Raw genomic sequence first — 63,702 nt, forward strand, 5'->3', positions numbered from 1 at the left:
GCTTCTGACCCTCAGAAATTGTGTTAGATAGTAAATGTTTGTCACTAAACTTTGGGCTGATTAATTAGGTATCAATAGATAACTGATACACCCATGTCTACCTCTCTGACCTCATCTTCCAGTACTTTCTCATCATGTTCCCACAACATCTGCCTGACTACTGTGCCTGAAACATACCAAAGTTGTTTATGACCAAGAGCTGGTCCTCACTGATACCTCTGGCTAATATCCTGTTACCTTGGATCTTCTCATGCCTGGCTTCTTCCTGTCATTTACAACTCAGTCTTCTATGATTACTCATTTTAAGTTAACCACTTCTCCATTGCCATCCTAAAAAGTCTCCATCACCTCACCCTGTTTTATTTTCCTTACAGCACTTATCACTAACCATAATAAATTTTTCATTGATTTCTTTATTTACTCGTCATCTGAGCAGGAAAATGTTCTTATATGTACCATAGCATCCTCTGTGCCTAGAAAAATGCAGGGAACAAAATAGGTGCTCAATGAACATTTACTGAATGAAACAAAAATAAACTATTTAAATATTATTTCCTTGAGAATAATATCTTCCTTGAGAAGATTTCATCAATTTCTGAGATCAGAGTCTAAATATTTTTTTTTCTACTAGGTATCCTTGGCTGGCCTGTTGACTTAGAATGTCACAATTATGTTCAAAGTTTCAAAGGACAAATATTTCAAACATAGCTATTGAGTGCAGAGAAGAGGTAAGCAAAGATTGTGAGAGAAAGGTAGGAGGAAAAAATAGATCAAAGACAATACAGATAAAAGTTGTGCGGACCTCTGGACACCTGGGTGGCTCAGTCAGTTAAGCGTCCAACTCTTGGTTTCAGCTCAGGTCATGATCTCACAATTCGTGACTTTGAGTCCCAAATCGGGCTCTGCTGACAGTGTGGACCCTGCTTGGGATTCTCTCTCTCCCCTGTCTCTCTGTCCCTATCCCGCTCATGCTCTCTCTCTCTCTCTCTCAAAATAAACTTAAAAAAAAATTTTTTTTAATAATACTTGTGCTGACTCATGGATGCCTTGTCCAACCAGCTCTGGTTGGCAAAATGTTTCTAATACGTATTTGTTCTTCAAGAAGATTTTGGAAAATTGGCAAGTTACCATGTATAATACCTCAAATCTTGACCCAATTTCCCCAGTATAGTCAGAAATTAATATCTATTTTCATTTCAATTATATCTATATAATCCCTCCAAGAAAATGGTGGGTGGTATAAGGGTCATATACCAAATGTAAATTATTTTGTAACAAACGTCTTTATCCTTTTATGTCACAGATTACCCAGGAGTGATATTCAAAACACTTGACATGTGTATAGTAAATATGAATTAATATGTAAGGCAGGATATATACTGAAAATTAACAGTATTTCTTTTTAGGGTGGCTCAGTTAAGCATCTGACTCTTGATTTTGGTTCAGATCATGATCTCAGAGTTCATGAGATCGAGCCCCATGTCAGGCTTTACACCGACAGCATGGGGTCTGCTTGGGATTCTCTCTCTCCCTCTCTCTCTCAGTCGCTCCCCCACTCATGCTCTCTTTCTCTCAAATAGATAAACATTTAAAAAAAAAACAATATTTCCTTTTGTTTTCTAACCAAACTATGTATGGCAAAATATTGGATAAAGCTATAGCACAAACCAGTCAGAAATCATGGTGATAATTTCCAGTCATTTGTGATGTTTATTAATTGTCACTGTGTCCTTGGTAGTTTGGGTTGCCAGTGAGTGCCTTCCTCTGTAAAGGCCATCTACTCTGTCAGGGTGGCCCTTTCCTGTACCTGCAACTTGGTTCCTGTACTGCTTTCTGCCCTTGTCCCATCAAGAGTAGGAGAGGTAGAGGCCTCCCTTTGTGGCTAGCCCCAAGTGTATCACCACCCCTTGAGGTATCTTAATGCTACCCCAGCTTTGTAAGTAGGCATTTCACTAACCTCTCTTCAGCCACCCTTTTTGAGGTGAGATGGTATCTTACTCTTCCTGTACTCAGAGCACCAGCCATAATGAGGTAAATGTTATGGAGTTCGCCTCAGGATAATAAGAAAGGATTATAAAATATGTTAGAAACTGGGGAAGGTTAGATGTGATGAGGTTGAGAAGCTCTGTCCTGGAGCAAAATATAAGAATATATTGTAGGAAGAATAGATAACAAACTCCTCATAAACAACTTGAGGAGTCCAGGGCTGGACAGAGATCAGGTCCATGCGAAGGGAACTGGGAGCCTCCTAGGAAGACAGCTTGGCACATCTTGCTTGGGCTGAACTGACCTAACCCTGGGTAGGCATAAAGGACACAGGCCATGCGTCCTGTGTACGTGTCTGTCCCATCCTATGCAGCTGTGGGAAAGTTCACACTATGAAAATGGCCAGTTGGGGCTAGGGCCCTGGGCTCAGCCCCATAGATCCTGCATTTCTTGGGGGAGCTCAAGTTTCAGGCTCAGTAGAGAACTGAGGCTGGACATCACTCTATTCTAGCCTCTCCTGCATGGCGACAGGCCGGGGGGTAAAGGACTATATATCTCCATGTACAGTTTGAGATCCCAGGCCTGAGTGACAGCAAGGAGGGAGACCTCCACTTCCTTCCCTCTGAAGCTATAGAGAAAGAGGATGCTGCTGCCCAGGTGGCCAGTTTTGACCAAACCTTCTCAGACCAAACAGACTGGGAAAACAAAAACTACATGTGGTGGGAGGGGCAGCAGAGAACACGTACTGCCGCAGAGGGATTCTGGGAGTTTTGGTCAGTCTTGGGTCTACTGGACTCCTTGAATGGAGTGAGCCCCTAGGTTGCTGGATGTACCATTGCAAAAGAGACTGCTTTGGGGAATGAACGTTCCTACTGGTCTAAGATGTGTGCTTGAGTGACTTAAAATGAATATTGAAAAGATGTGATTTTATTATATGTACATCAGGCTCACAGAGCAGGGTGTATGGCTGCACTTCAGTGGCTCCCTATTTTCCTTGGAACACAATCCAAACTTCTTGCCATGGCCTTCAAAGTCCTTAGACTCTAGGCCTTGTTCCCTGATCTCACCTCATCATTGCCCTTCCTCACCTGTGCTGTCATGCTACACCCAGACCTAATGACTTCTGTTTCCTCCAATACAAATACTCAGTCTCTCTCTTGCATGGTCAGTGATCCTGCTGACCTCCTGCCTGGATTCCATCCCTACTGCCCAACCTAAGCTCCCCTGACCTTACCTGCTGCAACTTGGCTCCTCAGATCTCACATCAGCTATGACTGCCCTTCATGACAGACCATGAAGGACTCATAGATTCAGGCAAAGGTGTCCCAATTAGGTTCATGCTCAGCATTATCTTGTGCCCCAGCATGAGGCTGTAGATTAAATTATGTCCCCCAGGAAGGATAGGTTGAAGTCTTAACCCTGGGTACCTGTGAATGTGACTTTCTCTGGAAATAGGGTCTTTGGAGTTGCAGTCAATTTAAGATGAGGTTACACTGGATTAGGATGGGCCCAAATTTGATTACTGGTATTCTTATAAGAAGAGGAAAATCTGGATAGACACACACACAAATGTGTATGCCATGTGACAACAGAGGCAGAAATTGGAGTTATGCATCTACAAGCCAAGAAATGTCAAAGACTGCCAGCAGCCACTAGAAGCTAAAGAGGCATGGAAGGATCCTTCCCTAAGCCTTCAGAGACAGCATGGCCGGCTCATACCTTCATGTCACACAAAGAACTTCAAAATTGTGAGGGAATACACTTTATGGTTCTTAACCACTAAATTTGTAGTCATTTGTTACAACAGCCCTAGGAACATGATATACAAGGTATGCAGGATTAGAATTACCTATTTTTTTTATTTGTTTCTATCACTATAGTAACCTCCCATAGGCCAAAGACTATATCTGGCTTGTTTATCATTAATAACCCAGCTCCTGGAACACAGAATGTTCTATATTAAAGATAAAATAAATATATGCTCCATAACTAAACAGGAAAAAAGATTCATCAACTGAGGGAAAATGGTTCAGTACAAAAAAGAAAAGAAAAAAGAAAGAAAGAAAGAAAGAAAGAAAGAAAGAAAGAAAGAAAGAAAGAAAGAAAGAAAGAAAGAAAGAAAGAGAAAGAGAGAAGGAGGGAAAGAAGGAAAAGGCAGGCAGGAAGGAAGGAGGGTGAGGGAGGAGGAATCTTTAGGCTGCATCACAAAAACAGCAAATACAGGGGTACCTGGGTGGTTCAGTCGGTTGAGTATCCAACTTCCCCACAGGTCATGATCTCACACTTCATGACATTGAGCCCCATATCAGGCCCACGTCAGGCTCTGTGCTGATAGCTCAGAGCCTGGAATCTGCTTTTTTGGATTCTGTGTCTCCCTCTCTCTGCCCCTACTCTGCTGGCATTCTGTCTCTCTCTTAAAAACAAATAAACATTAAAAAAAATTTTTTTTAAGAAATACATCAAATACAAAGAAAAAAAAGAGTATTTTTTGTGTTACTAAATATAGGTCACATGAAACTTTCTACTTCAATCTTTTTGACAAGGTATATGATAGCTGTTATGACAATTTTTTAATACATCAAAGAATCCATTAAATTTTTTTCTTCCTTTATTTATTTTTAAGTCCAAGAGATGTCCTAGGGGCTGATCATGATTTGATATTTGGTAAAAACAAAATAAATTGCTTTGCAAATCTTCATAGTAGATGAAATTATATACTTTTGAAAACTTTACTAGCCTCACAATCATCAGCATCTTACATCAGGTAACGCACGTCATTGTTGGAAACCCCAGATGCAAGTGCTGGCCATCCATGCCTGCTTCATTTAATCCTGAAAATCTTCCTTGCTTTTTCTAAATCTTCCTCACTGATAGGAGGCTTCCTCTGGCTGCCAGGCTGCAGAAACTTCTTCACGGGAGGGAGATTGCTGATTCTGGTCTTCAGGGCCTGCAATACACAAGGGCACAGCCTCAGACGGAGCCAGGGCCAGCCCCATCCCTGGCACAAGCCAGAGACCCTCCTAGACAAGGACCAGCTGAGTGCCCTCCATCAGCACCAGTGTGAGGCTGGGAAATGCACAGCCAGTGAGACACGAAGATGGGAGGAAGAAAAGACAGCTCGATCCCATTTTCCCCAAAGATGTCTTTCTTTCAGGCTCTATTCAGTTTCTATTCAGTTTCTTCTTCCCTACACGAAAATCCTGTAGCTTCATGGCTTTTGTGCAATACAGGGAAGAGGACTGTGTCTGTCAGAATCCACACACATCAAGTCTCCAAACAGACAATGAAAATGTAGGAAAATTGCCCTGGACGAGAGACAGAAAATACAGAAAGCTGAACCATGAGACTGGTCAAAACCAGGCATCCCACTGAGAGAGGGACCGAGAGAGGGAGACTCTGCCCAGGGAAACATGATGTCTGCCCTTAGGAGCAGGTGCGGAGGGAAGAAATCAGAAGGCAGGAAACCTGCTCAGACAGGCACAGGAAGGAAAGAGAAGGACACAGGTGGATAAGGGAAATCCCAGAGAAACCAAGGACAAATGCCACAAAGCAATGGGGATGGGGAGACTGATGCCGAGCCCTGGGTCCTTCTCATGGTAAAGACAAAGTGTTCTTCTTGGGGAAGCATCCACCTCAGATGTTCTGGGCATGACAAGATTCCCTGCATGCCTCGACCAGCACCCAGGAGGTAATTAATGCTGGAGACGTGAGGACAGCCAAGTCCTGGGCAACGATGGGACCCGAATGTAAATGTTAGATTCTGGAGGGGGAGATGCGAGCCTTCCCTCCTGAAGGCTGTGAGAGAGATTACCTTCAGCAGAGGGAAGTTGGCCATAAGGCTGGGGTCAAGCTCTTCCACATAGTACAGAAGTTCAACCAGGTGAATGTCAGCCCTGCTCAGCCTGTTGCCAACAAGGTAGTCTTGTCCGTGGCTCTTTAACACCTGGCAGGTTTGAGGAATTACATCATGAGCACAGGCATGGTCAGGCTGGGTCCCTCTGCCCCTCCCCACACTCTCCACCCCAACCTCCCCACCTCTGCTGCCTCACTGAGGGGGTGTTGGCTGCAGACCCTCTTCGCTGCGCTCTGACTCGGTGTGACAGCAGGTCTCTGCTGTTCTGTCCCTGCTCCTCAGCTGAAGCCCCAGCTACCGTTTCCCTGAAACGTGTGCTCCTGTGTATCCCTTTCAACTATTCTGATGTATGCAACTTTTCCTAATAAAATGTTGGGGAAATTCACAAAATTTATTAAAACATCCCAATAATATGCAAATGATAACGTGAAGAGAAAACCCCACGGCATCACCAGCTTAAGGCAATTTGGGTAAATACCCTTTCACACTATGTACACATATAGAAACATGGATAATTGTTATGCAAAGAATATAAGACCACTTTAAATGCCCTATGGTAACATATGTTTTGCATTTAACTTACCATAGGGTGCTTTGATTTCAAAGTATAGGCTTGCTCAAGTGGGATGACTGTTCAGGTCTTTGCAGTGTGAATGTGCCCCAACTCTCAGCACCACAAAGGTCAAGAAAGAGAGTATTTTTTTTTAAGTTTATTTACTTACTTTGAGAGAGAGAGAGAGAACGTGCACGAGTGGGGGCAGGGGCAGAAAGAGAGGGAGAGAGAGAATCCCAAGCAGGCCCTGGGCTGTCAGCACAGGGCTCACTCAGTCTCACCAACTGTGAGATCAGGACCTGGGCTGAAATTAAGAGTGGGATGCTTAACCAACTGAGTCACCCGGGTGCCCCAGCCCATAGTTTCCATTTAGCATGATTTCAGGTAGTTTGGATCTTGAAACATTCTCCTCTTACGTCCAAGGAGAAACATTAACTGAGATAAGCACCGTCTATAATGATGGAACCTTATTTCCTTAGTTTGCATGGCTGTCCTCTGAAGTGTGAGAGCCATGCCTTCGAGTAGGTCAATTCTTTTCTCCCTAACATCTCTCCATCTGTATCTTCCTCTTCATCACACTGCCCCCATCTCTGACTAGATACACCTCATCTGTCCACCCCCAAGACACTGCCACTTTCTCCCGAAGGGCAGCTGGTCTCATGTCTCCCTATTTCCCTATGCATGTTGCCACAGTATCTCCTGATGCATTGCTCTCACTGTGTTCCTCTTGGATCAAAGCCCCTGTGTGGTGCTCTGTCTGCAGGACCTACTCCAATGTCCAGTGTGGCTCTCAGAGCCTTCAGCAGCCCAGGCTCTAACTATGACCATGAAAGTCTGCCAAATAGAGAATTCTCGATTGGCTCCTGGTAAGTTGAGGTCTTGTTGGAAAATTAAAACTTGGGTATCACTGGTACAATTCTTCCTGCATTAGTATTCAGGAAGGCTCACTGGAAGTGAAGGTAAAGGTTCAAGGGATGCCAGACGCTGTCTTTCTTTGTCCTCTATGTCCAGCACCCAAAGTGCTCAATGACCGTCCACTTACTTTTTCAAACACAGGGAGATAACGATCTGTTACTTTCTCTTTGATCTGGGCAATCTTGGCCTCTTTCTGATCAGGTGGACACAGAGGCAAAACGAGGATCATTTCATTCAAATCTGCCATACCTTCTATGTACATATCTATCCTGAAAGACAAAATGACCAAATTGTCAAATGCCTTCTGCCTTGATTTTAGAGTTGAAAAATGTATGAGAATGGGGCATCAGGAGGTGGCAAAGTAATTCAGCTCCATTTGATGCATTTTTATACACCAGTCATTCAGCTCTGATTTTTACTTGATTTGAACATTTCATCCTAGAACAAGCCATCAAGGTAGATATGTGTCTAAAACTTTCATTATACACATGATGAAATAGAGGGACAGAGAGCATTGGTGACCTGTCCAGAGTCACAGGGAAATTGGTGGAATCCTGCAAATACCTACTGGGACCATACCTAGGGTCTGTCACCTCCATGGTGGCTTGTTCTGGGCACAAACGGAGTGTGACTCCATGTGGCTGACCTGCCCCCTAAGTGATATCCAGAGAGAGTCCCTGGCACAACCGTCTCAGTCATGTCCCCTTCCTCTCTCATCCTGTTACACCACCCAGGCCTGTTTAAACCAATGTCAGCAGGTTTTCCAATAATTTCCCACAGCACATGTTTCCACACTCCGTCCACATACAGTTGCCCAACTCTGGCCTTGTTTGCATTTCTCAAGTCTTCACCTAAAATATCTCCTGAAATGGTGAAATACTTTGTACATTCCAAGTAGCACATATTCCAGCAGAGTAGTTTTGAATGTTCCAAGTTGGGCTTTCTGTAAAAGTTTTTTTTTAAATAAATCTTTATTGGCACATAATTCAATACTATAACGTGTACACTTCAAGAGTGTTTAAGTTTGTGATTTTTATAGTAAAGACACAGAATTCTGTACCATCACCACACACTAATTACAGAATATTTTCCTAGTCCCAAAAGAAATGCTGTATGCTTTTACACCCATTCTAATTTCTTCCCTCCTCCAGCCCCTGGCAACCACTAAACTGCTTTCTGTTTCTATATATTTGAATGTTCTGGATATTTCATACAAATGGATTCACACAATATGTGCCCTTGTGTCTGGTTTCTTTCATATAACATGATGTTTGCAAGGTTTATCCGTGTTGTAGCATGCATCAGTACTTCATTCCTTTTCATGGCCAAACAATATTGCATTGATAAGTAGACTAACCACTCATCAGTTGATGCACATTTGTGTCATTTCCACATTAAGAATTTTAAGAACACCACTGATAAACATCTGCGTACAAGTTCTAGCGTGGATGTGTTTTCAGTAGTCTTATTTGCATACCTAGTAATGGAGTTGCTGGAATATGGCAACTCTATGGTTCACTTTTGAGCAACTCATAACAGTTTCTGAGATTTAAATTTCAATCATGTGGTCCCATAACCACAGAGAGAACCCACAGATATGGTTGTATTGACTAAATCTGGCTACTTCGGTCCTGTATCAAAATGCTCGTGATAACCCTGGCATCTTGAGGACCATGCTCTGCTAACCCTTGTCAAGCGGCCAGTCCATATAACAGGCTGGTAAGTGAGGTTTTTGATCATCATTTTGATCATTTCTGAACCTTCAGAATCAGCGCCTTTGGATCCTTCTGTTCCCTAGTCTTATCTGCCGGACACTCAGACTCATCCTTTGTCTCTAGCTGTTGGCTGATAATCCAGCTCCTAAAGGCCTGAGTACTGAGAATAGTGACTCCACCATCTTTCTGGCTTCCTAGTTCATCAGCGTTAGCAAAAGACTGTCACCATATGTGCTGTATATGTGGACCACTTCCTTTTCTGTAATCCTACTTGGTGAATCCACTCCTAGGGGAATCCCTCATCCTCACAGCTCTCTGTGGTTTTGGACCTCAATCTATACCGCCAAGTCCTGTGCTGCTGCTGGCCACGATCCCCCCAACACAGTCCTGCCTGCCTAAGAACCCAAATTTTTACATTAATTGCTGATGAAAGAATAAAAAAAAGTACTGTACAGAGCTCTCTCCTTTATGTCTTTTCCATAGAGGTTGTATTTGGTGGCAATGTAGTTGAGAATGGCTCTCGTCTGGACCATCTTCATTCCATCAATTTCAACCATTGGCACTTGCTGGAACATCAAATTTCCATCTTTTGTAAAAAGAAAGAAGAAGCAGAGTGACATACTTTATGGATCATACTCTTTTAACATGAAAAACGTTTGTTGCCATGACTGAAGATATAAAAGGAAACAAAAATTATTGCCTGGTAACATTTCACCATATCTGTATTTTGGTTTTTGCATCCTCCAATCCTCTTTGATCTCAGTCTGCATTTTACTTTTCACCTATTATTTCATTTATCTTTTTTGGAAAATTTTTTAATTTTTTTTTTTTTTTGAGAGAGAGAGAGAGAGGTGAGTGAGAATGGGGGAGGGGCAGAGAGAGAGGGAGACACAGGATCTGAAGCAGGCTCCAGGCTCTCAGCTGTTAACACAGAGCCTGATGTGGGGCTCAGACCCACAAACGGTGAGATCATGACCTGAGCCAAAGTCAGACGCTCACCGACTGAGCCACCAAGGCAACCCTCATTTATCTTTTTATTTACCATCCAGATACATGGTAGGTTCCTGTATTTTTTGTGGTTGATTTACTTTCATGGGTGTTTTAGGAAATGTTGAGAGAGGCTACACCAGGGCCAACATCGCATTCAGTTCAAATGAAACATTCCAAAGTAAGTCTCTGGGTTCATGCCATTAAGGTGAATTTGAAGGGAGATTTCTATGCAGGGTGTTTTGCTTGCTTCCCCAGTTCTACCACTGGACAGTGTGTATCGGGCAAGCCCTGGTTTCCTGACTCTGCTGATGCGAGTAGTGCTTGAACTTTGTTCTTCATCTCCATCTTCATACTGTCACCTGGCCTTTCAATTAATCCAACTAAACCATCTTATTATCTGAGTCTATGATATTGCTAGGATATAAGCTTGCAATAATCCGTCAGAGAAAAGAACTCACACAACTGCTGGCCTATTTCTACTCTTTTCATTCTACTGCGTGGGTTTGAGAGTCCTTGCCTGGGCAGGCTATGTGGGATCCTGAACTGACCCAGCTCACTTGGGGGCAGAAAAGCTGGAGAGTGCAAGGGGAGGGCATTCACAGGACACGGGGGGGGGGGGGGGCTAGTTCCTTTAGCAAACACTCAGAGTTCAAGCCCCCCCCCCCCAGCCTTGAGTGAGGTGGAAGATCTGCCCAAGGAGCCCTGCCCCTTACCTTGGAGCCACTCCTCTTCCATTCCACCATCCCCAGCTCCCACCACACTCACAAGTAGGTGTTCAAACCCTAACTTATGACTTCTACCTGACCCCCTCATCTGAGGAATTAGATACCTGGTCTTACCATTCTTTAACTTATCCAAGTCTTCTGGAGTTTCTATAAATTTCTCTTCAAACTGGAAAGCAGAAACAGTGAATTAGCATACCTAAAATATCAAGGATGCTTCTTTAAAATCATCTGATATTTGAAAAAGATTCATGTTTCTAATTATTGCACAAATGTCAAAAATGATATTTTGTAGATTGCTTAAATCAAAATCCAGATAAGGCTTACACATTATGCTTAGCTTCTGAGTTTAAGTTCTTTGATGAGAAGAAATTTAATAATATATTAGGTGAAATCTGTTCATCTCTTAATAGCTGACAATTTTTCTTTTAACATAAAACTCTTGACAGGTCATTTATAGAAGTAGAAGAATCTCCTAGCTTATGTGAGAAACGTATTCTGATAGAGTCAATTTTTGGTCTAACTTAGGATGACAAAACTCAGATCTAACCTCTACTCCGGCTGAAGCCAGGAGCCACCGGATGGACTCCATTCTGCCACGTCCATTAAAGTAGTGAAGCTTGGGCTTCCCCGCCATGATAGACTCTGAATTTCTCTAAACATGAATGAAACAACAAACGAATGAATGAATGAATGAATGAACAGATGAACGATATCACAGAAGCAAAAACATACTTTTTGATGTTGGTCAAATAGCACCAACAGTGCTTAAGGAGTACCTGCCTTCCTCATAGAAGAATTAGAAGAGACCCTAGAATGTCTTTCAAGGCCCAATTCTCATACGTCATTAGCCAGTCCTGGGAAACTCTTCCAAACCCTGCTTGTTACCTCCACTAGGTAAAGTCTGATTCTCTTGGTAGGCTAATAGGTGAGAGTGTGTGGTAAGGATGCAGGTGTGGGTGTAAGGAGGAGGGAGAAGGATTAGAGAATTGCGATTTGTTGAAACTCTGCTAATGATCCTGACCCAATGCCAGTCCTTTTGGATACATTATATCTTCAATCATCAAAATGGCCCTATGAACTATTTGTTATCAGACCCATTTTTCAGTTAATGAAACCAAGGCTCAGAGGTGAAAAGGCTTGTCCATAGTCTTCTCTAGTTAGTGATGGACATGGAAATCCACACCTAGGACTAAAAAGAGAGCAGGCTTGGAATCCACTCCAGTGCTGGCGCTGGGAGCCTATGAGGGACACTGAAAGCAGAGGACATCTCTGACAAGACCAGGATGAGGAGCAGAGTCAGGCTTCCACTCCTGACTGTTATGCTGCTTTTGTTTAAAACAAAGTTAGGACTAAGACTCGCTTAACTGCAGCTCAAAAGACCCTGGTTCTTTTTTTTTTTTAATTTTTTTTTAATGTTTTATTTATTTTTGAGACAGAGAGAGACAGAGCATAGCAGGGGAGGGGCAGAGAGAGAAGGAGACACAGAGTGGGGAGCAGGCTCCAGACTCTGAGCTGTCAGCACAGAGCCTGACAAGGGGCTTGGACTCAACGAACTGCGAGATCATGACCTTGGAGGTTAAGTCGGAGGCTTAACCAATTGAGCCACCCAGGCGCCCCGACCCTGGTTCTTTCCATAGACACAGGATGCTAATTGCTAATTTCCTTCAATTCCCTTCCTTTTTTTTTTTTTTTTTTTTTTGATTCTACATTCTGCCTTTACTTGGTGCACTTTATAATCTGAAAAACGGGATATTACCATATTAACATTACAGTCAATGGAACAGAACTAACATTTCTTCAATGTCTATCATACAATGGGTATTCTCGCCTATTTATCTTCAATTAATCTTACAAAAATCACCTGAGATACATTCTGTTATTAGTGTCATTTTAAAGTTGAGGATACTGAGGTTTCTTGAGTAACTTGCCCAAAGTAAGTGGTGAAGTTGGGACTCAAACCTACCTCTAACTCAAAGACAAAGGCTTTATTTTCTACACTGGTGTTTTTATTTTATTTTATTTATTTTATTTTTTTTTTAATTTTTTTTTTCAACGTTTATTTTTTTGGGGACAGAGAGAGACAGAGCATGAACGGGGGAGGGGCAGAGAGAGAGGGAGACACAGAATCGGAAACAGGCTCCAGGCTCTGAGCCATCAGCCCAGAGCCTGATGCGGGGCTTGAACTCACGGACTGCGAGATCGTGACCTGGCTGAAGTCGGACGCTTAACCGACTGCGCCACCCAGGCGCCCCTACACTGGTGTTTTTAAAAAATGCGTGACAATCCTTCAGTGGATTGTGAAATCTACTAATTTTTAAAATGAAGTAGGAGAAAATAGAAAATATCAGAGTGCATTCATGTAGAAACACAAACTTTGTTTCATGTGTTTGTTGTGTATAGGGGCCTGTGCATGAGTACACACTCATTTGATCAGTATAATGGTACTTTGTGATACTTTGTGTCTGGTCAATGAAGTTTGAAAGCCCTAGGTCCATCCCAGGCTGCGAACAAAGCAGGGAACCAGATAATAAAACTCAGTGGCTCAAACAATGGATGTGCTATCATAGGTGTGAATGGAAACACACAGGAATCATTTAAAGGTGGAGTCCCCAAGGCAGGTCTTAAGGAGGAACAGTTGCCTTTTCTATGCAAATCCCAAGTTCTGTTTGCAAAACGTTAAGATTGTCTTGCAAAATTTTGTTGTGGAGTTTGGGACAAAAATATACCTCCCTTACCCAGTGGATACATCTTTGAAAAACTGTGTGACTTGAATTTTAGAATTTTAGATATCAAAATGTTTTTCATGTCCACATTTTTCATGTGGGACTCAACAGTCAAATCTTTAGAAAGTAAAGAACCATTTGGAAACACAGTTACTCAAGTCATCTGTAATTAGAGATTTTGTTTATTGTACTTTTTTACCACAGGGAATAGAGGTACTATGACTCAGCATTATGAAAAGACTAGCGCTCATGCTATGTGTGTTTTGAACTACAGGTCACAGAGCTGTGATTCAAACCCTCACACTGCTTACCCATGGACTGAGGATCAGGTTACTAAAAGAAATGATATTTACCTTACGTAATATTTTATCATAGGACTCCCCCTGATAAGCAACTTTGTTCACCTTCTGAAGGGGAGGTCTCCAGAGGCCTGATAAAGGCTGGGGCAAAGGTTATCAGAGAACTTTGCCTGATCAAGACATCAGCAGATTTCTGGTTCTGCCCCGGCCATGTGCATCCCTTATGTCTTCCGTGTCTGGCCCATCCCCCATGCCACTGGCTCCCTGATCCAGGCACTATGGAGTCTTTCCTGCCCCAGCCCTTTGCATGGATTCCAGCCACTGCTTCTCCCTGCAGCTGATCACAGCACTAGCACAAGGCCTCACTGTCAACTCGGGTTGAAAATGATCCCTTCTCTCCCAACATCCTGTTTCTTACCTGGTAACAGACCTTTCACTGCTCCTTCTTCAACACTTTGTTTCTGGTGACATGTAACGTATATCCTGCTTTCAAAAAGTTTCCTTCAAACTTTCTCGACTAACATCATTGATCAGTTTCATGCACTAAGAAATGATGGTTCACAGGAACAAGACAGGAGCCTGATTTGGTCTCTGCCCTAAAGGGTTTAGAGATAACTGGCAGCACACAAAAGACCCAGTGGTGACTCCAGTTTAATTGGGTCCAACCCCCGAATCATGATTCTCTTACCCAAGTAATTCAGAGCAAGGTGAAGGTTGCCAGGCTGAAAGCCAAGGCTCCTGCCTCCCAGGACAGCATGACATGTTCATGCTCATTGCCTCTTTGACCACCATTTGTCTGTTTTCCTGCTCTTCAAATCAGGATTGTGCCTTATCCTTGTCAACCCTGCTCTCTTGAGCATCTTGCAAAGTGCTTTTCTTCACTGTCATTTCAATATCTTCTGCCATACATGCTATATCTTTTCCTGTGGATTCTGTTATGCCTGGACAACTTCTGGATTGTTACAGTGACGTCACTGAAACTCTAGTTTCGCCTGTCCAAACCTGTCTTTCCCCACCAATGTTAACACTTAGGACAGCACATCGTTGACTCTTATATTCTGATTGCAATGACTTGTGCATTCTAGCTAGGTGAATTTCTGTGCCTTTTAAAGGTGAATTAAGTGTTCTGCTGATTACCTACTTTTCCCATCAAGATTTCTTGAGTTTGGGAGTTGGAGAAGTCACATAATCTAGTGATTCTTAAGTAGGGGTGATTTTGCTTCCCCACACCTTGGAAGACATCTGATAATGTCTAGAGACATTGTTAGGTATCAAAACCAGAAAGGAGAGTGTTGCATTGTCAGCTGGGTAGGGATCAGAGATGCCTCTGATATGGCATGAGACCATGCTTGATGTGCCTCCGAATGCTTTTTGTCTCCTACTAGTCATTCTGCATTTTATCTGCTTATTTTTCATCAACGTGTTATCCTAACAGACACATTTAATGGATATTTAGTTGAAAATGTCTAATGGTTGCTTGCAATTAGCTACTGTACCTATGTAGTCTTTCCAGGATAGGATGCACTGCCATTTTGGGAAAACACAGTAATTCTCCATTATCCATTGGCACTTATTCTGCTCCACAGGCTGCCTGTCACTGGTCCTAGGGTGGAGCCTGACCCCTGCACTGTGCTGTTTCTAGAAGTACTGAGTGAAACAGAAGGAAACCATGAGAATCTTAACTGTGTCAACAGTACTGCTGAAGTAACCATTTCTTGCAAAACTTGTAAATAAGCTCTCATTGTAGATATTTTAAACGTCGAAGTTCACAAATTTGAGAAAATATGTATGTTAACACTATTGACAAGTACATTCTTTAATTAAATGTACATTTCTATAACAAATATTTGTAACTAAACAACAATGGCAACAAAAGAACAATTAACAGGACAGCTCCCCCACAATAGAGAATAAGCCAGCCTAAAGTGTCAAGAAGGCCAACCTTGTGAAACCCTGTTCCAGCCCTTCTCTAGGTTTGCCATGAGTTGCCCAGAAAGAGAATGGGGCTTGCCAGTCAGCTAATCAGAGCAGAGACTGACTTAGAATCTAGTTCTGCTGACATTCAGATTAATTTTTTCTCTTATATTAAGCCTTAATTTTTAATTTTTACAGCCTACATCACATCACTGTATCATAATTCACAACTATTGCGTGTTGACTCTAATGGTTCTCTGTGTCTGCGCGGGATACATTCCAAGACCCCCAGTGGATGCCTGAAACCGAGGAGAGTACCAAACTCTACATATACTATGTTCTTTTCCTATATATACATACATACGATGAAATTTCATTCATAAACGAGGCACAGCAGATGAACAACAATGACTAATAATAAAATAGAACAATTCTAATGATACACTATAATAAAATGATGGGCAATTTATAACATACAAATATTTTTCTTTCTGGAATTTTCCATTTAATGTTTTCAGACTGCAGTTACCACAGGTAACTGAAACCGCAGAAGGCAAACGACACGTAAGGGGGCCACTATGCTTCCACAGAGAAAGTAAGTCTGGCAAAACACTCGCACTCTCTCCTGCACTAGTCATATTCTCAGATTGCTGAAATGGTATTGTTCTTTTTTCCCCTTATATCATTCAGTTTTTTCTACCTAAATCCTTATGTCCTAGGTTTCTAATCTCTTTATTTTTATATTTCTGTAAAGATGTATCCAACAGCAAGTGAATAAACATCTCTTGGGGCACCTGGGTGGCTCAGTCGGTTAAGCATCTGACTTCAGCTCAGGTCATAATCTCACAGTTCATGGTTTTAAGCCCTGCATCAGACTGTGCTGACAGCTCAGAGCTGGAGCCTGCTTCGGATTCTGTGTCTCCCTCTCTCTCTGCCCGTCCCCTGCTTGTGTTCTCTCTCTCTCTCTCTCTCAAAAATAAATAAACATTCAAAAAACAAAACAAAACAAAACAAACAGCTCTTAAACTGTTCCCCAGACACACCAAGAAGTGTAATGTGAGTATAAAACAGGCTTTTTCTTGTGCTAAGGACACATTTGAACGCAATTTTCTGGTGACCTAGAGAAGAGGATGGAAGGCAATGTCTGAAAACTTAGAAAAGCAGTACTTACCTTACTGAGGTCTGTTTCCCACTAGGCTCAGCAGCTGCATGCCAATCCTTCCTGCGTTTATAAGCTCTTTGATAGTTAGTAACTCCTCCTCTGTGAGGTGGGTAGAGTTCAGTGGGGGAAAAGTCACTCCCACAACGTTCAAGGCCTTGGCTTCTGTGACAGATTTGAAGGAAATGGCAAGTCACCTTCTTATGAAACAACTATTTAATATGTTCCTTTTCAAGGTTGGCAATTCAAAGATTAAACAATTTCTGACTGATTGGACTCTCTCTGCTAGTTAGTGAGGTATGGCTTTGGGAAGAAATTTACAGTGAGGTTTTCATGAATTGCATACTAGGACCAAGACAGATGAAAAACCTCTACCACGAGGCTAGCAGATCTCGGGAATGCCTTTTATATTGGGTTTTAAATAAAATACAGGGCACCCAATTGAATGTGAATTTCAGATACATAATACATTATCTTTTGGTACTGGCACAAAAATAGACATATAGATCCATGGAGCAGAATAGAGAGCCCCAGAAACAAACTCATCATTATATGGTCAGTTAATCTTCAAAAAAGGAGGCAAGAATATACAATAGGAAAAAGAGTCTCTTCAACAAATGGTGCTGGGAAAACTGGACAGCTACATGCAGAAGAATGAAATTGGACTACTTTCTAACACCATTACAGAAAAATTAACTCTCAATTGATTAAAGATCTAAATGTGAGACGTGAACTGGGAAAATCCTAGAAGAGAACACAGGCAGTAGTTTCTCTGACATCAGCCTTAGCAACATTTTTCTTTCTTTTATTTTTTTAATTTTTTTTTTAACGTTTATTTTTTTTTGAGACAGAGAGAGACAGAGCATGAACAGGGGAGGGTCAGAGAGAGGGAGACACAGAATCTGAAACAGGTTCCAGGCTCTGAGCTGTCAGCACAGAGCCTGACGCGGGGCTCGAACTCGCAGACCCTGAGATCATGACCTGAGCTGAAGTCGGCCGCTTAACCAACTGAGCCACACAGGTGCCCCGCAACATTTTTCTAAATATGTCTCATAAGGTAAGGGCACAAAAGCAAAAATAAACTGTTGGGACTGAATCAAAATAAAAAGCTTTGCACAGAACAGAAACAATCAACAAAGCAAAAAAGCAACTTCCTGAATGGGAGAAGATATTTGCAAATGATACACCTGCTGAGGGGTTAATATCCAAAATATCTAAAGAACTTATTTATACAACTCAACACCCAGAAAACAAATAATATAATTTAAAAATGGGCAGAAGATATCAACAGACATTTATCCAAAGAACACATCCAGATGGCCAAGAGACACATGAAAACCTGCTCAACGTCACTCATCGTCAGGGAAATACAAATCAAAACCACTATGAGATATCATCTCACTCCTGTGAGAATCGCTAAAATCAAAAACACAAGAAACAATGAGTGTTGGTGAGAATGTGGAGAAAAAGGAAGGCTTGTGGTTGGTGGGAATGCAAAATAGTGCTGCCCCTGTGAAAAACACTATAGAGTTTCCTCAAAAATTAAAATTATAATTACAGTATGAGCCAGTAATTCCACTGCTGGGTACTTACTCAAGGAACATGACAGCAATGCAAATATGTATATATATATATGTATATATGTATATATGTATATATATGTATACATGACAGCAATGCAAATATGTATATATATATATGTGTATATATGTATATATGTATATATATGTATATATATGTGTGTGTATATATATATATATACACACACATATATATATATATACACACACTCCAATGTTTATTGCAGCATTATTTAGAATAGCCAAGATATGGAAGCAACGCAAGTGTACCTGGACAGATAAATGGATAAAGAAGATGCGGTGTGGGGTGCCTGTCTGGCTCAGTTGATTGAGGGTCCAACTCTTGATTTGGACTCTGGTCATGATCCCAGGGTTGTGCGTTCAAGCCCTGCATCAGGCTTCACACTGAGTGTGGAGCCTGCTTAAGACTCTCTCTCTCATTCTCTCTCTCTCCCCCCCCCCTCTGGCCCACTTCCCCACTCACCCTCTCTCTCTCTCTGCCTCTCTAAAATAAAATAAATAATTAAAGCAAAGATGTTCTGTGTATTTACACAAAAAAATATTAATCATAAAAAAAATGAAATTTTGTCATTTGCAACAACACAAATTGACCTAGAGAGTATAAAGCTGAGTGAAATAAGTCAGTCAGAGAAAGACAAATACCATATGATTTCACTCATCTGTGGAATATAAGAAACAAAAGTAAAAAGAGAAACAAAAAAACAAAAAAAACCCAGACTCTTAACTATAGAGAACAAACAGATGGTGATCAGAGGGGAGGTCAGTGGGGGATTAAGAGTATGAGTAGTGTGATGAGCACTGAGTAATATATAAAATCTTTGAATCACTGTATTGTACACCTGAACCTAATATCACACTGTATGTTAATGATGCTAGAATTAAAAAAATTTTTAATTACAAAAATAAAAGCTTTCAAAAAATAAATACTCATTTAGTATAAGTATGCCCTTAATGTTGTTTGGAACATACTTAACACTAAAGAATTATTGTTTACTTGAAACTCACATTTAACTGGTATCCTGAATTTTTTCTGCTAAATCTAGAAATCTAGTTCGTATGCTTTTTTCTCACTGTCACACTCCAACCAGCCTTCCTAGCCTCTGGACCTTTGCACTTACTATTTGTTCAGTTTGGAATACTCTATCCTAAAGCTACTGTATTTATCCAATTATGTTCTTTCTAACAGTATTTTGACATTATATGTTTACTATCAGTTTCCTCCATGGACTATGAACTCTTGGAAAAGAGTCTTCATCTTGTTTTCAGTCAAGCCCCCATTGCCTGGTACAGCATCGGACACATATTGGCATGTAGAGCTCAATAAATAAGATGCTGTTTTAAAATAATTAAATGGAAAATTTCTAGCAAATGCAAAAGTAGAGGGAACAGAGTAATAAATCCCGATGTACTCATCCCCCTGCTTCAGCAACTGCCAACAATCTTTTTTCATCAACACCCTGTAATGGGTGGTATACCGGCCTCCTAAAAAGATAGGTCCATGTCCAAATCTCTGGAACCTGTGAATGTGATCTTATTTGGAGAAGAGGTCTTTGCGGATGTCATTAAGTTAAGGAACTTGAGATGAGATCATCATGGATGATCTAAGTGGAACCTAAATCCAATAACACATGTCCTTATAACATAAGGAAAAATACAGATAACGCAGAAGGTGAGATGGTACAAAGATGGAGGCAGAGATGCAGACGATGTGGCCATGAGTCAAGAAAAGCAAGGAGTGCGAAAAGCCACCAGAAGCTGGAAGAGGCAGGGAAGGATTCTCCCCTAGAGCCGCTGGAGGAAGAGCAGCCCAGCCACCATCTTGACTCTAGACTTCTGGCCTCCCAAAGTGTGAGTTCTGTTGTTTTAAGCCTTCCCTCTGTAGTACTTTGTTAGAGCAACCATAAAAAACCACTGTATACTCCATCTACTGCCCCCCAATATCATGGGAGTTTGTGAAGAAAACCCTAGACAGTGTATCACTCCATCTATCAAACATTTAGTACATTATCTCTAAAATGTAAACAGTTTTGGGGTGCCTGGGTGGTTCAGTCAGTTAAGCATCTAACTTCGGTTCTGGTCATGATCTCATGGTCTGCAGTCCATGGGTTCCAGTCCCACATTGGGGTCTGTGCTGACAACGCAGACCCTGGAGCCTGCTTTGGATTTTGTGTCTCCCTCTCTCTGCCCCTCTTCTGCTGGCATTCTGTCTCTCTCTCAAAACTACATGAACACTAAAAAAAATTTTTTTAAAGAAATACAGCAAATACAAAGGAAAAAAAAGAGCATTTTTTGTGTTACTAAATATGGGTCACATGAAACTTTCTACTTCAATCTTTTTGACAAGGTATATGATAGCTGTTATGACAATTTTTTAATACATCAAAGAATCCATTAAATTTTTTTCTTCCTTTATTTATTTTTAAGTCCAAGAGATGTCCTAAGGGCTGATCATGATTTGATATTTGGTAAAAACAAAATAAATTGCTTTGCAAATCTTCATAGTAGATGAAATTATATACTTTTGAAAACTTTACTAGCCTCACAATCATCAGCATCTTACATCAGGTAACGCACGTCATTGTTGGAAACCCCAGATGCAAGTGCTGGCCATCCATGCCTGCTTCATTTAATCCTGAAAATCTTCCTTGCTTTTTCTAAATCTTCCTCACTGATAGGAGGCTTCCTCTGGCTGCCAGGCTGCAGAAACTTCTTCACGGGAGGGAGATTGCTGATTCTGGTCTTCAGGGCCTGCAATACACAAGGGCACAGCCTCAGACGGAGCCAGGGCCAGCCCCATCCCTGGCACAAGCCAGAGACCCTCCTAGACAAGGACCAGCTGAGTGCCCTCCATCAGCACCAGTGTGAGGCTGGGAAATGCACAGCCAGTGAGACACGAAGATGGGAGGAAGAAAAGACAGCTCGATCCCATTTTCCCCAAAGATGTCTTTCTTTCAGGCTCTATTCAGTTTCTATTCAGTTTCTTCTTCCCTACACGAAAATCCTGTAGCTTCATGGCTTTTGTGCAATACAGGGAAGAGGACTGTGTCTGTCAGAATCCACACACATCAAGTCTCCAAACAGACAATGAAAATGTAGGAAAATTGCCCTGGACGAGAGACAGAAAATACAGAAAGCTGAACCATGAGACTGGTCAAAACCAGGCATCCCACTGAGAGAGGGACCGAGAGAGGGAGACTCTGCCCAGGGAAACATGATGTCTGCCCTTAGGAGCAGGTGCGGAGGGAAGAAATCAGAAGGCAGGAAACCTGCTCAGACAGGCACAGGAAGGAAAGAGAAGGACACAGGTGGATAAGGGAAATCCCAGAGAAACCAAGGACAAATGCCACAAAGCAATGGGGATGGGGAGACTGATGCCGAGCCCTGGGTCCTTCTCATGGTAAAGACAAAGTGTTCTTCTTGGGGAAGCATCCACCTCAGATGTTCTGGGCATGACAAGATTCCCTGCATGCCTCGACCAGCACCCAGGAGGTAATTAATGCTGGAGACGTGAGGACAGCCAAGTCCTGGGCAACGATGGGACCCGAATGTAAATGTTAGATTCTGGAGGGGGAGATGCGAGCCTTCCCTCCTGAAGGCTGTGAGAGAGATTACCTTCAGCAGAGGGAAGTTGGCCATAAGGCTGGGGTCAAGCTCTTCCACATAGTACAGAAGTTCAACCAGGTGAATGTCAGCCCTGCTCAGCCTGTTGCCAACAAGGTAGTCTTGTCCGTGGCTCTTTAACACCTGGCAGGTTTGAGGAATTACATCATGAGCACAGGCATGGTCAGGCTGGGTCCCTCTGCCCCTCCCCACACTCTCCACCCCAACCTCCCCACCTCTGCTGCCTCACTGAGGGGGTGTTGGCTGCAGACCCTCTTCGCTGCGCTCTGACTCGGTGTGACAGCAGGTCTCTGCTGTTCTGTCCCTGCTCCTCAGCTGAAGCCCCAGCTACCGTTTCCCTGAAATGTGTGCTCCTGTGTATCCCTTTCAACTATTCTGATGTATGCAACTTTTCCTAATAAAATGTTGGGGAAATTCACAAAATTTATTAAAACATCCCAATAATATGCAAATGATAACGTGAAGAGAAAACCCCACGGCATCACCAGCTTAAGGCAATTTGGGTAAATACCCTTTCACACTATGTACACATATAGAAACATGGATAATTGTTATGCAAAGAATATAAGACCACTTTAAATGCCCTATGGTAACATATGTTTTGCATTTAACTTACCATAGGGCGCTTTGATTTCAAAGCGAGTGGGGGCAGGGGCAGAAAGAGAGGGAGAGGGGGGCGCCTGGGTGGCGCAGTCGGTTGAGCGTCCGACTTCAGCCAGGTCACGATCTCGCGGTCCGTGAGTTCGAGCCCCACGTCGGGCTCTGGGCTGATGGCTCAGAGCCTGGAGCCTGTTTCCGATTCTGTGTCTCCCTCTCTCTCTGACCCTCGCCCGTTCATGCTCTGTCTCTCTCTGTCCCAAAAATAAATAAACGTTGAAAAAAAAAATTTTTTAAAAAAAAAGAAAGAGAGGGAGAGAGAGAATCCCAAGCAGGCCCTGGGCTGTCAGCACAGGGCTCACTCAGTCTCACCAACTGTGAGATCAGGACCTGGGCTGAAATCAAGAGTGGGATGCTTAACCAACTGAGTCACCCGGGTGCCCCAGCCCATAGTTTCCATTTAGCATGATTTCAGGTAGTTTGGATCTTGAAACATTCTCCTCTTACGTCCAAGGAGAAACATTAACTGAGATAAGCACCGTCTATAATGATGGAACCTTATTTCCTTAGTTTGCATGGCTGTCCTCTGAAGTGTGAGAGCCATGCCTTCGAGTAGGTCAATTCTTTTCTCCCTAACATCTCTCCATCTGTATCTTCCTCTTCATCACACTGCCCCCATCTCTGACTAGATACACCTCATCTGTCCACCCCCAAGACACTGCCACTTTCTCCCGAAGGGCAGCTGGTCTCATGTCTCCCTATTTCCCTATGCATGTTGCCACAGTATCTCCTGATGCATTGCTCTCACTGTGTTCCTCTTGGATCAAAGCCCCTGTGTGGTGCTCTGTCTGCAGGACCTACTCCAATGTCCAGTGTGGCTCTCAGAGCCTTCAGCAGCCCAGGCTCTAACTATGACCATGAAAGTCTGCCAAATAGAGAATTCTCGATTGGCTCCTGGTAAGTTGAAGTCTTGTTGGAAAATTAAAACTTGGGTATCAGTGGTGCAATTCTTCCTCACAGTCAGTTTTTATGAAATGCCTTGAGAGTCAGGGTGCTGCGTCAGTATTCAGGAAGGCTCACTGGAAGTGAAGGTAAAGGTTCAAGGGATGCCAGACGCTGTCTTTCTTTGTCCTCTATGTCCAGCACCCAAAGTGCTCAATGACTGTCCACTTACTTTTTTCAAACACGGGGAGATAACGATCTGTTACTTTCTCTTTGATCTGGGCAATCTTGGCCTCTTTCTGATCAGGTGGACACAGAGGCAAAACGAGGATCATTTCATTCAAATCTGCCATACCTTCTGTGTACATATCTGTCCTGAAAGACAAAATGACCGAATTGTCAAATGCCTTCTGCCTTGTTTTTAGAGTTGAAAAACATACAAGAACGGGCATCAGGAGGTAGCAAAGTATATCAGCTCCACTGGATTCAATTTTTAAATGTTTATTTATTTTGGGGAGAGAGAGAGAGAGAGAGAGAGAGAACAAGTGGAAGAGGGGCAGAGAGAGGTGGGAGAGAGGATCTGAAGCAGGCTCTGTGATGACAGCAGAGAGCCCAATGTGGGGCTTGATCATGACTGCGAGATCGTGACCTGAGCTGAAGTCAGATGCTTAACCGACTGAGCCACCCAGGCACCCCTGGATTCATTTTTATATGCCAGTCATTCAGCTCTGATTTTTACTTGATTTGACCATTTCATCCTGGAACAAGCCATCAAGGTACATATACATGTCTAAAATTGTCATTATACTCATGACCAAATAGAGGGACAGAGTCACAGACAAATCAGTGAAATCCTGCAAATACCCACTAGGACCATACCTAGGGTCTGCCACCTCTGCCATGGCTTATTTTGTGCACAAATGGAGCGTGACTCTATGTGGCTATGACTTGCCCCCTAAGTGATCTCCAGAGAGAGTCCCTGGAACAGCCATCTCAGTCATGTTCCCTTCCTCTCTCATCCTGTTACACCACACAGACCTGTTTATGTGCCCAACGTCAGCAGGTTTTCCAATTATTTTCCACAGCACAAGTTCCACACTCCGTCCATATGCAGTTGCCCAACTCTGGCCTTGTTTGCATTTCTCAAGTCTTCACCTAAAATATCCCCTGAAATGGTGAAATTCTTTTTAATTTTTTTTTTCAACTTTTATTTATTTTTGGGACAGAGAGAGACACAGCATGAACGGGGAAGGGGCAGAGAGAGAGGGAGACACAGAATCGGAAACAGGCTCCAGGCTCCGAGCCATCAGCCCAGAGCCTGACGCGGGGCTCGAACTCCCGGACCGCGAGATCGTGACCTGGCTGAAGTCGGACGCTTAACCGACTGCACCACCCAGGCGCCCTGAAATGGTGAAATTCTTAACACAGTTTCAACCAGTGCATCTTATAAGGGATCTCTTTTTCTTTTGTTTCAAACTGGCTTTTCTATCTTACTTATAAAAATACCGGTTCTGCTGAAATATATTCACATAATTGTCACCCTTTACAATGTATTTCTGTAGTTTTTAGTACATTGTGAAACCATCAACACATTCTAATTCCAGAACATTTTTATCACCCCCAAAACAATTCTGTGCCTGTGACAGCCACGCGCCATAATCTCATCCCTCCAGCCCCAGGCAACCACTCAACTACTTTCTGTTTCTGTTGATTTAAACATCTGGACATTTAATACAATTGAAATCATACAATATGTGGCCTTTTGTGTCTGGTTTCTTTCATATGGTATGTTTTCAAAACTCATCCTTGTTGCAGCAGGCATCAGTAATTTATTTTCTTTGTGGTTAAATAATATTCCATTGTATGGATATTCCACCTTTTGCTCATCTATCCATCGTTGATGGACATTTTATTTATTTCACCTTTGTGACTACTAAGAACAGTGCTGCTATAAATGTTTGTGAACAAGTTCTTGTGTGAATATTTTTTTTAATTCTCCTGGGTGCATATGCAGCAGTAGAATTACTGAAATATGACAACTATGTGTAATTTTTGTGTACTTGCTGAGAGTCCTTTATAAGATTTAAGTTTCAACCATGGGGTCCCATCACAACAGACAGGAGATTGCCCAGACAGCATATTGACTAAATCTGGCTGCTTCAGTCCTGTATCAAAGTGTTCAAAGTAACCGTGGCACCTTGAGGACCAGCCTCTGTTAACTTTTGTCAAATGGCCAGTTCAAGTAACTGACTGATAAGTTAGGGTCCTAGTCATTATAATTTCTGTAATTTCTGAAACTTGTAATTTCTTAATTTGTAATTCCTGAAACTTGAGAATCCAAAGGATCCTCCTTTGGATCCTTCCTTTCTCGAGCCTTATTCTCTAGACACTCAGACACTCGTCCCTTGTCTCTAGTTGTTGGCTATCTTCAGCTCCTAAGGCCTGAGTACATGAGTCATGTTGCACCATCCTCTTGGTTTCATAGTTCATCAGTTTTGGAAACCTCTGTCATTCTGCTATACCTCTAGACACACCCCCTTATATAACCACACTCACTTGAGCCCACACCAAGTTTACTATTTCCTCTCCCTGGTAGGTCTCTCCTGTGCTAGACCTCAGTTATACCACCAAGGCCTCTACTGCTGTTGGCCATAAAACCTGTGAGCACAGTCTTGTTCATTCAGGGAAGGAACTAGATTGTTCCTCTTAACTGTTGCTGAAAACCCAGAAAATGTACCAAACAGGGCTCTCTCCTTTATGTCTTTCCCTCAGAGGTCATATTTGGTGGCAATGTCGTTGAGAATAGCTCTGGTCTGTACCATCTTCATTCCATTGATTTCGACCATTGGCACTTACTGGAACTTACAGACTTCCATCTTTTGAAAAAAGAAAAAAAAGAGCAGAGTTAAATGTTTTATGGATTATACTCTTTTTGGATGAAAAAAAAGTTTGTGGAAATGACTAGAGATTTTTTTAAAAATGAAACTAAAATGACCTGCTAACACTTTAACAGAATGGCATTTTATTTTTAGGTTCCTAGAGTCCTTGTTTTTCCTCTCAGTCTTTTACTCTTTACCCTATTATTTCATTTATCTTTTGATTTCTCATCCAGGTCCATGAGAAGTCCCACATAATTTTGTGACAATTTATCTTCATGGAGACTTTAGGAAGATGTTGGAAGAGGGCTACAAGGCTGCCAACCAGATGTCATTTCAGATGGGAAGTTCCCAAGTAAGTCTGCAACAGCACTCCAGCCCGTCCTAAAGGTTAACTTGCTTTGAGTTAATACACTCCTTCCTTGCTGACCTAAGTCCCTGGATCTGTGACAGACTGGCCACGGGCCTTGAGGAGTGAGGGATCAGACCTTTCCCAGGCTGCAGAAGCCAGTGGGTTTGTTTGAAGATGCCTTGGCTTTCTGATTAACACAGCAATTTTTTTTTCAGAAAAATAATTTTTATTTTTTAGGTCATACAAATGATTTTACTAACCTCCCTTTGTGTATCTGTAGACCTTAACCTCCTCTGCAGAAAGAACAGCACTCCTGCGTATTATGAAACAGGAACTAGACCCGCTCACACAACTCTGAGCAGTGAGATGACATTTGCAGCTGGCATCAAGTCTGTGCGTAATCGAGAAATGTTGCAGACCGCTGCATTCCCTTTACTGATTAACTACCCTGACCCCCCTGAAAAATTCCTTTGGAAACCTTGAAGTCGGCTTTTGGACAAGAGTCTGCTTCTCCCCATGTGTCCAGCCTCCTGAATAAAGCTCATATTCCTTTCCAATCAAAACCCACCTCTTGAATATTGGCCTTTTGAATGACAGGCTTGGAGCTCATAAACAAAGCTCAGGTGTTCATGGCACTTAAATGAGTTTTGAAAGAGAGTTCTATGGAGGGGTTCCTTTCCCTGCTCTTCAAAATCTGCATTATTTGATAGGATATTAGCTTGCAATAACCCATCAGAGAAAAGAACTCACACAACTGCTGGCCTATTTCTACTCTTTTCATTCTACTGCATGTGTTTGAGAGTCTTTGCATGGGCAGGCTATGTGGGATCCTGAACTCAGCTCACTTGGGGGCAGAAAAGTTGGAGAGTGCAAGGGGAGGGCATTCACAGGACATGGTGGGGGGGGTAGGGGGGGATAGTTCCTTTAGCAAACACTCAGAGTTCAAGCCCACCCAGCCTTGAGTGAGGTGGAAGATCTGCCCAAGGAGCCCCGCCCCTTACCTTGGAGCCACTCCTCTTCCATTCCACCACCCCCAGCTCCCACCACACTCACAAGTAGGTGTTCAAACCCTAACTTATGACTTCTACCTGACCCCCTCATCCGAGGAATTAGATACCTGGTCTTACCATTCTTTAAGTTCCCCAAGTCTTCTTGGAGTTTCTATAAATTTCTCTTCGGACTGGAAAGCAGAAACAGTAAATGAGTTCTTGTTATTTCATTCCATAACATTATAGAACTTTGAAACCTGAATGGCGCTGTCTGGTACATACTATGGAGAAGGTAAGATTTCTGAGTGTGGCCAGGAATGCAGAGGAGCATGATCATGGCCATTTGGAAATTTAGATTAGACCCATCAAGACAACAGCATGGGCTGCAGCACGTAACAGCTTATTCTTGTCAGTTCAATTGACCTCCACCCGCTTGGCGATGGGGTTGTCATTGGCAAAGATTAGGTTGTGATTGGGAAGGGGGATGTCATTTTGGAGGAAGGAACTGAGGAGTCCTTCTAGTTATGAGTTTAATATCTCAGAAAAGCCAGTCTCACCACATGAGACAGACAGGACATTGCGTGTGCCCCAGTGTGGGCTATGCCACTGGGAGCCGTGGACCAACTCAGATGTTGCCACCAGGGGCCTCTGAGGCCATTTATATCACTACATTCCATTTTATATTGAAAGAAAGAAAGAAAGAAAGAAAGAAAGAAAGAAAGAAAGAAAGAAAGAAAGAAAGAAAGAAGGAAGGAAGGAAGGAAGGAAGGAAGGAAGGAAGGAAGGAAGGAAGGAAGGAAGGAAGGAAGGAAGGAAGGAGAAAGAAAGAAAGAAGGAAGGGAGGAAAGGAAGGAAGGAAGGAAGGAAGGAAGGAAGGAAGGAAGGAAGGAAGGAAGAAAAGAAAGAAAGAAAGAAAGAAAGAAAGAAAGAAAGAAAGAAAGAAAGAAAGACAGACAAAAGTATCACCTGGAGAACTTGTAGAAGCACAGATCCTGGGCCTCCTTGAGGCGAGATTCTCATTTAGTTGGCTCAGATGGAGTTCAGGAATTTGCACTTCTACCCAGCCTTTCCACCTCTGGGTATATACTCAAAAGAATTGAAAGCAGGGTCTTGAAGAACTACTTGTATGCCCACGTTTATAGGAACAGTATTCACAACAGCCAACAGGTGGAAGCACCCAATGTTCACTCAGAGATGAATGAACAAACAAAATATGCTGTGCACACCCAATAGAATATTGTCTAGCCTCAGAAAAGAAGGAGATTCTGACACATGCTACAGCATGGATGAACCTTGAGGACATTATGCTAAATGAAAGAAGCCAGACACCAAAAAAGGCAGGTACTGTATGATTCCATTTACATGAGATGCCTAGGGTAGCCAAATTCAGAGAGACAGTGGTTGCTCAGGGTGGGGGAGAGGAGAATGGAGAGTTGTTTCACAGGTACAGAGGTTCAGTTTTGCAAGATTAAAAGGAGTTCTGGAGATGAAAGCTGGTGACGGTTACACAACAATGTGAATGTGCTTAATGCCACTCAACTGTACACTCAGAAATCAGTAAGATAGTAAAGTTTATGTTATACGTATTTTGGCAATCAATCAGTCAATCAATCGATAGCATTCTAAGCTCCCTGATGGAAACGCGGCTGGCCAATGAACGCACACAGTGGAGCAGCCTTACAAAGAGGACTCCACCAGCCATAAAAACATTGGCTCTATACAGATTAGCTCTTGGGGATATCAGCTTCCCTCTTTATCACTTGGTAACTTGGTGTTTGCTCTCAATAGAGCAAATCTCTTAATCTCTCTGGGTCTTTGTTTTCACATCCATAAAATGGATGAGAGCCTGGACCAGGTGATCCCTGTTTCCTTTGGACTAGGTGAGTGCATTCTTCAAATCTAAAAGTGCTTCCAGGAAAGAGCTCCAGTCAGCAGATGGAAAGCCTGTGCAGTATATACAGTGTGGGTCTAGGACAGTCCAGACTTAGTCTACAGGGAAGAAACAAATTCTTTAGGAAAACTTGGTTCAGTCAGGTTCTGAAGGTTTTGGATCATGTTCAACATGCCTGGAATCTGACGGGTGGTCACTGGAATCTCTGATTTCAATGTTTGGTCATCTCCAGAAATGTAGAAGTTTAGTACAGAAGGAAAGCTACAAAAATGACCATGGAAGCCATCAAATTACCATTAAGGAGACTTTTATCCAACATTTTTAGAGACATATACTAAGGCAAAAGCCAACAATGGCCTCATTTGATCACTTTTTCCCATTATGTTTAAAATTCAACTTGTCTGCTCATATTACAACAGGAACAAAAAATTCCAAATTCATTTCAATGAAGCGAGTGTTTATTTCAATACATCTTCCCTCTGCTACAGCCTTCTACTTTGAACACAAACCATTTGAAACTCATCAACAATCAAGTTGCGCCTCTGTTAAAGCCCAGATGGCTTTAGGTTAAGATTAACCATCGGATCTCTGCACACCAGGTCTGAAGCACTGTGAAGAGGGCCTCTGTCCCTCCTTAGAACATGCCTGGAATTATACAGAGGGTAAAAGTGGCCTACTGGCACAGAAGGAGTATGTTGGTAATGATGAGCAATGCAAACCTATGGAGACAAATATCTGTCTGGACAAAAATACAGCCAGCTGAAAGCCAAAAACCACAACCAAAACCTTAAATGAGGAAAAGCAAGCAGATATAATTTTAATTTTGTTAATTTTAATTTTTAAAAAAATTTTTAATTTTTATCTTTTTTTAATTTTAATTTTAGTTAACATGCAGTTTTTTATTAGTCTCAGGTATACAAATAGAATTCAATAATTCCATATATTACCCAGTGCTCATAGCAGATGTAACTTTTAAATCCCACCTCCTCTTTCTTATTATTGTGAAACATTGTTTCCTTAACTGCAATGAGACCCCTACACTGCATGTGCAACAGTAATGGTTGGGGCTAGGGCTTGCTGCTAATTTGACTTTAAAATCCAAGTGAACTTTCAGGGCACCTGGGTGGCTCAGTCAGTGAAGTATCTGACTCTTGATTTTGGCTCAGGCCATGATCTCACAGTTGGTCAGACTCTGTGCTCACAGCTGGAGCCTGCCTGGGATTCTTTCTCATTCTCTCTCTGCCCCTCCCCTGACTCACTCTGTCTCTCTGTGAAAATAAATAAATAAACATTGAAAAAAAATCTTATTAAACTTTAGAGGCAACACACTTCATAAAATTGGTACTTCTTTGCCTTTTTGATTATTCAGCCATATCAGATATACATAAAGCTTGTGTAATAAACCTAGTAAAAATAACTATTGTTTGGATACAGCTATTTAGAAAAATTCAACTTCCCCTCTCACTGAGCTACCAACAGGCAAAGATCATTTGAACAGAATGTGCCTTCTTCTGCTGACCTCTAGTGATGTCAACAGTAGTGCTTCAAGGAGCAAACAAAAGTGGAAATGCAAAGGGAGAAAAAGTATGAGGTGTTTGTGGAATGCATGGAATTTATAATGCCCCAAACATGTTTTTGTTAGACATGCAATTTATACCACCAAAATGAGGGGTGCCTAGGTGGCTCAGTTGGTTAAGCGTCTGACTCTTGGTTTTGGCTCAGGTCATGATCTCACAGTTTGTGAGTTTGAGCCCGGTGTCTGGCTCTGGGCTGCCAGGGCAGAGCCTGCTTGGGATTCTCTGTCTCCCTCCCTCTCTCCCCACCCCTCCCCCACTAGCGCTAAATAAACAAACAAACAAACAAAAAATGATGAAAACTCATCCACTGGTGATGGTTAAATACTGCTTCCTCTCAAACAAAAAGTTGCCACAGCTGCCCATACCAACCATATGATTACCACACTTTGCTTGTAAGCAACTTGAGTAAAAGATCTCATCCTAAATTTGCAACCCGGGAACTGCCACAATCAGAGCTGAATTCACAGCAGCCAAGTAATGGAAGCCACGTGAGGATGGCCCAGGTGTGTATGGAATTGTTCACATCTGATTCTCTGGAGTTGATACCGGAAAAGGGTAGAGACTCAAGGACAGGTGGGCCGTGCCTGCCAAGGCTCTGGTTATCAAAAGATAACTAAAGCCAACCAAGGACGTTGGGCAAGCAGATGCATTCTGTCCCGGAAACTCTCTCTGTGGTACTGAGTTTACAGATAAGGAGACAGGCTTAGAAAGAAAACTTGCTTAGTCACGGGGTTAGCACAGCCAGCCCCAGATCTTTCTGATGCCAAAGTCAATGCTATTTTCACCATCTGCCTGTCACCCAGAGTGGAAAGAAGGAAGCAAACCATGATCTGGGGCTTGAAAACATGAACCAAAGACACCACCACTGGAAGCAATTGAGGGTCTGAAACCTAAAGCAGGCGGCAAAGGAGGTGGGAAACCGTCAGAGCAGCCTAGTACTTTGACTCCTGCATAGTGTTGCCAGATAAAATACAGGACATATGTAACATTTGGAACATACTTATACCAAAAAACTATTCATTGCTTATCTGCAACACAAATGTAACTAGACATCTTGTATTTTTATTTGGTAAATTAGCAACCCTATTTCTGAATGCCTTTTGTATCTGGTTTGAGTTGGAGACAAGGCCTTGAGGTTGTTCTTATTAAGTAAATGTTTGATTACACCCATGGTATAGACAGCAAGTAGGGGATGAAAGGAAATAGAACATTCTCACACCTGGGAAGGATAGCATTCTACATGTGGAGCCAAGACTGTGTTTGTTTGGAAAGACAAGTATTAGTACAAGGCCATGTCAAAAACTTTAGTGAGCAGGGGCACCTGGGTGGCTCAGTTGGTTAAGCGTCCAACTTCAGCTCAGGTCATGATCTCACAGCTCGTGAATTCGAGCCCTGCATCAGGCTCTGTGCTAACAGTTCAGAGCCTGCAGCCTGCTTCAGATTCCCTCCCTCTCTCTCTCTGCCCTTCCCCTGCTTGCACTCTGTCTCTCACTGTCTCTCAAAAATAAAAAAACATTAAAAAAAAAAAACTTCAGTGGGCACACAGATCACCCAGGATCTGGTTAAAATCCAGATTCTCATTCAGTGGGTCTTGGGTAGGACCCAAGACTCTGCATTTCTAACATGTTTCCAGGTGCTATCTATAGTGCTAGTCTGGTTCCATACTTTAAGTAGGAAGTGTAAACCATGTAAGCTGAACGAGGAGTTCAGACACAAGTGCCCTCTACAGATGGAGCCTTCCACACTAGGATGGGGGACACAGGCACTGGGGAACAGCCACTGAAGTGCCACTGGAATCTCTGCTTCAGACACAACAGTCTAGAGTATGTCTGTTATTTTCTGCTGCTGTTACAGTCCAGCTGTGGGCTTAATTGTTTACTTTTGGCAAAAGACCTACAAGAACTGTTGACCTTGGAGGTTTTATCTCTTTTCTATCAATGGAAAGGTTTCTACAGTGGTTGGGCTGGCCTTGAGGTTTTGAGGGGTTATTTTTGTCAAAAGATGAGGGTCTAATCTTTCCAAATCAAAGGAAGTCCTTTCCCACAATCTCACTTTTCATAGTTTCGTTGTTTTTGACATAGGGAGCGGCACCAATTGTGGGGCCAGACCCAGAGAGGCTGGTAAGAAGCCAGCTGTACCAGGACTGAGCCAGCATCTGGGAGCAGAGAGGTTTCCCCACCCAACATCAGCAATGATGATGCTACAGAGTGTAACTCTGTTCTGGATTCCAAGGCCTCCCACCTCATATTTGGCAAACTCGAAAACAGATATTGGCTTTGGGGTTATCAGAAAAATCTCTACTTCTCCTTTCTGCGTTTGGAAAGAAGGAGAAAAACCGCAATGCATCAAGGGGCTGCTATGTGCAGGCATTGTGCCTAAATCTGTCACTGGATTCACACACATATAAACACACACACACACACACACACACACACACACACACACACACACCCATGTCAAAGTAAGAGGCAGAAAGCAGCTGGTTTTTAATTTCTGTTGAATTCATTTCATTTGTGAGAATAAATATCTATCTTTAGAGTCTACAGATGGACACACTCTCCAAATCTTTTTGCTTTTGTTGATGTGGATGTCCTGATTAAACAGAAAATTTGATTTTGGAAATTGGTCAGGTAGGGTATAATCTTACATGAGAAAAAGACTTTGCAATTCCATTCCCTAGAAGAGACTGGGGCTGCCCGCCTATTCAAGGGGACCTGTCTCTGGAGGCATCATCCAATTTAATTTAACTCCAGCATCTCTTCTAGTCCCTTGACTCTTGTTGGCTTCTTTCACACTTGACCAGATGCTTTATGACTATATAAAGCTGTTCTCTATGATGCCTTCTGGGAATAAGAAATACAACTAAATTATAGTTTTTAATTTGGCCACAAAGACCCAAAAGGAAAAACAATCAAATTAACTAGATTCTTGAATTCTTTTGCAGTTGTAAAGAGACAACAGGGGCCTTCAGACTTTGGGGAAATAGCAGCTACTTCTAGGTATGTATTACAGGCCTGTGAAGAGGTGATCCGGCTTTAAGTAGAACCTGAGAGTTCTCCACACACCCCTTTCCACTGGACTGGTTTCCCAGGTATGCACAGTCTAATAACAATGGCGGTCCTTCCTGCCCCTGCCCTTCCCCTGCTAGTGAGACTGACAATATAAGGTGTTTTTGAAGATTAAGTAACAGATAAAAACTGCCTTGCATGAAGCTAGACACAAGGAAGGCACTCAAAGACAGTAGCCATTATGATGACTGCATCAATATAAATAGCAGAGATTATGGGAAGAGAATTTAAAAGCACTGAGGAGAGAAAATAAAAAGTGGAGATGAGAGAGGAAAGTCAATTGCCTCCTCGAATGGCTGCTGTCTCAGGTAGTTAGAAATCTAGACAAGAAGCCAACCTCAGTCTACCAGGCAGGTCTTGGGGGATACCACCAGGGAGAATGGGGCCACATACACCCACCACCCAGGATGCCCATAGTTAGGTACCATCACTACCAGAAAAACAAAATAGAATTGCCTCTCTGGCCCCTTCTGGGGTCACTGGCCTGGTGGACCTGGCTTGTTAGAATGCTCTCACCAGAAGGCTTGTCTGAGCAAGGGTATCCCTGCAGGACTGGATTCCTTGATGGTATTAGAGGCCATGCAGGGAAATAAGATGAAGTAATCTCTCCCCAACCAGGGTCTGGATCTTTTTAAAGCCTTATATTTTATAATCATTTGCTCTCAACCCTGGAAAAGGAAGGCACCTTGGGCCTGGGATGGGCAGGCCTGGCTCTTACACTAGTCCTGGTCCTGTCTCTGGGAACCTGGGTCCTTTGGCTTCTCAGGGCCTGTTTCCTTGCTGTACAATCTCAAATGACCCTATGTCTCCTGAAAAGTTGTCTGAAGGATTAAATCACATAATGAATGTAAAGCACGTAGAAGAGAGCCTGGTCCGTAGAAAATGCCCAGTAAATGTTACTTTTCACTCATGACAGTTGTCTAAGGCAATCTCTGTGCTGTGTAGTTTCACTATGAAGGACCTTTGATCCCTGATATATCCACACCTGTTTCCTGATACCTGAAATTCCTCTTAGAAGGGACAAATTTTTTACAATTAAGTACGAGGTAGAGCATACAAATTGTGCAGAGGGAGGTTACATAAAGCTGAGAACTAGTTGTGGAGGGGAAGAGTGTTGTGGCCAGAGAAGCCAGAAAGAACAGGATCCCAGCCTGCTTCTCAGACAAAGATGGCGGCGTCTTGTATGATCATGAGCCCAGGGTCTGTGTATCAGCAATTCAGGTCCTAAAATACAGTCGTGTAAATGTGCCTCCAGAGGTAATACAACAGGAGAAAACTTCCTTTCATGAAAAATACACAAGACAGCCTTTAAAAGAATGAAATTCTGACACATGGATGAACCTTGAAACCAAACACAAAAGGACAAATATCGTATGACTCCACTTATTTGAGGTACCTAGAGTAGGCAAATTCATGGAGACAGAAAATAGAACAGTGTTTAACAGGGGCTGGCCTGATGGGGCGGGGAGGGAGGGGGGATAGGAATTTATTATTTAATGGGTATACAGTTTCAGTTTGGCATGATAAAAAATTTTTTTTTTTATTTTTTTTTTTAACATTTATTTATTTTTGAGACAGAGAGAGACAGAGCATGAATGGGGGAGGGGCAGAGAGAGAAGGAGACACAGAATCGGAAACAGGCTCCAGGCTCCGAGCCATCAGCCCAGAGCCTGACGCGGGGCTCGAACTCACAGACCGCGAGATCGTGACCTGGCTGAAGTCGGACGCTTAACCGACTGCGCCACCCAGGCGCCCCTAAAAAATTTTTTTAATTATTTTTATGTTTATTTATTCATTCTGAGAGAGAGAAAGAAAGAAGAAAACAGAAGCAGGCGAGGGGCAAAGAGAAGGAGAGACAGAATCCCAAGCAGGTTCTGCACTGTCAGAGCAGACCCCGATGCAAGGCTCAAACTCATAAACTGTGAGATCAGGACCTGAGCTGAGATCAAGAGTCAAATGCTTAACCAACTGTGCCACCCAGGCTCCCCAGGATGATGAAAAATTTTAGATATGGATAATGGTGATGGTTACACAACTATGTAAACGTGTTCAGTGCCACTGAAATGTACACTTAAAAATGGTTAAAATGGTAAATTTTATGTTATGCATATTTTACCACAATAAAACACACCCAGGAGACATATATACAAACCAGAGATACCTGTTACTTTACAAGAAGAAAATTATTTCCCGGAGGATCTGAAGGTTCCTGATAACTGGCCAACACACCCACACCCAGAGGGGGGAAAAGAAGTCTATAAACGAAGCTCTGATGAAAGCATAACCCAAAGTAGGAAAGTGGGCTGATGTTGAGAGCCGGTTTGACTCATGACACTATGAACTCAGAGTCCACCACCTGCACTCCCCAGGGCAATTTCCCAACCTTTCACAAACCAGTAGAGAGAAGAAATGGTGGTATTTGTAAGCCCTGGAGGTAAACCACCACATGGCTCCAGCAGCCCCAAGGACTGAGCTGATTAATTCCTGGCTTCTTGCAACCCATCCAGGACACACAGATTGGGAAGCTCTGTGCCCAGGGGGCCCAGAATAGTCATGTTCAAGTGTTGGAACAGTGTGTGAATTCCTGTTCTATGCACACTGCTAAGTGAATTATATATAAAACTGCTAAGTGAATTATAACTCACTTTTGCATTAAATCCTGTTTCCTTGAGGTTACACCTCAGCATCCTTAATTGACTTAGTGTCTGAGGTTTCCTCACGGGACCTTGACATTCTCTCTTTCCCCAGTGATGTCTGTACTACCTTACTTCATTCACTGTTGAGAGAAGGAGATACTGATTCGGGTAGGACAACCTCTCACTGAAAAGGGCAGGTCTGCTGGACCTTTCTGCAGGAAGAGACAGTCACAGGAAGATGACCCAGGATTATTACCTTTGGCATTGGGGGTTCATGCCAGTTCTATCTTGGAGAAGCGAATGGGCTGTGACAGAAAGATTAGGGATGGCCTGGCACTGGAATGGGGGCAGCCTTTGACTGGGACAAAGAAACTTTGTGGAATGGGAGCATTCTATGACTAGAGTGAGGTGATGTTTGCAAGATTATATACGCTAACTAAAACTCATTGAACATTTCATATACAGTATCCCCAGCACTGCTTCCTATTAAAATACAGAAATGTGACACTTGTAAGAACAAAAACAATGGACATTGAGCTGTAAATGTAAGATTTGCCTCCTTCACTGTTTGCTTTACTTCCATAAAAAGCTTTACAAAAATAATAACAAAGAAAGAAAGAAAGAAAGAAAGAAAGAAAGAAAGAAAGAAAGAAAGAAAGAAAGAAAGAAAGAAAGAAAGAAAGAAAGAAAGAAAGAATCGGTTGCCTGGGTGGCTCAGTTGGTTGAGCATCTGACTCTTGATTTTAGCTCAGGTCATGATCTCATGGTCATGGGATCGAGCCTCACTTTGGGCTCCATGATGGGGTTGGAGGCTGCTTAAGATTCTCTCTCTTCCCTCTGTCCCTCTCTCCCACTCACCCACTGTCTCTCTCTAAAATAAAAAAATTAAAAAAATCATCAAGTTCCAGTAGTGTTACAATCTGAAAGAAAGAAGCTTTATCCTTGCAAGGTTTTGGGGAGGGTCCAATAGATACTGGATGGAAAGGGCCATGGGAAAAAAACAAAAACCAGAAAGTACAATTTACTGATTCAGCATTGTAATGGCTACTGAGGGCGAGGCATGGGAACACTGTGTCCAAATCTGCCATTCCTTAAGCAATCAGGAAAGACTATCTCCTACCTCTCCTCAATCTCGCAAAACGAACACCAGGCTCCTGCCAGTCTATTTAAAAGACCATGGATCCATGGTCTGGGCTACAGTTCAGCCACTCATCAGCTTGCGATCTTAAATGAATTTGCCTCCTCTCTGTGGGTCTAATTTTTCCCATCTCTAAAGCTGGAAGGTAATTCCTACTGGTAGCACAACACAGTGGGAGCCTTGTGTATGGGGTAACAGACTTGCTGAGCCTCACTTTCCCTCTCTGTAGACTGGGGAGATAGTAAACCTTTGTGGGTGTGTCTGCCCAGCATGTCTCCCCTCTCCTCCTTGCAATACCAGCCCACTCCTTTAAGGAACCTCCTTTGCCTCCTCCCTGTGGTTCCACTGTGGCTGCAGCATTGCCAGCCCCAGGGCCCACCTGGGATGAGGATGAGCCAATCACAGAACCTCGGAAGAGCCTAAGACCAACACAGAGTGAAATATGGGCAATCCTGATGGTCTGAAAGTCTCTGGATTCATACTTGTTCTTTCAGATGTATGAGCTAATAAACCTCCTTCTTTGCTTAAAAACTACAAGTACACCCTCTGACATGCCCCTGCCCCAAATGAAAAAATCCAAAAACCAAAAAAAAAAACCCCTTTCTCCCAATTTTACAAGCTAATGGAAACAACCATCTCTGGCTGTGTCTTTTTGCCCTCTGGACCTATCAGAGAAACTCATGCAGCAATCCCATGCTGCAAAGTCCAAGCTGGAGTCCAAAGGGAGGATTAATGATCAACATCCAGTTAGGAAGGGTCATTATGGGGTCACTGCCCAGGTTTTAATTCTTTGTATGCTGAGGTCTAAGCAAACAAAGCAAATAGGCTTTAACTGAAATAGGACAGATTCATAGTCACCAAGGAAAGAAATTCTCACCTTTCAGAGGGCTAACCTTTTGAAATGGGCAAAGAAAGATGGTTAGAGGGTCTTCATCCCAGAATCTTTTGGAAGAGAAGACCAAGGACCTTTGAAGCCCTATACCTCCCTTTCTATGGGTATACTGAGCTGACTGTCTTCACTTGCCCATCTTTTTCTGTCCAAAGCTACGACTCCCTAGTGATGGAAGAGAAGTGGGGCCTTGAATGTTGCTGACTGCTATAGGGTCTCTGAGGCTCACTTCCTTGGACACCCAGAGTTACCTCTACTAGTTTGGGTAGCTAGGCAGTTGGCCCAAAGAGAGCCCTATAGGGAAGGATGAAGGGATAAAGACTATTACAAGAAAGACAGCAACTTTTATGTATTATAATGAATCATTCTCTGGCACTGGTTGGATGTGCCTTTGTTAGTTGCCTTTAGGGTGTGCTCAGAGAATGTGCCGGGTTGGGGTCAGACCTAGGATTTGTTTTCATAACCCAGGAAGTAGGACCCTGGGCAACACAGGCTTAAGGCTTTGGGAACTCAACCACATGGTGCTTGGTTCTCAAGGGAGACATCAGGGCAGGGAGTGAGGACCCAGGAAGTGCTTGTTTTTAAGAACAATCCAGAGAGGGGAGGATTTTATTTTTCACTGTGTAAGCCTTCTAAACTATTTGAATTATTTACCAAGACCATGTGATTATAACAAAAAGAGATTGGCTTACCATTTTGAATCATGAAAAAATAAGTTCTTTTCCTTTCCTTACTTAATTTCTGTCAGGTCAGACTCTTGGCTTTGGCGGAGGTCAGAGGAAAAAGTCATCCCACAGAGAGAAGGGCAGAGTTTCCCTGTGAGAAGTCTTTTCTCCCACTCTGATTCATCATCTGGTAGTGACCATGGCCTTGCCAGAGTGGGGAATGAGACAGGGCAATTAGCTAAATGAGAATCCCCAGGTTGGGATTTGACTACTTTGGGGGCAAGAGCTCAGGTCATACACAGGCTGGGCTGGGGGATGCTGAATGGTCTACATGGTTATAACTCTGTTGACCAATCTGTCATCTGAGTTGGGGAGGTAAAATGGAGAGGTGAGGTACAGTGTAGGGATGGTGAGGTACAGTGTAGGGATGCCCTGTGGTGCCCTTCAGGTGGCATGAAGTCTGGTGAGCCATTAAGTCATTTCACAAGTAAGGACATGTACCTGGATACATACTCAGAAGCTGATCAAGTGTGTGGCTTGGGCAGGATGGCCCAGCAGCAGTTTAGAGCTGGTAGAGTCATGTACCTCAAAGCATTGACAGAAGCCCTGCTCCAGACCACAGACCACCCATTGGAAAGCACCACCGTGCCTGTAAGATCACCCTGGACAGCTGCTCCATCCCCCACCAAACAGGGCCATGATGTGGAGCTGAGTTCCAAATACCCAACTTGGGAATGCAGTAGATACACTTAAAGCATGTTTATCAAGGACAGGGAATCTTTGGGTCAGTTTGTACAAATATTCATCGGTTACATCTTAATCTTAGTGTTACTTGGAATTGTTTCAGCAAAGCAAAACCCAGACTAAGGAGGCTCTGTTAGGGGGAATAAGGTTGTCTAATTGTCCAAGTTCTTTTTGGGGCCACAGAATGATGTTCCCTGGACATTCTCTGTCCCCCATCCTTCCTCTTAGGATTCACTAGCATCAGCCATCATGTCACTCCTGATTTGTCATTTGCCACTTTTTATCTAACCCAAGTACTCAGCGTCAGTGTGGGTGTTGGAGAGATCCTGGCCCCCAAAACTCTCTGTTCACTCTTCCAACAGTGGTCCTGATCTTGGTACAGACAGCGAGAACAGTGCCTTATGTAGGCCGCTGCCCTAAATACACACTGCCTCTTATTTAAAAAAAAAAACATTTTTTTAACATTTATTTATTTTTTTAGAGACAGAGTATGAGCGGTAGAGGGGCAGAGAAAGAGGGAGTCAAAGATTCAGAACTAAGCTCTAGGCTCTGAGGTGTCAGCACAGAGCCTGACGCAGAGCTCGAACTCATGAACTGCGAGATCATGACCTGAGCTGAAGTCGGATGCTCAACCAACTGAAACATCCAGGCGCCCCATACTGCCTCCTATTTATTTACACACAACACTGATTTCATAAAGGTTGTAACCATCATCCACAATCGACAAGCTTAAAAAAATTTCACACATCAGAATGGTTTCGTATTGCATTTAATCAGTGTTTGCTGTTCCTAGTAGTATGGTTTTGTTCTTTTCAGACACTTTACTCCTAGAATCTATAGTTTGCTTCAGTTTGCAGCGGCCCGTACTGATCCTGCGACTGGATCATGGCTGTTTGCCACTGTAAGACCTACTTTCATCAGAACTGCAGGATGCCCCTGACTACCTCCACATAGTGGCTATCTGGGGGTGGCTTCCTCGGACTCCCAGGCTGCAGGAACTTCTTAATTGTAGGGATGTTGCTGATTCTTGCTTTAAATGCCTGAAATGAGAACCAGTAAAATGAAAGCCTCCATAGCAGCCACAACCTTTAAGAAAATCATAACTTTGTCATGGGAGGAGAGTGCTTAGGCGGCCAGCTTATGGAGCTCAGTGTGTTGAATCTGAATTAATTCTTAAGGCCTGTTTGCTGGATGTTCCCAGGATGGTAATACAATTGCTAGTATGTTTAGCCTGAATACACTGTTTTGTTAAACAATCATTCGGGTGCATGTGTGGCTCAGTCAGTGTGTCCGACTCTTGATTTCAGCTCAGGTCATAAACCCAGGGTCGTGAGATGGAGCCCCCATGTTGGGCCCCATGCTGGGCATGGAGCCTGCTTAAGATTCTCTCTGTCCCTCTCTCTCTCTCTCTCTCTCTGCCCCTCCCCACCACCCCCCCACACACACTCTCTCTCAAAAATTGAAAAAATAAAAAATCATTGTCTCAAAGAGGTTCATATTAAAAACTCTAAAAAATTCATACTCTTTGACCTACTGATTCCTGTTCTAGGAATTTCTTATAAGGGTGAGCAAAGAAATAACATAACGTATGAGCGAAGAAATAACGATAAGAACGTTAGCACAGTGAAAAGTCAGAAATAACCTATATTTCCAAGAACAGAAAACTGGTTATATAAACTATGGTACATCCCTACAAAGTATACAGTTCAGTAATTTAAAATGATATAATATGTAAGAAGAAGAGGAAGACCCCTGTATTGACAGGGAAAGAGCTCTAGAATGCACTATTTAGTTTAAAGGGAAAAAAGGGGAGGGGCAAAAAAAGAGAGGGAGAGAGAGAATCCCAAGCATTAGCAGTTGGCAGCATGGAGCCCAATGTGAGGCTTGATCTCATGAACTGCGAAATCATGATCTGAGCTGAAATCAAGAATCAGATGCCTGGGGTCCCTGGGTGACTCAGTCAGTTAGGCCTCGGAGTTCAGGCCAGGTCATGATCTCACAGCTCATGAATTTGAGCCCCGCATCAGGCTCTGTGCTGACAGGCCAGAGCCTAGAGCCTGCTTCCGATTCTGTGTCTCCCTCTCTCTCTGCCCCTCCCCTACTCATCCTCTGTCTCTCTCTGAAAAATAAATAAACATTAAAAAAAATTTTTTTAGCAGTCTTCTTTTAAGATAACCTGGAGATGCATTTTGTTTTAGTCTTTGTTTCTATTCACTTTTTCTTGGGCTTCATGTGGATATTAATACACTACCTTCAGTAGAGGGAAGTCAGAAAGAACAGAAGCATCGAGTTCTTCCACCATTAAAATAGCTTCCAACAGTTGTATGTCTGCCCAACTGAATTTGTTGCCAACGAGAAAATCCTCTCCGTGGTCATTCAAAATCTGCAGAAAGAAAGATGACAAAGAATATCATATAAAAGTAAAGACTATTTTGCCTGGCTAAACACTTATAAAAGCAGGGACTCTCTTGTAAAGATCATATGTACTAAAGAATCTTTTTCTTGATAATCTCCAAGAATGTTAGAAAGAGTCAGATGAAACCAACTCTTAAACACTCTTAAACCTGCTGCAAACTGGCACAATATTGTTGGAAAGTTGTCAGTGATTATCAAGATATTTGGAGTAGTAAAGTGTTAGAACGGAGTTCTCTCTTAAAAGCTTAGAGCTGGTTAAGTAAAACTGAACCCACTAGTATAGGGAGACACTAAGGTCATGATTAACTAGAATCTGGCTACTATCCCACAAGCAGAAATAAATCATCAATGGGATATCAGAAGCCCAAACCTGAGCCTTCTTGCTATCCAATGAAAAGTGAATATAAAAATCCCTCAGGTGTAGCTTTGAGTGGCAGATGTACAAAATATGGGTTTACTCCATAGGTAAGGAACAAAGATAAATTCAGGCACCACATCTCTTCCTGTGATACATGAATAAAAATAAAGTATTAGTATGGATGAATAAAATGACTTGAATCAGTGAATTCTAGAGTATTCCAGCCATGGCAAACATAAAAACAGTTGATGGCATATATCAAATATGCCAAATATATGGAAAATGATTCCTGCAGAAGACAAGCTCACAGACACAAGTTACAAAGCACATGATTTGTACTTGAGATAACTCTTTTATAAGACAGAGGCAGCACACTGACAAAGAATTTTGGGTCACAGAGCCAAATGTAAGAGTGGAGTCTTAAAATTTTTTTGTTTAATCTTTATTTATTTTTGAGAGAGAGAGAGAGAGTGCAAGGGAGGAACAGAGAGAGAGGGAGACCCAGAATCTGAAGCAGGCTTCAGGTTCTGAGCTGTCAGCACAGAGCCCAATGCAGGGCTCGAACTCATGAACCATGAGATCATGACCTGAGCTGAAGTCAGATGTTCAACTGACTGAGCCACCTAGGTGTCTCAAGAGTGGACTCTTTAAGGAGTTAAAAATGCTTAAAATGTTCAAAGAGAAAATGGGGGAGGAAGGCATGTGGAAAAAAAAAAGAGCATATGGGTTTGAAAAAGAAATAAATATTATTAAATGAAAAATATAAATGGTATAAAAATATTCAATAGAAAAATTGAAAAAAATAATTTGGCATAAAGATCTGAGGAAACCCACAGAAATAAAGATACTGAAAATATGAGAGAGAGGTTAAGAGACATGTAATATAGAAGGAAGCTCCAACCTAAGTCTAAGAGGAGCCCAGAAGGACAGAACAGAGAGAATAGGGAGGAAGCCATTTTCCCTATTATCTGGTGGAGGATTTTCCAGAATCTTTTTAAAAAGAAGGACATTCTTGTTAACTAACTTGGATTTAAGTAAAATTAAAAAATTAAAAAAGAACAAATCAGGAGACTATAGATGCTGGAGAGGATGTGGAGAAACGGGAACCCTCTTGCACTGTTGATGGGAATGCAAACTGGTGTACCCACTCTGGAAAACTGTGGAGGTTCCTCAGAAAATTAAAAAAAGACCTACCCTATGACCCAGCAATAGCACTGCTAGGAATTTACCCAAGGGATACAGGAGTACTGATGCATAGGGGCACTTGTACCCCAATGTTCATAGCAGCACTCTCAACAATAGCCAAATTATGGAAAGAGCCTAAATGTCCATCAACTGATGAATGGATAAAGAAATTGTGGTTTATATACACAATGGAATACTACGTGGCAATGAGAAAAAATGAAATATGGCCTTTTGTAGCAATGTGGATGGAACTGGAGAGTGTGATGCTAAGTGAAATAAGCCAAACAGAGAAAGACAGATACCATATGGTTTCACTCTTATGTGGATCCTGAGAAACTTAACAGGAACCCATGGGGGAGGGGAAGGAAAAAAAAAAAAAAAGAGGTTAGAGTGGAAGAGAGCCAAAGCATAAGAGACTGTTAAAAACTGAGAACAAACTGAGGGTTGATGGGGGGTGGGAGGGAGGAGAGGGTGGGTGATGGGCATTGAAGAGGGCATCTTTTGGGATGAGCACTGGGTGTTGTATGGAAACCAATTTGACAATAAATTTCATATATTGAAAAAAAAAGAGAACAAAAAAAATTTAAAAAAAAAAAGAGGGAGATTCTTCAGACTGAAAAAAAAAAAAAAGGGAGGAATCAAAGATTGCTGGGACCATGTCAAAAACCAGAAGCAAACCTGACGAAGCTACCACTGTCCAAAAGATAAGATACTTGAGCTTCTATAATCACTTGCATAATTACTGAAACTAATGTAACATTGTGTGTCAACTATACTCAAATTTACTTTATTTACGTATTTTTAAAAATTTATTTATTGAGAGAGAGAGCACATGTGGGCATGCATGTGCACATGTGCATGCATGGGGGAGGGGCAGAGAGAGGACAGAGGGAATCCCAAGCAGGCTGCCAGCTGTCAGCACAGAGCCTGATATGGGGCTCAATCCCATGAACCACAAGGTCATGACCTGAGCTGAAACCAAGAGTCGGATGCTTAACTGACTGAGCCACTCAGGCACCCCATACTCAAAAAAAAAAAAAAAAAAAAAGAAGAAGAAGAAGAGCCCTAACATTAATCAAAGCACAGCCAATGTTTAAATTCATGGCAATAAACAGTATCATCATGTTATTTAAAGAACAAAAACAAGAAGGAAAAATCAATAAACTCATTAGTCCCCTTTGAAGATGCTAGGTAACTAACTCATTTTGAAAAGCAGTGAACACAGAGCTAGAATCAAGGATTTATCCTCCTTTCTTAACATAAACCACACCCCAAAGTAACTAAATATATTATGACGGGGAAGATTCATTTTATAGAAAGTATTCCAGCTAATAAATGAAGAGGGGTTAACAGATTTGGGTGTCAGTATTTTGCATTCACCAATAAATCAGTGGGTCTAGGCATTAATCATCAGTCGCATTTAGTTGTGAGAAGAGGGAAAACCAGATAATGTCTGCTTCCTAATGACCTTGACAACACCACCTATGACAGTCTGGCCAAAATCATCACACCTGGACACGATTAGGCTTCTAATTCTAACTTCCAATTGACAGGAATTTTAGAGAATAAAGGAGTATGCTGCATTTAGTAAAATCCAGGCTATGGGAAATTTGACAAGATAAATACAAGAGGAATAGAAGGAGAGAAAAAGGGGAGCCTGAGTGGCTCAGTCAGTTGAGTGTCCAATTCAACTTGATTTTGGCTCAGGTCATGACATCATGGTTCATGAGATCCAGCCCCGAGTTGGGTTCTGCGATGACAGCAGGCAGCCTGCCTGGGATTCTCTTTGTCTCTGCCCCCCTCCCTTGTGCACTCTCTCTCTCTCAAAACAAATAAATATTTAAAAAATAGAAAAAAAGAGGAAGGGACCTTATAGATTAAAAGAAGCTTAAAAATGTAATTGACTAATGACAGAGAATGAATTTGAGGATTTTTTGTTTCATTGTTTTCGGGGTTATTTTTTTTTTTAATTGAAATACACTTGACACACAATGTTACATTAGTTTCAGATAAACTTGAGTTTGATCCTGATTTGAGCAAATACATTATTTTAAGTGTTTTGAGGAGTACTGGATTAGGCCACACAGATTTCAAATTCTGTAGTATGATAATGTCCATTTAACATTATAACTCAAGTAATCACACGTTTTTTTTTTGTTTGTTTTTTTGTTTTTTTGGTTTTTTTACATGAAAGGCATTTCAACAACACTGTACATTGTTCCAGATAAAGAGGAGCTTGCTTGTCTAGTTCTGAGGTACTGGCAGAATCCTTCATTGTGGTTTAATCAGTAATAAATCATTCTTTCCCCAAGACTAAGACTGAGGAGAAATACCACAGAATTCTTCTGTCTGACAAGCCTTTATTTATGGAACCCTATGCATACATGGTACCTTACCATTTGTATTTCCAGGACATTCCTAATGATTCACTCCAAAACGACTTCGGAAAAGTTGTAACTTTAAGAGACCTTATCTTTTTACTGAGGCATGATTACCCACCAGTATTACACGCAAAGAAACATCTGACAGGAAATTTAAGGCGAAGATGCCTTGGGCTGATGGCTTTTTAAAAAATCAGAACAGAAATGCTGTACCTTTCATTGCATTTGGCTTATTCCCATTCAGTTTTGTTGGAGGTTCCATTATTACGTAACCCTTATTAAAGTTTTGCTCCAGGTGCAGTAAAGCTCTACCACAGCTTCTGTCTTTTTAACATTTTTAACAGATATTGACGCCTGAAATAGTCTTCTTAGCAACAGGAAGTAAGTCCGGAAGGCCTGCATCCTGCAAGTGCAGGTGGGAACTTGCCTTGCCCGCGCTCGGCTTCCCAGTTCTCGTCCGCCCTGCCCCCAGTTCCCCTCTGGCGTGGGAAGGGGTACCGGCCGGCCTCTTGAAGATGCCAGCCCCTCCCCCTGCTCCCCTAGCAGGACCTGCGCGCGCAGCCGTCGCGGAGCGCGACCCTGCCTCTCGCGAGAGCACCCTGGCACGTCTGGCCCGCCAGGATAAGGCCTCAGTGAGGTCTAAAGTGGATTGCTCCCCCCTTACCTTTTCAAAGGCGGGGAAGTAACGGGTTTTAGCTTTCTTCACGATTAAAGTAAGATTCTCCTCTTTTTCCTCAGAGGGTTTGAACGCAGCCTGCGCGGTCATCATCATGAGGTCCAGGGTGCCGTCAGCGTACATGTTGATCCTGACAAAACAGCGTGTTGACTCTCATTCCGACGCGACCCTTTCAGTATGGGATTCCCTAATTCGCCACAGTGGTGGTGCAGATCAATATTGGGGCAAATGACTTTTCATGCCCCCTCCCTTAAGATTCCATGCTCAGGAATGATTTCTGCCACCACAGCCATCCTAGTGATCACGGTATACTAGCATCTCTGGAAATGTTTATTGAATGAAGGGATGTGTGAAAAAAATTAAGTGCCTCTAAGTTGATATCTGCCATAAATAAATAGATTATTGTGGTTTTAAAAACCCAGCTGAATGAAGTTTACCAGAAGTGCGAAACTATTAGCACCAGAACCTCTTTAGTTGTTTAGGAAAGATGCATAATTTAGCAGGTCTTCCCCTGACCTGGCAACTGAGAAGGAAACGTTTGCTTTCCTAGTCAGATCAGACAAATACCTTGATTCATTCTCTAAAATTTTCCCTTGCATTGACAAACGAAAAAAAAAAAAAACACCTAAGAATGGTAGATATATGACCATTATTTATTAGACTATTGGTGCAGTTATGCTGTGCAAGTTCTCTCTACAACCAGTTTGCAACCATTAAGGGCTGTGTGTCTGTGTATCGCCCACTATATGCTAACTGCCCAACAGATTTGGTTCAGTGATCATCTCTTTCTATTTTCAACATATATAAAAGCATAATTTACTTTGTTGTCCTATCTGAATTACAAATCGTTTTTCTTACATGTTCGATTGTCATCTAGCCTGTCACCTTTAATTGTAAAAAACAAACACATGCATCAAAACAGTGAGAAACAGATGGCTTTTGCATAGTATTACTCATTTGTTACAAAAGGATGGCTTTCATACACTGTTTGAAATTGCTTCTCTTCCCATAAGCCTTTGGGACTGCAAGTTAGGATGACTAAATTCATTTTAAAGGTGGATCTAAAGAAGAGTTGGGTGCGCTGCTTCTGGTTATGGACTTTTTCATTCCTGTTATACTCTCTCTCCTTCTGAACAATTGAACTTAGGCCTTTGTCCTACCATGTCTTCTATGTATACGTATGGACCACCCCATAGTGTTCATGCTTGTGGGGATAAGATTTCAAGGACCACTGAAATGGCCCTTGGACCCCAAATACAGATAAAACCTTTATAGTTATAAGTCTTTGTTTTGTCTGTAGTTTACTTATCTCATGTGAAGCTGAACTATGTATTCCTGGGAGTAATAATCCAGCCATCCTCAGCCAAGCCTAGCACAGTGCCCAGCATGGAGTAGATGCTTGTGGTATATATGTGCAAAACAATGGACACAAAACTTCACCATTCAGTAATTGTGATAAAACTTGACAGTCCCTTCCATCATTAGTTGTGGTCTGTTTTCTGGAATGACTTCATGACTTGCTTTGACAAATAGAATGAGGTGGAACTGATGACCAGTTCTGAGCCTAGAACTTAAGAAGCTTTGTACGCTTTTACTGTCTCTTAGAACCCTCCCTAGCTGCTCCAAGAACAAGCTTGGCATGAGAGAATGAGAGACACATGGCCCATTTACCCCTCAGTGGACAGTCAACACCCTAAACCAGAGCCCCCTGACTGACTACTGGTTGCCTACAGACATAATGAGTAAGTCCAGCCAAGAGGAGTCAAGCCTGGCCCAGATATGCCAATGCCCACGTGACATATAGACTGGTGAGGAAGAATAAATGCCTACTGATTTAAGTCACTGTGGTATGTTTTACAACAGTATTTGTGGTAATAGATCATTGATAGAATGCTCAGTGTTTGCTGAATCAGTCATTTCCACCTTACATAGAATGAAGTTTACTAGGTCATTTTATGAGAACCTATTTTGTGAGGAGTGGGGAGAGGATACGAATGTTGAATGCAGACCACCATGAGTAGTAAAAGGGGAAACCTGGAGTATTCAGAGTTATGCACAGCACATGTGGGTATAGCAAGAGCATCTCCCCTTTGTTCCCCTTGCCTTCTCCTCCTAGCCCAGGCAGAAAGTCTACATACATCTGAACTGGATTTCAGCTGGTGCAAAACTACAGAGCTTGGATAAGAGTCAAGTACAGACATGAACACTGTGGTACCTGACTGTCTCCTTCAGGTCCTTCCCATACAAGTCGTACTTGGCAGCAAGGTAGCTGAGGATGGCTCTAGTCTGTGTCAGCACCATTCCATCAATTTCAACCATAGGCACTTGGCCAAATAGCAGGCGTCCGTCTATGGACTGAGCAAAGAGAGGTTAGGGTACTCTCCTTTCATGGTTGTGATAAGCCTGCAGGAGGGTCCCTTCTAATTTTGTTGAGTAGTTTTTAGTTTTCATCCAAAGCGGTGAGCTAACGATGCCAGTTGTTGAGGAAATTCCTACCACTTGCTTTATGGAAAATCTGAGACTCGCTTGATGGTTTCATGCATTTTTGTACATTGGTTAATCACGACTATGTAAGACGCTATACATTTACTATGACTGTATTATAATATAAATACTATGAAAATCATCTCAGGGAGATGGATTGTTAAAAATACTCACCCACTCCCCAGATAATTCTGATTCAGGGCTGGAGGCTGGGAGCCCGAATTCTTTGAAAAGCACATCAGGTATCACTCCTGGTCTACACATCAGCAGGACGGATGTGACAACAAGAACCCAGGAAGACTGGGTCCAAATGCCAGCTTTAGCCCTCCCCAGCCATGTGTCTTTAAGCAAATGACTTACCTGAGCTTCAGCTTCCTTTTCTCTAAAATAGTAATAATACCTATCAAGCAGGATTTTTGAAAAGATTAAATGAGATAGCTTTAAAAAAGCACTGAATACTGTCAATAATCAGTGTTCAGTAAAATTAAATTTTCTTCATTGTGAGTGACTGCCTATAAAAGTAGTGCATTTAAAGGTGTACTATAATTAGTACTCTTTTCATAGGATAGGGTCTTGAAGAAATACATAGCCTTTAAATTTCCTTTACTACCTGCACATTGCTGAGAATAAGGAACTTTATCTAGAATAGGAACCAGACTTCACTAGTGCATTGGCAAAGACCATAATGAATTTCCCTAGTTTCCAATATTGTTGCTGCTTGCTTTAATGAGAGACAGTAGAAGATGGTGGAGAGAAAACCACCACAGGAACTTTTCAGGGAGCCAGTGTACCTATTTAGTTGGATGATTCAGGCAAGTCTCTGTCTTCCCTAAACCTATTTTCTGATCTGTAGCAGTATTGTCTTGCCCATTGTAAGGTTTCCTTGAGCAGGAATAAAATCATGCTTGTGACCATGCCTTGGAAATATTAGTACAATTATTAATGGAGAGACTGAAAAATCTCCACTTCCTAAAGATAGTGCTACATTTGTCTAACACTGAATGATCATCCAAACTGGTCTCTGTGCTACTGCTTTTAAGGATGCAGAAGTGCATTAAAAATGATCCATGTTTCTAGGAACTGATGATCTTCTTCAGAAGGATTTTTTAAAAATCTAGGATCAACAGTGCAGGGAAGGATCTTTGCAATCACTAGTTCATTCATATTATAGACTATGGCACTATGGAGGCCAAGAGGGCAAACGTGACTTGGTCACACTCATAGGAGACAGCTAAACCAACAGAAGTATGTCTCCCGACTCTCTGCCGAGGGCCCTCTCTGCTGTCCTTTTCTGCCTCTTATTCGCTAATAATAGTAATGCCCAGGAGCGTATCAGAAGCACAAGAGTAGCATCACAGACTCAGAGAGGAATGGAGGATCTCCTAGGCTGTTAGGGAGGACTTCCTGCCAGAATGATCATGGAAGAGTTTCTGAAGATACATTTCATTTACTTATTCAATACATATGTATTTACTCCCTACTACGTTCCAGTGACCGGCCTTGTTTGGGGTGGAGTAGGGCAGAAATAACGAGGAAGAGGAGGTTCAGGGATTTATTAAAGTTTCTGGACAAGAACTAGGGAGGGGTTAGCTGGCCTTCCCCATTTAATGAGATCTACTGGCATCCTGCATCTGTGACCACAGAGATTATTTTTATTTTATGGTAAGGAGAAAGGACGCAGAGAAGTTAAAGGCCTTCTGCAGTCATACAGTTTGTAAATGGTAGGTCTGCGGATTACTAGTTGAACATTTTTCCAAAAAATAATTTGTGTTCATTTCATGACTGTTTATCAGCAATAATGGGAACATCCAGGTTTCCTTAGATAAGGAAAATAACTTTGTGGCAGTTAGAAGTTTAAGAAACTCTGTGAAAGTACTAGTCTTTTGTCTTGGTGTGAAAAAGTTTTCTAGGGCATTGTAAGGATGAAGGACTTCTTCCAAATGTAATCAAATTTTGATCTTTTCTATAGTCTTGGTTCTATAATTGTAACCTGATAAATAATGGTGTCTGTTAACCTGCTGAAACCATTAAGAAGAAGTGGATATGAGCCATGAGAACTAAAGAATATCTTTGGTCAAATTCCTCTTCCCTTTTACTCCCTCCCCTCCAACCCACTGGATCAGTATTTAAGAATTCTAAAAGGATTCTTTAGTGGGGTGGGGAGTATTGAACCAATTCGCTCAGTTAGCCCATGCTATCATATCTAATTGAGGTCAGGGTCATAGTCTACTTGATAAGCTTTTATGAAGTCTAAGGAGAAATGCAGATGATACATTTAGCTCTATGACAGGGATACAGTGAGCATTCAATCAGTGTTAGCAGTCCTTGTCCTCATAGTTGTCACTGTAGAGTTATGTGTTCCTGTATTGAAATGAGTATTTCCAGAAACAATTTTTTTTCTAGTAAGATAGCATTGGATAAATCTAGGCTCACCCTTCTGCAACTTCTCATATTGTTCTGTTGTTTCAATAAATTCTTCTTCAAACTAGATAAAAGAAACGTTGTTATAACTTTAATGTCCTCAGAGAGAGAGAGAGAGAGGGAGAAATGTTCACAGTATAAAATGTCCAATGGCTTCCTGAATGAAAATTTTATTTTTATTTACTTTTTTTAAGATTTTATTTTTTTAAAAAATTTTAATGTTTATTTATTTTTGAGAGAGAGACAGAGCATGAGCAGGGGAGGGGCAGAAGGAGGGAGATACAGGGTCTGAAGCAGGCTCTAGGCTTTGAACTGTCAGCACAGAGCCCAGTGCAGGGCTCAAACTCACAAACTGTGAGATCATGACCTGAGCTGAAGTCGGATGCTTAACCGACTGAGCCACCCAGGCACCCCAAGATTTCATTTTTAAGTAGGGGTGCCTGGGTGCCTCAGGTCGTGATCTCACAGTTCATGTGTTGGAGCTCCAAGTCAGGCTTTGCACTGACAGCTCAGCCTTTGGCTTCCTCATTCTCTGCCCCTCCCCTGCTTGTGGTAGTGCGCTCTCTCTCTCTCTCTCTCTCTCTCTCTCTCTCTCTCAAATAAATAGACAACAACAGCAACAAAGATTTTATATTTTAGTATTCTCTACACCCAATGTGGGGCTGGAACTTACAACCCCAAGATCAAGAGTCAGAAGCTCCACTGACTAAGCCAGCCAGGTGCCCCCAGAATGAAAATTTTAAAAGGAACCACAAAGTTACCAATTTAGACACAGCTGAAAATTCTGCCGGCATGTGTGTGTAGGGGGCAAGGGGGCATGTGTGTGTAGAGGGTTTTGTCTACTTAACAGGATATCCCCAGCCCCATTCATATTATTTCCTTTTCTTCACATTAGCTCTTTTTTCTCTCCAAATTCTTGTCCTTTTCTCTAACTTCCCCCAATAATTTCCCTTCTCCTATTCCTCTCTTTCCCTTCTTCTCTCTCTTCTGTGCCATTCTCCCTCTGTATCAGGTCAAATTAAATTTCTCTTCGACACTTGTACATTCAATGAAAGGGATCTGAAGATTATTACTCAGGTGGGGTTATCATCATTTACTGATGGAATCTCTGAAGCTTCAGTGGGAAAGAGTGACTTTTTGTCCCTAAGACTTGAGATGAGGGTAGGATAAGGTGAACAAAACAAAGAAGGTCATGCATGAGTCCTTGTTTTAAAGAAGATGGTATTCAAAGAGGGAAAATGAAGTCTACACCTGCATGAAACCAAACAGTTTCAAAGCACTTGTGAAAATCTATGGAAAAGTCAGTGGTTAAGGAATTCAGAATTAAGGACAGATCCAAGTGGGGCAGACTTCTGGGCTCAAGAGGAGACCAGATCGCAGCTGGAGGTAAGGTTTCAGTGGGTAACCATGGGTAGAACATGGTGCCAGGCCAAAGCTGGAAAGACCCCAGGAAATCAGTTCGTTCCAGTGAAAACAATGATGCAGATGTGGGTCTCCTCTCTCTCCTTTGTCTTATGAGTCATCATGATCTCTCTGCCCCTACAAAGTTTCCAGAACACCTCCCTACACTTCCACCCTCCCAACCCTGCTTAAACAGAGGACTATGATCCCTCCCTCACCTCTTACAAAGGAAGACAGATGGAAAGGGAAAGAGTGGATCCATCTCTAAAGACCACTCTGAATTATGAAGTGGGGAAGAGGACCACTCCAGCCCACCCAAATTACCCTCCTTCCTTTTCCCAGGAAGGAACCAACCTCCACTCCAGCTGCAGCCAGCAGCCAGCGGATCGACTCCATCCTGCCCCTGCCACAAAAGTAGCAGAGCTTGGGCTTGGTTGTCATGACTCCTGGCTCAGGGTTTTCTGAAGGGCAAAATAAGAAAAGTAAGAAAAGCAAGAAAACAATGATCATAGAAGCAGGATTGTGGTTACCTCCAAGGAGGAGATGAGGGTTGTGATGGTGGGGGGTGAATGACGGTGAGTCTGGAATGCTATTAATATTGTTTCTTTTTTTTTTTAATTTTTGTAATGCTTATTTGTTTTTGAGAGAGAGAGAGAGAGAGAGAGAGAGTGAGAGAGAGAGAGAGCAGGGGAGGGGCAGAGAGAGAGGGAGACAGAATCTGAAACAGGCTCCAGCTTCTGAGCTGTCAGCACAGAGCCCGATGCAGGGCTCGAACTCACGAATTGTGAGATCACAACCTGAGCCAAAGTTGGACGCTTAACCGACTGAACCACCCAGGTGCCCCAATATTCTGTTTCTTAAACAGAATTAATAATCGGTCTTTATAATTAGTCTTTAAACTGCACATAAATGCACTCTCCTGTATGTATGCTCTATCTCACAATTTAAGAAAAAAGAACAAACTATACTTATCAAAGTATCAAGGTATCCATAAATTTGAGAGACTGTCTCTGGTATTTTGAGAAAGGATCCAGGTGTTAATATGATAGTTTCATGAACAACCTTGCAAAAGAAAATCTTTTCTAACAGTGGCAAGGAGCTGGGCCGTTTTGGACTGAGATGTTCTGTGGGAGTTGGGCCACTCTTTCATTTCTGTCACAAGGTTTTTCTGAGTGTTGGGACAGGCACAGATGTATGCCTAGTCAGGACCAGGATTCTAGTCCTTACATGACCACCAGGGAGCCGGGCAACCTTAGGCCCAGTTCAGTAGGTCTATCCACCTGCACGTCCTCATCTGTAACTGGGAAGGATTACACTAGGTGACCTGCAGCCTTTTCAAGAAAAGTATCGTGATAATGCAGGCACATGTGATAGCACTTTCTACCTCACTGCTGCAAGGGCCACAGTGGCTATTATGCTAGTGACCTCTGCCTGTTGCACAGGATTATTGAACGTGCTTTGAGAATGTTAACACTCTATACCAACTCAGAGAACTGCCTGGTCTCCTTCTCCCACATCTGCCTCTCTGACCCCATAGGTAACAATGCATGCTCCAAGGAAACAACAAAAAAAGCCAAACTACTGGCACAGTGCTCATGGTGCTGTGGCTGGGAGGGTGCTCAGATGACCTGGACAGAGAGACCGACCTCAGCTTCCCAAGGCAGCCCTCACCATAGTCCTCTGCCCACCAACCCCCAGACTGCCAAACAGCATGTCCTAGCCAGGATTCCACTCAAGGACGCTGCCTGTGCTAAGAAAATTCACAAGAAAGTAAAAAAAATCAGAACATCAGTAGCTCAGTTCATGATGAAGAATTTGGCTGTTAATACCCTATATCCTATGACGACAAAGTCACTCAGGTTCACAAAATCTTGCAGGTGTTTTGAGGCCGTGTTGCCCTCAATCATTCTATTTTCCTCTACGTTGGATTTACAGTTTAACTCTTGGAAAAGCTGAATTCCTTTCTTTTTGTAATATGGAGCGTTTCACAAATTTGCATGTCATGCTTGCACAGGGACCATGCTGATCCCTGTATTCTTCCAATTTTAGTGTATGTGCTGCCAAAGCCACACAATTCTTTTCTTGTTGTGGTCTTGTCACCTCTTGGGCACTGCCCATGTTGGGTTGCTTTTAAGACTCATTTCTTTTAAGTTGCCTCTTTAGCTATTGAGTATTGAAAGTGTCAGGAGCTTCCTAAAAACCCACTTCTTTATTGTCTTGGGAAACAATGATTAAAAAGGCACCCGAATTCCCTGATTAGAGAAACATGTTCGGGTCTAGTAACTTAGTACTAACACAACTTAGAATGAGCCTTACAATAAAATCAGCGTGGAAAGAATATGGCAAGAGGGAGAAGGGAAATGGTGCCTTTTTGTTTAACCTCTCCCCAGTGAGATAGCTCTTGAATTCTCTGGTCTCCTACAGGTCCCACGTAGGATGGTTAAGGAGCCAATGCAAGTGCTGTTGGACGTCAGAAAGAGGAGGCATAGCAGTTCACCAGCATGCTAAAGACACGGCAGGACACATATGCCCAGGGGGTGTCAGCACTAGAGTAATTCACACCCACATGGGCCATTTTTCAGGTATTGACCAGATGTCAGGAAGGCAGCAAAGCAAACAAACAACAACAATATTAACAACAGCAAACCCTGGGTGACCGACAAATGATTCAAGCCCTCTGAGAACCCCTTCCAAGTATCTGTCTGTCCTGCTGCCTTCAGACAAAAATAAAGCAATACTGGTGAAGTTAAACATCAGTGTCTAGCTTGAGGAACTTCATCTTTCCACTCTGCTTAGTGCATGGAACTCTAACCAGTTTGACCCCTCTCCACCTGCTCTGAAAGATGGAGATGAGGCTGTGAATCTAGCTGTGGCTGGTCTCAGGTTAATTCCTGTCATTTCATCTCCTTGAAACCTTCAACGAGTCCAAATTCTGTTTGAAATAAATCTTATGGTGGAAGAATATGGGACATAGGAACTCCTGCTAACACCTTTTTTTTTTTAAGTTTATTTATTTTGAGAGAGAGACAACACAAGTCAGGGAAGGTCAGAGAGAGAGAGAGAGAGAGAGAGAGAGAGAGAGAGACTCCCAAGCAGGCTCCCCACTGTCAGTGTGGAGCCCAACACAGGGCTTGAACTCACAAAAGCATGAGATCATGACCTGAGCCAAAACCAAGAGTCAGACACTTAACCGACTGAGCCACCCAGATGCCCCAGCTAACACCCTTTTATAGTGATTATGTCCTACCCCCCACATCCCTACCCTCCACCCCTCTACCCCCAGTTAGACAAGGCTGAAAGTTATCCTTTGATTTAGACCTTGGATCCAGAAAAGGTCATCTCTGGTAGCCTCCAAAAGCTGTTTCTAAACAATGGTTACTTAAAATGTTGGCTGGATGGTCTTTCTTCTGATTACTCTCTTAGTTACTTGAAATCTACAGAGATTAAAATTCTGGCTCCAGATTGCCCATGAGAGACAGATATCTAACACAACTACTGAGTGTCATAATGTGGAGGCTCCAGACATTGTATTTGTTCCAGAGACCCAGTCAAGAGTAAGAGTAAGATTACTGGTACTGTGCCTGGTACCAGTAATGGTGAAATCTCTCAGATGAAAAGAGGGGCAGCAAAATGTACTCCTAAAACGATCAAGAAAAGGCAAGCTTCTTGGTGGCATGGGCAGAATCAACACTCAAAGAGATGCAGGCATATGAGCCTTTGGAGGTGCTGGAATGAAACAATGGGAGCACAGCACATCAGGTGAACAGGAGTCTAGGTGCCAGGGATGGAATGTGGCGTTTTCTGCTGGGAGGGGCATTGTCAATGGGTAAGAAGGGAAAGCTGTGCTCCTTAGGGTATATAATCAAGAATATGGATTAATAGCCACCCTTGGGGCACCTAGCTGGCTCGGTCAGTTGAGCGTCCGACTCTTGATTTTGACCCAAGTCATGATCCCAGATGAGCCCTGAGTCGGGCTCCAGACTCCTCAAAGAGCCTGCTTAAGATTCTCTATCTCTAAAAAACAAAAGAAAGAAAGAAAGAAAGAAAGAAAGAAAGAAAGAAAGAAAGAAAGAAAGAAAGAAAGAAGGAAGGAAGGAAGGAAGGAAGGAAGGAAGGAAGGAAGGAAGGAAGGAAGGAAGGAAGGAAGGAAGGAAAGAAAGAAAGAAAGAAAGAAAGAAAGAAAGAAAGAAAGAAAGAAAGAAAGAAAGAAAGAAAGAAAGAAAGAAAAGCCACCTTAGCTTCACAGAGAGTGAACACCGAAAAAGTTGAGGGCTCAGATGTGGATCTAGTACCATTCATTTACATCCCATTCTGCCAGGCATGGTACCCAACTATGTCCAGTCCTCAAAACAGAGATGACGTGTGTGTGTTACTATCTCCATCTTTCAAAGCAAGGTGCTCTTGGCTGCAGAGTCACAAGTCCTCACTAATGTTGTACAACTTTTTTCCACCCCTGTAAGCCTCAGTCTCCTAATCCTTAGAATGGGTATGGTGGTTGTACTACTCACTTCAGAGGGCTATTGCAAGGATCGAGGACAAAATAATGGATAGAATACATACTACAGTATCTGGTCCATAAACAGAGTCCTCTGTGCTTCTTTAAATGAATTACAAACAGATTTAATGTTTTCTTAGTTTCTAATGCTGATTGGCTTCTCTATTAGTTTTATTTGTGATCTATAAGTTTTTGTTGCAAATAATACTGATATTTTGTAAAAGGGAGCTAAGACAAGACTTTTGTAAATTTGACTCAATATTGCAATATAAGACATTTTAAAAGCAAATTAGGATGTGACTTTTGCCTTCATTTTTTGATTGCAAGCATCATTGGAGCTTTTTCGTGGTTTGCTGCTGTATGGAAGAGAATTTGGGGATTTTATGTGATGCCCTTGTGCCCATCACTTTCCCCCACTTCACTTCTGCCAGGCTCTTACTCATTCTCAAGGCACGTGGGAGATTGAAGGATGAATCTTTGGAATCCAGAGTTGAATTACAAGGGACAGGATCACTCCGCTCCCTGCCACCACCTCCAAACCTTCCCTGTTGCTCAAGGGAGCCCTAAAAGCCCAGGGTTACAATGGAGACCCCACCCCTGAAAAACAGGACTGTAGCCTGCAACCCTCCCTTTCCAGTCCAAAAGAAGGAAACTTTTTCCACTAGTTATTAATAACCAGGCACTCAAATGATAACCCGTTACCACTTCCTGTAAAAATCTTGATGTTTGTGCACCCCATGAACAGCTGGTTCTGGCCAGCCAGCCACCATGCTTCACCTCTCAGCCTCAGTTCTGGTGTTCTAAAGTGGGCTCTTGGGTCCAGTCCCTATCCCCAACCCTTCCCAGGAACAGCTATTTCTTCTGGAAGAGTTGAGTACAGGGAAGGAGCCCCATACTGCTTACAATCTCACCCCAGTCAAGAACCAACTGCTCCCCCTAGATTCTGCACTGCAAAACTCTAACAAGGTGGCAAACTCTTGGAAGGCAGGGGTCAGGGTGTCTTCCTTCCATCTCCTAGAGAACCAGCCCAGTACTATCCCAGACACATGGTGGATGTACAGAATATAGTTATTACCTCAGTGTGCCACTCTGAGATGCCAGTTTCTAAACTCGCCAAAACATCTGATCTTTCATTCTTTCAACATCACACATTTATTGAGCTCCTATTATGAATACAGTACTAGGTAAAGTACTCCAAGCATACAAAGATAAATAAGATATAGTTCCTGCAATCAAAAACCTTACAAACCAAGGGCGCCTGGGTGGCTCTGTCAGTTAAGCGTCTGACTCTTGGTTTTGGCTCAGGTCATGATCTCACAGTTCATGGGGGCAAACCCTGCCTTGGGCTCCACGCTGACAGTGCAGAGCCTGCTTGGGATTCTCATTCTCTCTCTCTCTCTGCCCCTCCCCTGATTACACTCCCTCTCTCTCTCTAAATAAAAAAATAAACTGAAAAAAAAAGAAAAAAAAACCCTTACAAATCTGATACCTAGTGATGGAAACATCCAGACTATCAAGTTGTAAGAAGTAAATCGTTTTTTAAAAAAATATAACATGGTATTATAAGAATTGGACAGAGCCGTACAGAATGAGCATATAAATATAAGTTTTTCTGAGCCCTGCCCCTTCCAGCCCCATTACATTATAGGTTAAGGGCCTAAACCAAGTCTTTTAATCCTTTTCCTTTGACCTCTAATGAATTTCAACAAAGATTAGAATGAGCCACAGCTTGGTAATATAGAAGACCAAGTTTGTTTGTGCTTCAAGAAATAAACTCAATTATTCTCATTGTTAAAAAAAAGTAAAAGTACATTGTCAAATCTGAAAGGAACAGGTGCAATGGAAATATTTGTGCCTTTCATGTGAAATAAAGGGAACAAAGGAGCAGTGTGTTCTGGATTTCACCCAAAATGCAGACATTCTGCAAACACAGCTGCTGGAAGACCCAGAACCCGAGGTGTTGAACTCACCATAAACTCAAACCCCAGTCTTCAAGTCTGCTTTTTGTGCCGCTAATATTGACCAACATGTATGTCCTTAATTAAACAAACCTGGTGCACCAGCTAAGATTCCCAAACAGGGCTTATTACATTGGGAACTGAGGGCCACCTTTTCGGGCTCGCAAACTTCACCTGTGAGATGAGCTGTTGGATGCACTCCCCCCACTCAGAGCCCCGGGGGCCCATGCCTAAGACAGGGTCAGCAGAAGACAGTAATGGGATGACATCACAACATTTGCATAGTCAGAGTGTGGACCTGGGTAAAAAAATATGCCCCAAATCTTTTAGAAAATGTGGAAGAACTCATATCTGAGTTACGCCCTGGGTACCAATAAAAGCAAAGACCTAAGTTCAAATTTTAGCTCTGTTTCTCACTTAAGCAAGTTTTTTAACCTCTCTGAGCCTCAGTTTCCTCATTTGTACAAGAAGAAAAATAGTTCCTAATTCACGTGGGTAGTTAATGAGAGGGAAATGAGATAATGTGTGCAAATTGCTGAACATAGTAAGGACTCAAAAAATGACATGCACACACGCATGCACACACACACATAGGCACATACACATTCCCTATCTCTAGATTGTAGTAACATTCACATGTGAGAAAAGAAGTCAAATTTGCTTCTGAAAGAAGGCATTCTCCACAAGTGGGATTTTGGACTGGCAGCATCAGCTTCACCTGGGAGCTTGTTAGAAATGTAGACTCTAGGGGCGCCTGGGTGGCGCAGTCGGTTAAGCGTCCGACTTCAGCCAGGTCACGATCTTGCGGTCCGTGAGTTTGAGCCCCGCGTCAGGCTCTGGGCTGATGGCTCAGAGCCTGGAGCCTGTTTCTGATTCTGTGTCTCCCTCTCTCTCTGCCCCTCCCCCGTTCATGCTCTGTCTCTCTCTGTCCCAAAAATAAATAAACGTTGAAAAAAAAATTTTATAAAAAAAGAAATGTAGACTCTAAATTTCTGGGTCAAAGCTACTGAATCAGAGTCTATGTTTCTCATAAGAGACCCAGACAATTCAGTTGTATATCAAAATGAACTTTGAGGGGCACCTGGGTGGCTCAGTTGGTTAAGTGTCCGACTTCGGCTCAGGTCATGATCTCACAATCACTGAGTCCAAGCCCAGCGCTGGGCTCTGTGCGGACAGCTCAGAGCCTGGAGCCTGTGTCTCCCTCTCTCTCTCTGCCCCACCCCTGCTCGCACCCTGTCTCTGTCTCAAAAATAAATAAACATTAAAAAAAAATTTTTTTAATGAACTTTGAGAAGCCAGGTCTGGAGTGAACACCCAACACAACTGCATCTGGGGCTCCATGTGTGGCCCTAGGTCATTCTTCTCAGGAACTGTCATGCAAACATAAATTGCAGATACTTAAAAAGCAGGGTGAGCAAATGGTGAAGTGCTGGAGTGGCATGTGGCTAAGAATGGAGAAAAAGAAGGGCAAAGGGAGTTTGGGATAATTGTAAGTGAATTTCTCATGCTAAATAAATTTTTATTGACCCCCTTTGAAGAGATATAATGCTTCTTCCATCCCCAAGTTTAACCGAGTACCAGATGTGTAGCTTTCCTCCAATCCTGGGGTAGGTCTGGAAGAAATGTCACTTGCCTGAACTATCAAACGAGGAGTTGGCTTAGAATTTGATAATCTCCTCCATTTCTTTCAGTTTTAACAGTCTTCCTGATCTTATTTTTCTTCACTTGTCTTCATTCTTTGCCCTACACTCCTAACTGTTGAACACATGCCTTGAGAAAACAGGCAATCTTTTTGAGGTGAAATTCTACTGACAATGTTAACAGCCATTCTGGATAACTGGGGCAAAACAGCACATGATTTTCTCAGTTATTTGAACAGTTAGGCAAAAGGCAGGCTTTTATTGAATTTTCAGGATAATGAAAATTTTAAGGGGTTAATTTAAGAAGCTGACAATTTTAGCAGATGTTTTGGGCCAGAATTCAAGATGTTGATGCCAAATCTATTATTAATGGAAATATCTGTAACATTTACTTTGGCTTCTCCAGTGGATCAGAATGGCCTATCTTCATTGTAACCAGTAGATCCAAATGTATCACTGAGACAAAAACAAAACAAAACAAAACAAACAAACCCAAATCTCTCCCACATAACCCTGTATTCACCCACAGAACTTAAATTTGCTAGACTGGAAAGATGTAGCATCAATTTAGCCTTAAGTTGACAATGTTTCAGACAAAGAATATGTTAAAGTTGGAAAACAGCAATATTAACAGCATAACCAAGACTTTCAGTGTAGCTTTAAAGTATAGTTAAATATAGGCTTAAAGTTACAATCCATTTGTAATTGAGTAGGAATTATTTCTCTTCTATTTTCCTAACATGACATATTAGAAAAATATTTAATTAGTTGATTTGACACGTTGGTTGAATTTGACATGTTATCAAAAGGTAAGCCTCTTACATGGAATTAGCCCCTCCGAAAAATAGCTCAAGTATTTCTCTGACATTTTTAATACACAAACCGCCAAACCACATTCCTGGGTAGGGTGGGGGTGGGAGTTACTTCTGTAATAGGGTGGTTAGGGAGGTAGCTCTATTCCAACCTCACATGCTAAGCAGTTTCTCCAAAGAGCCCTGTATTTCAGAAATATATATTTCCTAAATATTTCAGAAACTGTATTTACTTTCCATTAGGGTTTAATGGGCCTAATGGATTGGTTCATGTTGCCAAAACTAACAAGAGGTCGACTTACACCCCCCAGGTTTATAAATTTATCTTGGTGAAATACATACCTGAGCCAAGGAAGAGACATTCAGCTGCCCAGGTGATTCAGGCTGTTGAAGGAATGAACAAAGTAGGCCACTACCTGGCCTATTGCTGTTTAAAGATCTGGGCAAGACCTAGAAAAACTGTGTCAGGGTTGACTAGAGAGAGACACCTGTTTTTCAACTTAGCACAGACCCTCAGGGATGCAGGACCTCGGAGGAAGACCCCCGTGTCAGACTGGATGATTATATCTTCCAAGCCTACATAGAGTAGACACCTAGATGGAGGAGATTTACTCTGTTAGCCACCATGGCACAGAGTGGGGGGCACCTGTGTTCTTTTCAACTGTGTACAAAAGTAGGAGATTTGCCTGAGGGGAAAAGAAGCAATGGCTTAAAAATTGGTAAATGTTTCAATTCTACTTAAGTGTGTTATTTCCACCAATCAACTGAAATACCACTTGACTCTTACATGCTTATTTTTTAAATTACATTTAATGTGCAGTATGGGCCTGGGGGGGGGGCATTTCAATGTGTGATATGTATGTCATACATAGGCAATGAAAGTCTCTAAAAGGCCTGTCTAGATGAAAATTTGCTATCTCTTTTCCATGTACAGATCTACTCTGCATAAAAAATGTTCCTTTTATTTGATATAGGCAAGTTTAAAATCCTAGGCATTAAATTAACCACAAAGTTAAAACAATTGCTGACTGTAAGCTGCAAATTTGGCCACAAAATAG

The 63,702-nt window shown here is 42.4% G+C and overlaps 2 protein-coding genes and 1 pseudogene across 4 annotated transcripts; all 3 read right to left on the reverse strand.

Moving 5' to 3' along the window:
* Positions 1-4,450: 4,450 nt before the first annotated feature.
* On the reverse strand, positions 4,451-16,979 carry LOC101096317 (glutathione S-transferase A2). Its single transcript, XM_011282429.4, has 7 exons — positions 16,845-16,979; positions 11,285-11,389; positions 10,852-10,903; positions 9,476-9,608; positions 7,435-7,576; positions 5,798-5,929; positions 4,451-4,933 (listed from the first exon to the last, which is right to left on the reverse strand). Exons 2-7 carry the CDS (start codon positions 11,369-11,371, stop codon positions 4,808-4,810), a joined length of 672 nt encoding a protein of 223 aa, XP_011280731.1. The 5' UTR covers positions 11,372-11,389; positions 16,845-16,979; the 3' UTR covers positions 4,451-4,807.
* Positions 16,980-23,832: 6,853 nt separating this feature from the next.
* LOC101084793 (glutathione S-transferase A4-like) lies at positions 23,833-54,335 on the reverse strand. 3 transcript variants are annotated; one of them, XR_006597833.1, is made up of 9 exons: positions 54,094-54,335; positions 52,351-52,402; positions 49,649-49,781; positions 47,422-47,563; positions 42,670-42,801; positions 27,949-28,001; positions 26,450-26,469; positions 24,632-24,760; positions 23,833-23,968 (listed from the first exon to the last, which is right to left on the reverse strand). XR_006597833.1 is itself a non-coding variant. In XM_045057648.1 (8 exons), coding segments are annotated over exons 1-7 (669 nt in total). In that variant the 5' UTR covers positions 54,250-54,334; the 3' UTR covers positions 23,834-23,968; positions 26,450-26,468. The 3 variants fall into 3 exon arrangements, 2 of the variants coding, with proteins under 2 accessions (XP_044913583.1, XP_023109829.2); XM_045057648.1 differs by lacking the exon at positions 24,632-24,760 and having other exon boundaries at positions 23,834-23,968; positions 54,094-54,334; XM_023254061.2 differs by lacking the exons at positions 23,833-23,968; positions 24,632-24,760; positions 26,450-26,469; positions 27,949-28,001 and adding an exon at positions 41,171-41,458 and having other exon boundaries at positions 54,094-54,309.
* A 1,373-nt stretch (positions 54,336-55,708) lies between these two features.
* LOC111560661 lies at positions 55,709-55,809 on the reverse strand (annotated as a pseudogene).
* Positions 55,810-63,702: the final 7,893 nt, after the last annotated feature.

This window comes from Felis catus, chromosome B2 (assembly GCF_018350175.1).
Source record: "Felis catus isolate Fca126 chromosome B2, F.catus_Fca126_mat1.0, whole genome shotgun sequence".
NCBI lineage: Eukaryota > Metazoa > Chordata > Mammalia > Carnivora > Felidae > Felis > Felis catus.

Excerpts from the sequence above, each read along its gene's own strand:
- LOC101096317 (XM_011282429.4), bottom strand. The coding sequence starts at position 11,371 with ATGGCGGGGAAGCCCAAGCTTCACTACTTTAATGGACGTGGCAGAATG. Across the intron at positions 10,904-11,284 it reads TGGCTTCAGCCGGAGTAGAG|TTTGAAGAGAAATTTATAGA; the intron begins GTTAGATCTGAG and ends TCTGCTTTCCAG. Across the intron at positions 4,934-5,797 it reads CCAACTTCCCTCTGCTGAAG|GCCCTGAAGACCAGAATCAG; the intron begins GTAATCTCTCTC and ends TGTGTATTGCAG.
- LOC101084793 (XM_023254061.2), bottom strand. The coding sequence starts at position 54,249 with ATGATCATTGTTTTCTTGCTTTTCTTACTTTTCTTATTTTGCCCTTCA. Across the intron at positions 47,564-49,648 it reads GACCTGAAGGAGACAGTCAG|GATCAACATGTACGCTGACG; the intron begins GTACCACAGTGT and ends CTGTTTTGTCAG. Across the intron at positions 42,802-47,421 it reads ACTTCCCCGCCTTTGAAAAG|ATTTTGAATGACCACGGAGA; the intron begins GTAAGGGGGGAG and ends TTCTTTCTGCAG.